This window comes from Oryza glaberrima, chromosome 10, assembly GCF_000147395.1.
Source record: "Oryza glaberrima chromosome 10, OglaRS2, whole genome shotgun sequence".
Taxonomy (NCBI): domain Eukaryota; kingdom Viridiplantae; phylum Streptophyta; class Magnoliopsida; order Poales; family Poaceae; genus Oryza; species Oryza glaberrima.
The window spans coordinates 3,673,342-3,745,430 of NC_068335.1; the positions used below are offsets into that span (position 1 = coordinate 3,673,342).

Below are 72,089 nucleotides of genomic sequence, written 5' to 3' on the forward strand. Positions count from 1 at the left end.
AAATAGGGGAACCAATATGGATATAATCCGAGTAGTCCTTGTCGTTTCCATGTAGAACTCTATTCATCCTTCCTTATGCGGAACTCCTCCTATATCCGAAGGTTGTTTCCGTATAATACATGGTATGTGGTGGGTCCTGCCGAGATTTAGTCAACTACTATTAGGTATGTGGTATCCATAACCCTGACACAAGAGGCTAGAGATCTCCATTTATTCGATAGAACAACAAACCAGTGCCCCAGAACAAGTGGGCAACCCGACCCTAAAGCTGATGTGAGCGATTTGATCATCGACATTTCGGAGATCCGAATGCGAGAGTTGACGCCACCCAACATAGAAGCCTCCCTAGGTCTTCACTGATGATCTTGCCAACAAAGTAACCAACAACAAAGAAATAGTGAAAAGGAAAAAAAAACTAAATATAGCTAGCTCCATGAACTACCTGGAACACAACAGTCCTAGACAATCTAATAGATCTGATTCTGCAAAGATTTTACTTATAAAACAAAAGAAACTAACTAGAGATGGACGAGATCGACAGGTCCCTCTTTCCTCTAACAAGAATAGCAGAGGCAGTGGTAGAGGAGAAAGGGGGCCATATTGGAATGGCGATGGAGGGCGCATGCGCTTGGACGGACACTAGAGTTGAATATCTGTAATAAATAAAATTTACTAACACTAGAATGGGCACATTGATATTCAACCGATGTACATTCCTTTAATATTTATGACCAGGTTCATGGATTGGTTTTTAGTATGTAGAAGTGCTTTAGGTTTGTAGCAAGCCTCAAGTACACCCAATAGTTGGGTTCTCGGCTTGGTTATAATGTGGAGTACTACTCTCTTCATCCATCAAATGTCCTTCTTAGGAGGTTCTGGCGGATATAGGTTCTTTCAAAATCTTTGGCTCCCCAAACAGTTCAGATTGTAACAAATTGTAGCCCACTATTTTATTTCACGAAAGTGTAATTTAGTGTAGGGTATACTAGACCTCTTTAATACTATTTTATCCTTTCTTTCTCATTTTATTTAACCGTCGAACCAAATATTACTCATGCTTCTCCTTGTTTTCTCCCCTTACTTATTTTCTCTGCGCATTAATGAATGAGATATTGGTCTTTTTAATCTCCAATTAACTGTTCTTTGTCTAGCTAAAACTACACTTTTTTAGCGACAAAGCAGGTAGTTTACCACTACGCCATGTCCTAAATTTAGCAACAACTAATGTGTCGGCGAAGACCACCTTTAACATCAAATAGTCTGTCGGAAAAGGCCTTTGGCGACAGAGGGGGTGTGTCGGTGGAAAGCCTGACGGTATAAGGCATTACCAACAGACAGTTTGACATTATTATTTTAGTTCTACCATTAGACAAAGTTTTGTCCATAGGCCTGCACACATCACCTGCCCCCACAGACAATCTATGGTCTGTCGACATACAACAATATAACTAACTTTTCACATTCCAATTCAATAGCAATTTACTGATAATTGTAGCTAGTTTAAAAGAGTGGAAGTAGACACCAAATTCCAGACATTAATTGATCACATACATATGAAGAGAATCAATTGCAAGTCATTAGCCCAAAAGATTACAGTACCATGTATTGTTGCCCAAAACATTACTCGCATTTTCTACATGAAATAGGCGCGTCTTTCTCAAGGGGAAAAGTGGAAGCATACTTTGAATGAATTAATGCAGTTACTGCCGTTAGCTGCAAGCTCTTTATATCTATTTAAATACTTTGCCTTCAAGATGGTTGGATATAACTAGTTTATATATAAATGCACATATTTCTTTGTATTTTTCATTCTTTAAAAAATCATTATCTCCATATCTCCTCTCCTATATTAAAAGACCCCCAAAATGCAAAGGCTTCAGTGTGAGACAGTGAGTGTAGTTTTTGGACACATGCAAGTAGATAGACATCGATTTCTAAAACATCTGAAGCTCAATTGTCAAGTATACTAGGCTTAGGAGACATCTGGAATCATGTGTTCAATAAATCCTGATGGTTGAACATTGTTGCAAAATGTGGGGATTCATACAACAGTGAGTGTTGCAACCCTATCCTCCAATACTCTGTCTGCTGTGGAATTTCCATGGTTGAACTGGAGATCTAGGCTCCCTTCCAGGGTAGACTATGGTTGATGCTGTCCGGTGTGTGGCTGCAACCTGATATCAAGGTGAGTAGTAGGTGGGTGACACCGGATCTCCACCAGCCAAGAAGCGCTTGGATCAGAAGCAAATCAGACCACATGGCTTATTATGCAGGAAAGATTTGAAAAAAAAAAGGAAAAAGGGTGGGGGGGGGGGGGGCGGTGGGATGGCACTTCTGTGTTGCTTCGCTGATTTGAGATGTGAGGGAAAAAGAAGGCATTGATTGTTCCAAGTAGTAGTTTTGTGTAAACTTGATTTGTATTTTACTATTCCTTGTTCTCCCCTTTGCATCATTTATCGATTGTTTATGTCTTTCTCGTGTAATTTCAGAGCTTATTAAACATTTCTACTGAATATGTACGTATATGTACGTAGTATTCTTCTCATGTACGTGTTCATGTAGCATCCTATTTAACACATAAATTAGTGAGATTAGTCTTGTTTATTTTTTTGGCCTTAGTTTGCACGCAATAGATAAGTTTGTATATCAAAATGAATATTTTACAATTTTATGTACTAGGTTACACTCACCTAACAAGTTCGCGTATCACCAATTCAATTTACTCTAAATTTTTTACCAAGGAAAAAAGAACAAATCCCCCTTTAGATGGAAGTCCATTTGGCACTTTAAACTTTGAAACCGGACATTCAACCTCCTAAACTTCATAATACCATACATAAAACCGGACATCCAACCCCATAAACTTCATATATAATACCACACATATTACTATACATATAATACTAGGCAGTTTTCGATAGTAGTTTTGCATATTTGGTATTTTAAACAAGCAGCTTTAAGCAACTACTATACATTATATTAACATACCATCAATGATAGGTTGTCAATTTATACCATACAATGATGTTATATTATTGTTACGCCAGTAAGTACATATGTGACATGATCAATGCTCAATCAACATATATGCAAATTAAATAAAAAAACACTTCATAAAACAACTTTGTTAAGAGGGTTAAATTTCCCGTTTCAAACTTTAAGGTGGTATATGAACTTTAGATGGAAGTCTATGGGTCGGTTATTTGGACATTTTTCATTTTATAAATCTATTCAGGTGTAAAATTGTTGGACAAAGTGTTAAAAAGTTGACATAATTCTATTCTAAATGTCCAATATTTTGAGAGGAGCGTGGGTAAGCCCACGAGTATGGTGGTCCTATTGTAGTTCAGTTAAATGAACAAAATTTCATTCATGGTTAAAAAACGAGATGTCTTCATGAAAATAGAGTAGATTGATTATAATGAATGGTAGAAAACAATATAACCTTGTAACTACAATAACAAGAGGTGAGAGATCTCCATTTATTCGATAGAACAGCAAACCGGTGCCCCAGAACAAGTGGGCAACCCGACCCTAAAGCTGATGCGAGCAATTTGATTATCGGCATTTGGATGACCCGAATGCAAGAGTTGACGCCACCCAACATACAAGCCTCCCTATGTCTTCACTGATGATCTTGCCAACGAAGTAGCTAACAACAAAGAAATAGAGAAAAGGAAAAAGCAACTCTAAATACATCTAGCTCTATGAACAACCTAGAACACAACAATCCTAGACAATCTAATAGATCTGATCCTGCAAAGATTTTACTTATAAAACAAAAGAAACCTACGAGAGAAGGACGAGATCGACGGGTCCCTCTTTCCTCTAAGAATAATAGCAGAGGTAGTGGTGGAGGAGAAAGGGAGCCATATTGGAATGGCGATGGTGGTTGCATGCGCTTGGACTGACACTAGGGTTGAATATTTCTAATAAATAAAATTTACTTAAACTTGCATGGGCACATTGATCAATTGATCTTTTATTGATGGAAATTGGGGGTTTGTCCCATCATGTTTATTTTAAATTGTTTTGAAACTTGTTGGTTGCGTGCCCGTGGGCAGAGGCCGGAGATGTAACCCATTTCTATTTTCTTAAAAATAATAGAAAGGGCACATTGACATTTGACCGATGTACATTCCTTAAATATTTATGACCTAGTTCATGGATTGGTTGCTAGTATGTGGAAGTGCTTTAGGTTTGTAGCGAGCCTCAAGTACACCCAACAGTTGGGTTCTCGGCTTGCGTGGAGTACTACTCTCTTTGTCCATAAAATGTCCTTCTTAGGAGGTTTTGGCAGATGTAGGGTTCTTACAAAATTTTCGGGTACTCAAACAGTCCAGATTCTAACAAATTATAGCCCACGATTTATCTCGTAAAAGTGTGTGTTAGAGTAGGGAATATTAGACCTCTTTATTACTATTTGATTCTTTTTTTTCTCATTTAGGTTAACCATCGAACCAGCTTCTCCTTTTTTTTTCTCTGTGCATTAATGAATATTGGTCATTTTAATCTCCTACTTAATCCTTCATTGTATTTTTTCAGAGAAGGGAATTTTATATCCGGCCTCTATATCCAATTAGATATATGCTGCCTTTTAAATTGGTAACTTAGCCCTACAAACAATCCTATCTGAAATTCACCCCTATGGATATTTGAACTCAAGACCTTAGGATGCTACTTAGGCTACTGCAACCACTAGACTACATGCCCTTTTGCAATTGTTCTTTGTATAGCTAAATCTACGATTGTTTAGCGACAAAGGAGGTAGTTTACCCGCATTTTGGACATAAAATAGGCATATCTTTCTCACGGGGAAAAGTTGAAGCTTACCTTTAATGAATTAATGCAGTTACTGCCGTTAGCTCGAAGCCCTTTATATCCATTTAAATACTTTACCTTTACCTTTAAGATGGTTGGATAGAACTAGTTTATATATAAATGCACATATTTCTTTGTAATTTTCATTAAAAAAACATTATCTCCATATCTCCTCACCTATATTAAAAGACCTCCAGAATGCAAAGGCTTCAGTGTGTGACTGTGAGTGTAGTGTTTGGACAGATGCAAGTAGATAGACAAAAACGTAAATATTAGGAGAGGACCTAATATCAAATAATTAGAAGAGGTGAGATTTCGAACCCAGGACGGCTAGCCCACCATCTTATGGAGCTAGCCGAAAGACCCCCAGATATTTATTGATGCAAGTAGATAGACATCAATTTCTAAAACATCCGAAGTTCAATTGTCCAGTCCAGTATACTAGGCTTAGGAGACATCTGGAATCCCGTGTTCTCCAGAAATCTTGATACCAGAACATTGTTGCAAAATGCGGGGATTCGTACAACAGTGATTTTTGCAACCTTCTTCTCCAATACTCTGTCTGCTGTGAAATTTCCATGATTGAACAGGAGATCAACCATGGCTGCAGGCTACCCTGCACGTGTTTGGCTCTCTTCACGTGTGTGGCTGCAGGCCGGTATCAGAGGTGAGTAGTAGGTGCGGGACACCGGATCTCCACAGCCAAGAAGCGCTTGGATCAGCAGCAAAGCAGAGGATATGGCTTACTATGCAGGAAAGATTTGAAAAAAAGATAAGGGCGGGGGTGTGGCGAGTTGTGAGGGAAAAAGAAGGAATTGATTGTTCCAAGCAGTAGTTTTTTTTGCAAACATGAGAGCATAAATTATATGCGATATATCATTACACAGGTTTACATTTGACCCATACAAATTGATTTAACTTGTACATGTCGTACTTAAATATATATGTTTGTGTAGTGATAATACATATTTATTTATGTTGTCAATTTTTTTAAATCCATCGTAACTATTTGGATGACATGCAATCAGGAAAACATGAAAACATGCACGTGATTTAGTAACAACTAAAAATTGCTCTAAAATTACAGTGAGCCTCTCTGACTTATGGAGGCACTAACTGAGTTGAGCTAGCTATACTGGCTTGGCCTTCACCCAATGGTGTAAACATGCGTTGGTTCTACCTCTTGAATCTGTTGTGGAGTACTCTCTGTCCTTTTGTTTATAAGTTTAGTGTATAAAAAAGTTGGTTTATTTTACGGAAGGAGTAAAATGTAAAATGTCTTCCAAGCTTCTAGCTGAGCTGGACCAGTGATATATATCTTTTCTCACGGAAAATAAGTTAAAACTACTTTATTTATAAGATAATATAGTTACTGCGGCCAGCTAGCACTTCTGTACAAATTAATGAATGGAAAATTTTAGTTTACCTTCGAGATGATCGGATAGGACTAAGTTATAAATGTACACACATTATTTGTAATTTCTATGTTTCTTTGAAAAATCGTTCTTCCCATCTCCCCACTTGACCTCTGCTAATGAAAGGAACCACACAAAGGATGCATAGTGTGAGTGTTGTCGGTATTTCTTACGATTACAGATAAATCCGCAAGCGCATGTAATACCGCTGTAACACTTCACCTTCGAGTGACCCCAAAAGGATATCGAACTCAAGAAACGTGTGTAATCTATCTAAGAGGGAGATGGTGCCGGTCTGTGTTGGTGCGAACTAAGTTGACGAATACAACGGCCTGAGAGATCTGCTTAGATGCAGTGCAGGTCCAAAGGTTGATGAGATGCGGACATGCCAGTCAGAGATACGGGCATGCCAGTCAGTTTGATCCTGCAATTGGCAAGATATACAAATAGCAGATCAAATAACCGATCGGCTGACAAGCCGATGGAGTAGTTCCTGCCGATGTCGGTACCAGCCCATAGCGATTGGATTTTGAGCTATCGATTGTATGTTTGATGTAGAATCTGACACTTGATGTAAATAATGATATAGAGACAATCGACTGATGATAATATAATAAAATAGCAATATAATTCAGTAGAAATCAATCGGCTAATAATGATATGATAGAATAAGCACTAATTCGAGGATTAAAGCATACATCAGCTGGAGATCCGATGTCATAAAATCCACAAGATTAGATAAACAATAAAACCTTTGTTGCGATTGGCTAAATCCAACTTGTATGCAATCCTTGTAAGTCGATGCAACGCCTAGATAACTCATCAGCTGAAACCTCGATGAAACCCTTATTGCCAATTAAGAAGCATGCTAGAGATTATGGTTCTAAGCACGACTTAATAGATCAAACTTAACTATTGCAGCACTAAGTATGAAAAGAAACATAATATCTAGACAATCTAGACAATCAAGCCTTTGACTAATTTTCAGGGTGGTAAATACCTTAGCTAATATAATCTAGTAAAGCGATTTAGCCAATGGCGGCATAAACCCTAAAGTGAATCTCATTCGATACAAGTAAATCGGGCTACCAAACTAGATTATTTGAGATATATGATTAGAGTGCTTACATTGACAAGATCAGAGTGTCAAAGCCCTAGCCCCGTCAATGCAAACAACCATGACAAGTATAAACTCGTCGAAAAAGTAGAAAAGTAAAAGGGTGGCGATGCGCAAAATTTATTGATCTGTGGAGATAGTTTACAATGACCCCGGCTGTATATATTTATACCTATGGGTAGATACGAGTACTTATTGGACAAGAAAGAAACTTTTTTAAAGAGAAAAGGAAAACATAAAGTCCTTATTGGACACTAATCACACTTTCTTAAAGATAAAAGGAAACTAACATACTATTCCTAATTAATAGATTACTTGCCATGCCGCATCCTCCTCGAACTCGGTCTCTTCTGGATAAACTTTTTTTAATTGATTAATTTCCTTAACCGAGTATAGTAAGAATCCGACTATTGGCGACTTGATAATTCCCATCGGCCGATTCTAGGAATCTGAAGCCAATACTGACTCTAGCTGATGATGACTTTGGGGCTTACCAAATTTCACTATTAACAATAGGTTATCCCAAATATTATACTTATGTGATCAACACCGGTTACAGCCAATAGGAGTAGGGCTATTACCTGTCAGATAAGGGACCCGAACCTGTATAAAAATTATTGTCTCCATCTCTTTTACCTCAATCTCGCATATACCCTGCTATCGACGATCTCCATACCATGCAAATACCATAGTCATAACCTCAAAAGTCGATAGTGGCACGCTAGGTAGGGGGATTTTGGTGCTTCAAGGTTTCGACGAGATGGGTTCAAGAGATGGATTCTCCAACAACCTCTATAAGTGTTTGTATATGCAATATTTGTCTGTTGATCCTGTTCTCTTATATCGCCCTGTCTTGAAGTCAATCCTATCGTTCCTTTACGGTATTCTAAATGCGTATTAACTAAGCCATGTAATCGGGAATTGGTTTTCCCAACTTCATGGCTAGGGCCTAGGATTTCGTCAGCTTCAACTTAAATCTGCCTTTGTGGAAAAACAATTTTTCCATAAAGACAACTGGGGTATAGGAAGAGTACCAAACTCTAATTGCTGAGGGAAACTTTAGCGAGGGTACTCTTTTATTATCATGTGCAGATTCATTTTATTTTCAATTTTCAAATTCATATATTATATTATGTTACCCTTGAGCATTCACTCGCGGACTATTTGTATCTAACAATCTGTTCTGAGTATTGATTTCAGAAAAGCCATATTTTAGGGCCTTGTCGTAGATTCTACAACTATTCGATTACTTGAGAACGGTTGGACGACTACTCGATTACTTGAGAATGGTTGGTGGAGTTCGACAAGGATTATGGAATAAAGGGATGGTGTACCCACTGAGATGAAAATTCTTGACTTCAACCCAAATTCTCGATTACGGCAGGACATGAAACTTAGTCGTATAACTCCGTACCTTCTTTGTCAACTGAGAACGACATTGTTATTCCAAGGTCTTCGGTTGAGAACATGAACTCGTTCATTTGTGTTGATTTCAGGCTCGTTTATGGCTGTTGTTTAGACTTCAATTCAAATTCACTTGTGGACCGTTGATCTTCTTTCAATAATGTTGAGTACTCCATGTCTTCTTGATTGTTGTCGAGAACGACCAAGTGAGCATGACAATGTTGACAGAGAAAGCGCGGATGACAACGTGAATTAACCAACCTACCAGTTTGGACAGTTATTTTCAGTAAATTAACCAAGGCATAAGTGCAACTACGCGATTTATATTATATTTTCAACCCTAGACAATCTACTAGATATTACTCTGTATTATGCAAATATTTTAGTAATAGAAAAACTTATGACAGATAGGTCCCAATAATCCCCTCGTGCCTCGGACAGTAGTACAAGGGACATATATGGAGGAAAAAGGAGACCAGATTGAATGGTGGAGGCCACAAGCACTTGGAAGGATACGGGTTGGCTATTTCTAATAAAATGAAATTTAATTAAACTAGAATGGGTTAATTATCCCATGTACAGCCCTTTAATATTTATCACCTTGCTAGTCCATGGATATTATAGGTTGCTAGTACGTAAAAATGTTTTAGGCTTTGTAGCGAGCTTCTTTGATGCCAAACCTAGTTTTGCTCTCGGCTTGCCCTATGGTGTGGAGTACTACTCTCTTCATCCTAAAAAAGAGCAGCTTTAACATAAAATTTTGTACCACAAAGAGTGTGTTTTTGAAAGAAGTCTACTAGACCTCTTTAATACTACTTCATCTCGTCCTTGCCATTTTAACCATCAAACCAGTAGGTGTTGGAAATATGGTCTTAATTCGGCATATTTTAATCCAGAAAAACAAGACAATAAACATGGCATGTGCAAAACAAAATGATCCAGTTATAGTGCTAAACATAAACATGCTAGTAACAGTAATAGCATCATCTAGTCGCTTTTTTAACACTAAGGTTAATAGAGTAATATACCCAGAGAACACTCCTGAGGATAAGACATTGTTGTTTGTTGTTGTTGCCTCTGTTGGTGTTGTCGTTCTCGTCTCCTCCAATACCGCTGCCAACATGTCCACCGTTGACGCCTCCACCAGTCGACATGTTGATGAAGATGAAGTAGACGTTGACGAATATTGAGTAGTCGCACCTTGCACTCCCCAAAAACCTGATCGCCCGCCCATCCATGCAAATGTCGCAGGAGTGCGTGGTTTCGGAGGCCTACTGTCTCAACACGTGTGCAGACACTCGTCGGGATGGGATTACTGTAGCAGCAAAAACATTGGAAGTGGATGAAAAGTGTGTTTCACTTCTCCCGCGGGAGATCAAATCCATTCTCATTTTACAGAGAAATTGAAGATGAAGAGCAAGAGAGTCATGGAATAGGAAGAGGAATAGAGTAACTAATTGTCATCAACTAGCCATCAACTATCCTCCACTACACAACCATCAACCAACCATCAATTAGGAGTAATTGATATAGGTTACCAATAGAATAAGAATAGAAATAGAGTAACTAATTGTCATCAACTAGCCATCAAACATCCTCCACTACACAACCATCCACCAACCATAAATTAGGATTAATTGATATAGGTTACCAATTCATTAATCAAATGGATTAATTCTCGAAACTCTTCATCCCATTGATATCCCATAAGAGAATGAATACACACAAATTCATAGCATAATGAGCCTTGGAATTTATTTGATTTAATTGATTTAAATGGATCAATCACTACTAGAAAATTGATATTTCATGGCGTTTACCTTTTTTTTTCTCTGGCGGCTTTAAGCGAAAACCGACAGCGAAAATTTAACGAGGGATTAGGTGCTAATAACCGCCAGCAAAAATCCTTTTTCGCTAGCTGCCGGGTTAAGAGAACCGCTTGCAAAAATAGAGGTCTTTTTGCAAGCGGGCCTCTTAAGTGACCACCAGTGAAAATCAAATTTTTGCTAACGGTTACTAAGGAGCACCAAGTGTGTACTCCATCTTATCCTCTTGTCCTCACCCCCTCCCCCCTGATTCATATCACTCCACCCCCACATACGCCCATGCTTCCCCTGGTCTCAGCTACCACAGCGGAGAAGACGACGGCGACGACGGACATGGTGATTGCGGCGACGACGACAGTGAAAGGGACGCGCGCGAGGTGCGCGTGGAGCAGATCAGGCCATGGGATTGGCACTAGGGCCTCCCTGTGCCCTCCAGATCTATTGGAGAGGGGCTTTCAGCGCCACACTGCCGACCTCCTCTCTGAATCCAACTCGGCCCCAGACCTCCTCTCTCTCACCATCGCCGCTGGCGCTCTCTCCCCCCTCCCTCCCCCTACCCCTCTCCCTTCCTCACTGCGCCACGATGGGAGGCTCAGATCTAGGTGGAGGGGAGCCGACCGGCGGGTGGCGGCAGCGGTTCGTCCACAGTGAGGGCGACAAGATAAGCAGCGTCGAGCTCTCTCCCCTCTCCACCAGCGAGATCGAGCCTCCACCACCGCTATAGGTGTGGATCCGGCCTCGTTCTCGCCAGATACTATGCGGGAACGACAAGGGCAAGGAGGAGACGATGACCTCGACGGTGTTAGTGACCGCGAGGAGTAGGAGACCACTGTGAGCCGGTCGTCGGCGGGGCCCAAGACCATGTGTGGCGGCCATCGGGAGTGCAGATCTGGCACCAGCGACGATAAGTACTCCCTTCCCAAGGAAGTACTTATCTCCGTCCTCGTCAAGTCCTCCCTCGCTCCTCCGTGCACCCTCTGGAGCTCGGGCACCCAATTGCTGCTTGTGTGCACTCTCGACGTCCACTGCTTGTGTGCTTGTGTGCAATTGTGCATGTTCAATAGTTGAGGTTTGCTTATATTTTGTGGAATTTGTGCTCATTGATATGTTAATTTTTATTTGTGACATGTTCTTGGATTTGATTTGCAATGTGGAATGGGAATGCAGGGTTACTGCTTCTGGCAATTTTCAATTTTTCTTTGAACTTCTTTGCTGGCGGTCAGAGAACAGATGCATTCACATATTTTCAATTTTTTAATCAAAAATGAGCTTCGCTGGCGGTCGTCTTAACACATACGCCAGCAAAAATGGACCATTGCCAGCGGCCCGCATAACAGAACCGCCAGCGAAAATCCGTTAAGTTCCACCTGTGAAAACTTTTATTTTCTTTGGCCTTTGATTTCAGGCGGCTAGCCTAACCGCCAGCGAAGACTGATTTTGGCTGCTAGTAAAAACTATTTTTGTAGTAGTGAATTACCCAATTAAATCTAACAATAGCACTACTCTCTCATTCTCCTCGTCCTGTCTTTGCATAGTACGTAGTTTTTTTTAACCTGTTTAATCTCTCTTTGACTAACTAAAACTATATTTTTTATGCCACGGAGGAATTATATTGTTTACTTGCATTTTGGATATGAAATAGAGTGTCATTGTACCACTTTTATTTCCTTCTACCAATGACGGAAAAATCAAATACTTTTCCCTTAAAGATGGTTGGATAGGTCAAGTTTATATAAATGTACTTAGCTCCGGAAATGCTAGCGCTCGGTCGCCCGGGGGAGGGGGAGAAAATCGGGCGCCCTCCCCCCCATGTGCGTACGTTCTCTCCCTGGGATCCATCATATGTCCCTGCCACCTGTCACATGTCTCCACCATATACTCCATTGCAACAAATCACCCACATTTTTTGGAAACCCCCTATTAAGGGAATTTGGTTTATTTTTTGTTCCACAAAAAATGTTTCACCTAGTGTACTCACAATGTTTCACTATGTATAGATCTAATGTTGCAGTGAACGAAACATTCCATTGCAACAAAAAAACCCACATATTTTGGAGACCCCCCTACTAAGGGAATTTTGTTTATTTTTTGTTCCATAGAAAAATGTTTTACCTAGTGTACTCACAATATTTCACTATTTATAGATCTAATGTTGCAGTGAACTGAAATATTCTTTCACTATTTGTTGAAACATTGTTTTTATATAAGGTGAAGCAACACCCGATTTAAACGAGTGAAACATTTTCGATCTACTTAGTGAAACAATTCTGATATACCTTGTGGAATATCGTAAAATATTTAAAAATAATTCAATAATAAGCTATTTTTTCGTCGGAATATATCTATGTGTGGTCTTGTTTTGATGATTTAATTGAAACGAATTTAATGGTGCAATCGGATCATGATTTGGATTAGTAATTTAAGAGAAAAATCAGTTTAAAATAGTTTTGCACGTAAATTAGGCGCTGACGTCAGCGCTCGATTTTCCCCCAAAGCATCGGACGTCCGACGCGTAGGCCCTTCCACTTAGTTCTTTAAAAAATATCATCTCTATATCTCCTATCCTATATTAGGAGCCACAAAAGGATATGCCAAAGCTATTTTTCTTAGCACACAAAAAATAGATTGACAACATGCAATTTCTATGAACATCAGGAGTTCAATCATGCAGTATACTGGGCTTAGGAGACATCTGGAATCCCATGGTCACGCAAATTTCTTCTGCAACATTTGTGTAAATTGTGCAGTTTCATGCAACAATGAGTGTTGCAACCCTCTTCTCTAATGCTGTCTATTCCTGTGTTCAGCCAGAGATCAACGTTCCCATCTGGGTTACTAGCTAGGGTATGATGCCTGGTGTGTATCTGCAGGAACTTGGAAGAGAAGGAAGGCGAAGAATGTCACCATTATTTCCTTATTATGGGTTCGAAAAAATAAATATTTTTGCCTAGGGCATTGGGTGTTCCAAATACCAGCTTATTCTTCCTGTAGTAATCAACAGCAATTGGAGCCTTATGGGAAGTCGCTTACTTCCATTGGGCATAAAATATATTTTCAAACAAAATATGGTTGAAAGAAAATTATAGTTTACCGCAGTTAGCCAGCAGTATCGAGGACTAAAATTTAAGAAGTTTCCCTTAGAAGTGGTTGGATAGGGCCAGTTTAAAGTTTAAACATAAATGCATTCTTTGTAGTTATTGTGTTTCTTTAAGAAATCATCCTTTCCATATCTCCCTTCCCACATGACTATTTATATCAAGAGCCACAAAGGAGCATCAAGCTACTGAAGCAAACCGGAAAGGGTGCAGTTGTAATTCTGCACACACGAAAACAGATGGATAATTTGAATTTATATGTTCATGGGAGGTTCTACCACGCACTACATTAGGCATAGGAGGTATTTGGAATGCCATGGTTGCTATTTCCTTCCTTGGCAACGTTGGCAGCATGTCATGCCAATTTTTGTAGTGATGCAATTCCAACATCTACCCTTTGTCTGCATTATATCCACCTGAAGGTTCTGCTGTAGAACCAAAGATTAATTGGGGCTCCTCCGCATCAGATTGTGCAACCACGATGAAAAACTCTAGCTCCTTGGTAGTATTGCCTCCTTCCTTCACCACGCGCACAGGCGCCCACTCCATCTAGGAGGTGGCGATTGATCTGTGGGAGGTTGGCAGCAGACTCAATACCGAGTTTTTTGTGTTCTGAACTCTAAACTCTTTTCTTTGGCTATAGATATCGGAGAACCATCACGATAAAAATTTTGTTCGGGCAAAGCTAGAACTAGGGAAGAATGAAAAGCTTGAGGTGACAGAATGTTACAGATAATTTTTTGCTCACTGCTACAGAATACTAAATGGGTGCCACTTGGAAGCTCCTCTATGTACCGGTTTCCCTGACACCTTGTAGGGGAAACCAATAACAACCGGCATCAATGGGTTCCTCGATTTGCAAAAAGAAAAAAAAGTAGGTTCGGCTCGATTCGAGTCGATCCTCCAAATCGAACTAAAATATATTGGAAAGCACAAGAACACAAGAACATTCATCACATAATCAAACAAACATTTACCATCCAACATCCTAAACAAGCACAAGAACACAAGAATATTCATCACAAACTAATCGAATGGGCACCACCTCCTGCCATTGTCGGCGCGCTGTACCTCCCTGCAAGCTCGTGCAGCAAGGTTGGGCCGCCTCCATGCTAGACGTGGTAGGATCGGGCCACCCCCAACACTAATGTAAAACTGATATTTGCCCATATGGCAAAAATTACATATGTCCCTGTTTGAATAGGAACCAGCACTAAAGATCATTTTTAGCTACGGTTCAATAAATGTCATGCCATGTCAGGCCCACAACGACTAAAGATGGATGACCTTTAGTCCCGATTGGTAGCATAGCACCAACCTGGACTAAACATTGATCTTTAGTCCCGGTTGGTGACACCAACCCGGACTAAAGATATTTTTAGTCATGGTTGGTGTTACCAACCCGGACTAAAGATGCCTCTAGGGTTAGTTTTAAAAGAAAGCATCTCTATCCAAGTCAGACTAGTAATTTGCCCGTGCTAACGCTATGGTGTAATAATATTTTGATTAATAAATTATATTATTAAATTTCATGTTAGTCAAATTACATTTCTAGAATCAGTCTCAAATATTAATTTAAGACAAAGGGCAAAAATATCATATTGTCTGAAAAAAATAATTTAAGACAATCAACTATATCTAGGCTAAATTCTTTCACATGAGTCGCTTTTCAAATTGCTAAACGGTATGCGTTATGCGAAAAGTTTATATAGGAAAGTTGTTTTCAAAAATCATATTAATCTGTTTTTTAAGTTTTTTTATAACTAATACTTAATTAATCACATGTTAATCTATCGCTCCATTTTCCGTACGGAGGGAAGGGGTTCCCAACCTCTCCAAAAGAAAACAGCCCTAATCACCTCGACACAAGTCTAAGGACAATATATGTCCATGTGTGGCGGGGTAAAAATAAATTGAAGACACATTGCATGATTAGATCCAGACATTCATTTCAAAAGCATTATAAGACCAAGTGCATAGACATTGAAATGCCAAAAATTGACCTGGCATGGCCAAACTCAAAATAAAAGCTAAACCCTGTAAACATTCAAATTCTGTTTCTCACACAACATCCCACATTCCACTTGCTTTGATTGGAGTGAATATGGTTAAGAATATGTTCATCTCGGATCCAAAATATACCTTGCTTAAGAAATAAGTTGACATGCATTGCAATTTTAAACAAATATTAAATTTGTTAGCTTGACCTTTAGAATTATAATAAATCAGTACCTATCAGGATATTCAACTGATTGTAGTGAGGTACACAAAAGAATGCCAAATTACTGCAAATAAAAGGAGCATCCACATTGGTCTCGACAATTCTAAGTCATTGCTTACATGGTCATGAAAGGGCAGTCACATTCTAATTCTGAGACAAGAAAGCAATACCTACATAAGGGTGTTATAGGCCACATAAGGGTTATAGGCCTCCCAACTGAATTTGCATGAATATGGAATAAAACAAATAGTGGCAATCCATTTTCAGTTAAATGGAACACACGGAGTTGAGAAATCAATATAAAATCAAATGCAGATGTTATAAGTCATAACCAATTGATTTTTTTAATTGTAAAAGCAATCAACCAAGAAATAGAGGGCAAAGTTCATCGATCATCAACTAATAATACCTTAAGTAGTCCCGCATTCTTGAAGCAGTCAAAAATTTTGGTTAACAATGAACATGTTATCTGATCATTTCAGATGAGCGGGATGCCTAACCTGAAATCTGCCTTGGTTTGTCCCTACGGCAAGATGAGTGCCACGCTGCGCCCAACCGATAGAAATTAACATTAATTATAGAGACCTGTCAACCACAGCGTCTCATCCAACCATAACCAAGTCCAATATAGTTAAAGCAATTGGTTTCTTAGGACTGAAAACTTTATCGAATTTCAGTCTCTCAGGAATTTTTCAGATAAAAATTTTGAGAAAATTCTTTCAGGTTATAAATCCTGAACTTCTATGCTGCATGTTGGACTGACGTACATTACTTTTCTTTCTTCTTATCTAAAAATGAACTTAAGCAATTCTAATCCCAAAGATGGCCCTAATTAAAATCTGCCTGTCCAACGGTGCCTGTTTTTATACATACATGCATGCAACAAAAAAAATTAAAACCGTTTATTAATCTATTATCATTGATGAATAATTATAATTAGAGCATTTGCCTTATTACAAGATTAGAGGAAGAGCATAATAGGTAAATGTAGATCAACCAACTCCCTTTTTCATGGCTAACATTTGATTGAAAATCCTCCATAAAAATCCATCAAATGTAATATTTATAATGCAATTACAATGTAAGTATAATTAGGGTTAAATAAGTCACATTAAACTACACAAAACAATTGCTAGGTACCAAACAATCTGTCAAACTCATGATCTCTGTCATGCAACAGAACAGTGGAGCTATAAAAAGATTGAAAGAACTGGATAATAATTTAGAAAGCCTGAAAACAGGAACTACGTGCAATTTGGGCCAACAGTTCACAAAGCAAATGTACAACAATGCTTGTTTGTTCAATCGAAATTAAAGAAGTGAACTTCTACAGTGTATGTATGTATGATGAGAAAAATGTGGACGACTGCGTAGCATTTCAATCTCATACCTGCTGTGTGGGTTCCTGCTGCTATGGAGGCTCCTGCTGATGTTGCTCGTAATTGCCATAACCATGTATCCATTGATGTCCCGTACTCCCATCGGGGTTAACCTGTGGACAAGCAAGATGCAGCTAGCATCAACAGACAAGAATTCAACTCTGTACACAGAAAAACCCCCCTACAAATCCCAATATGCTATCACGGCAGAAAATCCACAAGATGGCGACCTGGAGGAAGGCCGCCCGGTGCCCTAGTTCTGTGGCCGCCCGTCGAGCTTGTCCGTGGCCCTGACTGAGGCGAGGAAGGCGTCACGGTGAGGGATACTGGTCGGCAGGGGATTCCGGTGGCGGCGCGACGGATAGCAGATGATGGAGGCTCATTGGAGACCAAACGACGGCGGCGCGATGGAGACTGGCAACGGCGTGACGAAGGCCAGCGGTGGCGGATCGACGGCCTACGAGGCGACGGCAATTAGGGTTGGTGGCAGTGCGCTCCTGAGGGGGGCACAACACGTCGATTGCGCGTGCAGGGCAAGGAGATGCGTCCGCGCTTGGTAGGGGAGGCAGGCCCGTGGGGTCAGGCGCGGGGTAGGCGAGGTGAGTCAATCTGGATCGTTCGATCGGGATGAATGAATACGGAGCGTAGGATTTGATGAATGAAGTATAAAGGATGTAAGACCCAGTTGGTGAATTATAGGGTAGATGTGTGTAGTAGGTAGGATGGTAACGCGTGTGAGGGCTAAGGTGATAAATCTTGTTAGTTTTAAAAGAAAGCATCTCTATCCAACTCAGATGTGTGTAGTATGTGGGATGGTAACGCGTGTGAGGGCTGAGGTGATAAATCTTGTATTCGAATCCTACAATCCACACATTTTTTTACTTGGCATATTTACTCTAGTTATTTCAACCGTGACTAAAGATGGTCCCGAATTGTCCGTCCCGGTTGCACTAGTCCCTTTCTCTAGTAGTGCAAGCCAGCTACCGAGGGGAGGGCACCGCCGCTTGCCGTTGTGGATGCCGGGTACCTCTGTCCTCCCCTCAAGCCCGTGGCAATCAGATCATGCTGCCTCCGTTGTGGACGTCGGGGGATAGTGAAGCCAGGGGCTGCTCGGTGATAGGCGTCGTTGCTCTCTGTGTGTCACAAGTGTGAGGAGAGGGAGAAACATGTGTGTGTGTGTGTCAGTGAGGTTAGGAAGAAGCAAGAGAGAGCGTGGAGAGATTTAGTTAGGAGGGGCGCAGAGAACGGAGGAAGAACAACAAGGAGAGAGGAGATGGAGGGATGGCCGAGATATTATTGGGGTGGGGGTGGACGTGGCATGCTTATCCCTTCGTCGGCTCTCCGTCCTAAGATGTATCATTTTTAAAAGAAACCGGCACCTACAAATTAGCATTGGTACCGGCTTTGTTTGTGAATCGGCACCTATAAATTGGCATAGGTGCCGGTTCAATCAAAACCGGCAACTATATGCCATCCCTTATTAAGGGATTATGTAGTAGTGGCTGTTTGCTAAATTCATTTCACTTCTATGAGTTATTACGTACTGTTTCTGTGCACTGCAGCAAAAGAAACAGAGAACTATGCAAAATTTCAAATAAAATAGATCGACAATTTTTGGAGTACATTAATCAGAAGTTTGATCATCAATCATTAAGAAACAATGGGCTTAGGTGGCAGCAGCAATCCCATGTTATGGTTAATGTTATATCCTTCCTTTTGATCCGGTCGTACCAATTCATTAGTATATATAGTTTTTTTTTTTAAACGGTATATATAGTTGATTGCAATAATTTCTACATCGCACAGCAGCAATTAGCCAAAAAGTAATGGCAGAATTGCAATTGGCTCAAACCCTAGTGGCATATATGGCCATATGGGCAATTGGCCTTAATGTTCATATATAAGTAAAAAAAGGATATTTGTGGATAAAATTCCTGAGCAGAAAGTTTGTTATTTTTGCATATAATGTTTCCTAATATTTTAGATAACAGACCCTAGTGTTCGAAATGAATTTTTTATTTGAAAAGCTAAAGATAGATAATTAAGTTTATGGCACTTGCTAACGTGCTCTTATAAAAACTCCATCAAGACACGGGACTCGCCCAATAATATAGCCTTTAATGGATCTAGCGAGAAATAGCAGACATATATCTCTCCTTGTCTGTGAATGGAAAAAAATAGTGGGGCTCTGTGAGGGTTCTCACCTGGTTCTATTACCAGTGGCGAAGGCTCAAGTCCTCACCACTCTCATCGATCCTAGATCCACCCCTGAACATAGCATGTGATTAGGGCCGATCCTGAGAACTTTGTAGCCCAGGGCGAGATTTAAAAGGGGACATAAGAACTTAGAAAGAGCATCCAAGAGCAATATTTTATTTAAGACTATTTACAACCTTGAAATTTTCTTTGCACGTTTTTAGATGCGAAGCTATCAACGAGAGATAAAAAACTAGATGTATCTGAAAAAATTCAATATATATATTGACATCGCAGGGAAATGCAATTGTGCAACAGATAATTTATGAACAGATATTTTATGACATCGCAGGGAAAAGCAATTGGGCTCATAAGGGGCCCAACCCCCTCCACATCACTCCATCCACCAAACCTCAATTCTCACCCGCTACCCCCAGCCGAACTAGGGGGCTCCTTAGTCCCCCGCTCTAGGAGTTCACCCTCCGACAATCACACATTTACTTATTTATTGACAGTAGATAAACAATTACAAATAACCAGTTTGAAATTTATCATTGCTATTTTCGTAAATAAGAAAAATAATCACAATAATGAGTAATAATACATGCGATAAGAAAAGACTCCAAACTAAGTCGTTATATCGAATATGATTTAGATTTAAATATTTCAATGTCCGGATATGGGATTGATTGTTAGGATAATTGATACTAACATTTAATTTAGAAATGTCAAATACCCATATTCAAAAGAAGAAAATATGGTTGCATAATTTTATAAGATATTAATATGATGACAGCACAATTAGCAATAGACCAAGATCTTGATAATTCTATAAACATAAACGTCATGTCAAGAATCAGCAATATCAAACATTTTTAAGATAAAGATCATATATTTAAAGGACGTGACTACACAGCTAGTTACCACTCCATTTATGAGAGGCACTATCCACCTATACTTCAAATACAATTTTCTCTTAAACTACTCATCCGATTTACGATCCGATTACATTGTTGTGTTCATAACAATTAAATCTTTATAACAACATCTCACATGATTATATTTTGATGAAAAATAATAAATTACTTTTATAATATATCTAAATTACTTTTAGATTTCACTAAATTACTTTTTAGACCTATAAAAGTAAATTCAATAAAGCCTAAAAGTAATTTACATATATTATAGAAGTAACTTATAACAAAAATAAAGTAACATTAATTAATGCATTTTTTCATTGGACGTGACTACGTAGCTAGTGGTAGCTAGTTTGTACTCCATCTACTATCTCCTTTCAACTTGAACCATGCAAAAGTTAGTTCCAATTAACATTGATGTTACTTTTAAAAATTGTTAAACTTACGTACATTGATCTGTGCTGATTAAATTTAATTTCTAGATAAAGTTATATTTTTATCCCTACAATAAATTTACTTCTAATGTCGTGACAAAGTTACTTCCGTTTTGTTTTAAGTTACTTTTATAATATATGTAAATTACTTTTAGAGTTTGTTGAATTTACTTTTATATGTCTAAGAAGTAATTTAGTCAAATCTAAAAGTAACATATATATATATATATATGATAAAAGTAACTTACGTATATAATAAAAGTAATTTTCAAATATAAATAATTTTTTACCGTAATATAATAATATAAGATCTTGTTGTGAAGATTTAATTGTAATAAACACAATGGTGTAATCGGATTGTAGATTGGATAAGTAATTTGAGAGAAAACTTTATTTAAAGAGGAAAAAGATATAGGGGACGAACTGTAGCCTCTCTCTCTCTATGACTCTCTGTGAACCAGGAATTGCTATAACATGTGGTTGGAGTGGTTTCATCTGGATCCTTATCCAGAAAGCCACGCTTGCGACTGCGAGGACCATGTAGAAGGACTCCATGATAAGGCGAGCGATAGCGCTAAAACGAGAGGGCTCTCAAATTAGATTTTACGATATTTAAATTGTTTACAAATAATATTTTTTGTTAAGTTCACTGGTACATCTTTCCAATAATAAAATTTATGGAACATAAATAAGATACCCACGCATGTGCGTGGGCTATCTCCTTAGTTGATCTAATAGCAAGGGTTAGATGATGATGCGGGCTCACAGATTTTAAGCTTTACAAAAGTAAATGATTTGTAGATGATGATGTGGCCTCATAGATTTTAAGCTTTATAGTAGCAAATGATTTGTAGTGAGTACCAAATTCTATAGGAAGAAAGGATTTTTTTTTTCACAGGCAGTTAATGACACTGAGACGACATCAGCCATCTTCGTATGCATTTAAAAGTCCAGGTTACATCTGCAGCAGATATATATCCTAGAACATGCGATACCCTTTTTTATACCGTGGCATATCTCTCTGCATTTAATCTCCGACGATCATGAACACATCACCAGGGGCTTAACACGCCACGGTCATGAGTTGATCCATATATTGTTTATTGGGTGCTTGATTCTCGTGGCCAGGCCAACAATATGTTTATGAGATGCAGGGTTGATTGTGAAGTTAATTATTTAACATCTCAATTATAATTTTGGATTATATTTAAATCTGGGCGATTGCAAGGTAATAAGAAAATATGCTCGAGATCGATCTAATCCTAGAGCATAAATAAGAACATTATTATGACTTATAATCTCCAGAGCACGATTTGGTCCTTGATTTCCTGTGAATCACTCATTTGATACAGAAGAATAAGCTTAATGCAGGAGTATGGTGATTGTGCAGAAAAAAAAATTCCTTGATCATCGGCCAGGTTGCAGCTTCTCCGATATTAAATGTAAGCACAGCTCCTAAAGCTGGGGATGACTGCTTTGCACGATGATCAAGCTAATCACACCAGTGGAAAACAATGTCCATACTCCAGACCGTAGTAGCTGCTTCGTAATGCAGACCACACGATCCAAAACAAATAAAATCTCTCATGTGATTTTGTTCAGGTTATATTATGTTGTCAATAGAAAATTTATTGCGGTTTTAAACACCCCATAGAACATGTGAAGGTTTTCTTTAGTACTAGTAATTTTTTTGTGTCATTTAATAATGGAAACATATTTGGGATCTAACAGGACCAGGTTATCGATCAACTAGTATAAAGCCAACAGCCAACTGCAAGAGTTTTCATTCATAGACGCATCGCATATCCACCTATTTCTCCTCTACAGGCAACTAATTCCATAAGCACAAGTTCTTCCTTTTCCATCGACCATGCCTGGAGCAACTACCGCCGCTATTGTTGACAGCCGCCGTGGCACACAACATTCGGAAGGTCCTGCAACGATCCTCGCCATCGGCACTGCAAACCCGAAAAACATCGTGTTTCAGGATAACTTTGCCGACTACTACTTTGGTCTAACAAAAAACGAGCACCTTACCGAGCTCAAGGAAAAGATGAAGAGGATATGTAAGTAGATCGATAATTGCACTTATCATCATTATTATTAATCATTTTTTACTAACTCTAATATGAAAAATTTGCAAATGCTTGCATATCGCGGAGTATCCTGCTATCATTCGCTATAAACCATACATAAATAATATATTTATGGTATGTAGAGAAAAACAAGGCTATAAACCTTAACATTTAGATAGGGACCTATAGAAATTAAATGTGTGATTTTAATTTTGTTAAGAAAAGTGCTTTCATTATATCATATATTAGTTTTTTAATTGTTCGAACAAAAAAATAATTGTTACTGTCATGGTTTTGTTAAATATGATAGCTGTTCCACCTATTGTCACGTCCTCACCCTACCATCACACATGCAAGCAACAGAACTCGTGTACATATAAGTAAGGAAACTTACAAAGATTAATCCATGCATCTTACTGAAATAGCACTCACATATGATTTGGAAATTAGTGGGTAGGGTTATGGATGCACGACTACGTCGTCAGACAAATCATGTACTGTTCGAATAATACTCATGTACTATGACGCTCTTCTGAAAATTTAAACATGTATATCTTCCTAAATATTTGGATAGGGCATACAGAGAAATCAAATGTGTGGTTAAGTTTCTTAAGGAAAGTGCTTGCATGTAATTATTCAAGCAAAAAATAATTGGTATTCATATTTTAATTTGAAGCATGTATAAATGCCCAATAATATGTTTTATTTTTTATGTAACCTCACGATTACAACGTAATAACAAATATACACGTGGGTTTCTATTTCCATTTCAGGTCATAAATCTGGTATAGAAAAGCGCTACATCCACCTTGACGCGGAGCTTATCAGTGTCCACCCAGAGATCATTGACAAACACTTGCCCTCCCTTGAAACTCGTGTAGACATCGTGGCTACTGAGGTCCCCAAGCTTGCTGAGTCCGCTGCGCGGAAAGCCATTGCTGAGTGGGGCCGTCCGGCCACTGACATCACTCACCTTATCTTCAGCACCTACTCAGGCTGTCGTGCACCTAGTGCCGACCTCCAATTGGCTTCATTGCTCGGACTACGCCCTTCCGTTTCTCGCACCATTCTCAGTCTCCACGGTTGCTCAGGTGGTGGCAGGGCACTCCAACTCGCAAAGGAGATCGCCGAGAATAACCGCGGTGCTCGTGTCCTCGTAGCTTGCTCCGAGCTGACACTGATATGCTTCTCTACCCCGGACGAAAGCAAAATCATTGGCCATGGACTGTTCGGGGATGGTGCTGGCGCAGTCATCGTCGGTGCCGATCCCTCAGCCGATGGTGAGTGCCCGCTATTCGAGATGGTTGCCGCCTCACAAACCATGATACCAGGAACCGAGCACACGCTCGGCATGCAGGCCACTAGTAGTGGAATAGATTTTCACCTCTCCATCCAGGTGCCGACACTGATAAAGGACAACATCCATCAGTGCTTGCTCGATGCGTTTCGATCTGTTGGAAACACAGATCCTAACTGGAACGACCTCTTCTGGGCAGTGCACCCTGGCGGTCGTGCAATCCTTGATAACATAGAAGACAAGCTCCAACTGCATCCATGTAAGCTTGCGGCAAGCCGCCAAGTGTTGAGCGAGTACGGGAACATGAGTGGTGCAACAATTGCATTCGTTCTTGATGAATTACGCCGCCGTCGGGAGAAGGAACAAGACATACAGCAACAACCTGAGTGGGGAGTGTTGCTGGCCTTTGGACCTGGAGTCACAATAGAGTCAATCGTGCTGCGTAACCCACTCTGACGTGGTTTGAAGGAAAATTAATCACCACTATGAAGAATAAAATTTAAAAGTCATCTTCTGCACTTTTGGCATTTCACCACGGCAGAGTAATTAGTGTGAGTGCGTGACACTGAATCAATTGATCACGTTTTAAGTGGGATTATGATGTACCGGCATGCATGTTTGTGTTGTCAATTCTATTACATGTTGTAAACAAAGGTCCCTGTATTGTAAATTGATTTTTAATTATCATCATATTTACTCCAAGTGTTAATATTTTGGATCCTTAACAAAATTTGAAATACCATGTCAAGTTTGTACCTATGGAGATAGAATTTTTTAAAGTAACTTCGCGACGATGAAATTAACACTGTAAGTAGATAATATTTTATATGCGAAAAATTGTTAAAACCAAAAAAGAAAAGAGACTACTGTTGATCAGCCGATGATAGCTTCTGAGAAAGACAAAGGCTATTAATATTGTAAAGGAAGTGGGTTGTTGTGTTTTCATGCATGACACAATTATGGCTAGGGGAACTTAATATTAACCTCTTCAAGGGCGGCAGGTTGGATGATCCTGGGTGTTCCATAGATATCACTGTGTATTTTTTGAGTAGCTTTGTCTTCGTGCCACAATTAGATTGGTTAAGTTACTATGCAGTTTTAGAGTAGATACAATAGCAAGCTATAAGCCAGCTGCAAATATATTTTAAGGAGATAAATAAGGAGAGGGAAGAGCAGTGGGCTACAAATCAGATTTGTAGCCAGCTGTAGCACGGACTCCAAAATGCAGTGTGTGTATGACATGTGGGACCAGGTATTAATAAATGTAGTATGTAACTATTATATGAATGAGCTATTAGATTGGCTATAAATGAATTGAAGCTAGTAGTTGGCTGTACTATTGAAACTTGCTCTTATCCGGACTGGCAAAGTTGACTATTGGTTCAGGCTGTTGAGGCTTTATTGCTTTGCACGCGCAAGCTAGGGGAACGGCCTCGATTGCCTTCTCACCTCGCACAAGAAGCTGCTAGCTAGTGCATGATTCTCCCGCTGACATGTGGGGCCGAACCGGTAAAGACCCATGCAGTGACTGGAATTTGTGCCGGCGGAGAGTCGGAGATGAGCACAAAAGGCCTGGGATGATAGAGCCAAGGGTGGGATGCCGGCAGGGATAGGGATGGTGTTTGGTGCTTGGTGCCGCCGCTACGGGGAACAAGCGGCTGGTGGACAATAGCGGCGATCTAGAAGACTGGAAGGCGGCGCGCGAGAGAGGAAAGGGGATCGATGACAATACGGAACGCGAGGATGGGGATGGCGTGCGTGCTTTTCACCATTATTGTGTGGTTATTGAGAGATTCAGATGCCATGGCCCATGGAGAAGTTCCAGTAAAATCGACAGAAAGACTTACCTTGTGATATCAGATGACAAAAAAACATCAACCAATGCCTGAATTCAGGCCGGTCCAACCAAAAATGATCGCACACATTCAGACTCCACTGCAAAAGGAGTCTGGAGAGCCGCATGCTGGCTGAAGATCAGATGCGTTTCAACTCAACTTGCGGCCGCGGCACTCGATGGCTTGATGGTCGATCCGCTCCCCTCGTGCACACGGCCGCGTGCCGTGTCGCATGTCAGCGCCATCCCTCGAGGCCTCGTCTCGGCTAATCGGATGCAGTCATGCGGTGAGCGGGCACGGCGGCGACCACGGCGATGGGAGGTCGCTACTTGTTGGCGCCTTCGCGAGGAATTGGGAATGGCAATTCTCTATTCGCTACTGGGCTATTTTTTCATCAAAGTTTATTTTTCAGTCTTTTTAAATCGCTAAAAACACATATATAAAAGTTTTATTCACAAATTACTTTTCGTTTGCAAATATGTTGTTTGGTTTATTCTGTGGATAAGCGAAACGATGGGGCCATTAACCTTAGCACATACTCCCTCCGTTTCAAAATATTTGACACCGTTGACTTTTTAGTACGTGTTTGACCATTCGTCTTATTAAAAAAATTTAAATAATTATTTATTCTTTTCATATCATTTGATTCATTGTTAAATATACTTTCATGTACACATATATTTTTACATATTTTACAAAAAAATTTGAATAAGACGAACGGTTAAATATGTGCTAAAAAGTCAATGGTGTCAAACATTTTTAAACGGAGGGAGTATTAATTAAACATCAATCATTAAAAACATGAAAAGCGAATGTATTTGGTTTTTCTGAAAGGACTTCTGTACAGAATTTTTTTTATACAAAAGACGTGTTTTTTTTGAACTTATAAAAGACGCGTTCTTTTTGGTTTCGAAAGTATGTTCACGAAAATCGATGAAGTAGCTTAAGCTAGAAGCTGGTATCAAACGTACGGTGCTGTAGCAATGTTGGCTAATAGATGTATAATGTTGTACAACATCAAGGCGAATTAATTTGCATATGTCATTACCTGTTACACTTTTTCTTCCACAAATAAGTTACCCCCGGCCCCTTTCCTTGGCATAATAAACATCACGGAGAGATCTGTCACGAAGAGGTTGCACTGGATAACATTATCGAAAAAGTAATACTAGAAGCCACAGCCGTGACTACCGATGAAGTGATGGCGCTGCTGAAAACCTCTTTCTTCTAAGTGTTCATTACTGTTAAGAAACTATAATTTTTAGCTCCATTGTTTAGTTCCATTTCTCCATTCAGAACTTCATGGTTCACAAGTTGAGACCAGTCCAATGCGTACTCTTGCTGTGCATGACCACTCTTGCCGTGTATGTCTTTTCTCTTGCAGAATCAATGTGGCTACTGTAGTAAGCCAGTGTTCATTTCTTATGCCAAGGGCTGGGTTAATTGGATCCATACCACTACAAATGTAGCAAATAAAAAAAAGGCACTACTATTCATGAAATCGGGTAGATGCATGCCACTGTAATATTCTAAAATTAGAATAATGTCACTTCATCATGATTTCCGTCCTCTCTGTCGCATTTTTTGCCGTCTCCGTCTTCATCTTGTTGTCCTCGTCTCGACGGCGGATGCATGGGCAGCTAGAGGACGGTAGCACGGCGCCGGAGGAGGGCAGCACAGCGGCGGATGGGAAGGAGCGGCGAGAGGAGGAGCTCTTCCGCCCTCCCCGCGCCCTCCGCAACTGTCCTCGCCGGCGGCGGCTGCGCCCGTGCCCGCCACCGCAACCGTCCACGGCAGCGGCCGCACTCGCTCCCCACGCCCCTCTGCGACCTTCCCGCGAGCCTCCTCGCCGGCAGCAGCCGTGCCCTCTCCCCGCGCCTCTCGGTGACCTCCACGACCTCCCCGCGAGTGTCCTCGCCGCCGACGGCTGTGCTCGCACCCGCCTCCGCGACCATTCTCGGCGACGGCCACTCCCCTCCGCGACCTCCGTAACCTCCCCGCAAACATCCTAGCCGGAGGCGGCCGCGGCCGCTCCCGCTCCCCATGTTTCGACTATCCTTGCCGGCAGCGGCCTCATCCTCTCGCTGCTTGCTAGTGCCTCCTCATCCTCGCCGCTTGCCTTCTCCCCGTCCTCTCGTCCTCTCACCGCTTGTTGACGCTGCCTCATCCTCTCCGCTCGCCGGCGCTGCGTCGCCTTCTCCCTGTGCAGATGTGAGAGGATGACGACGTGAGAGAGAAGGACGGAAATAGTGACGGGAGTGACATGGTCCTAATTTTAAAAATTTTTAGTGGCACCTATCCGATAACGCGAATAGTAGTGGTATTTTTCTGATTTACCACATTTGCAGTGGCATGATCCAATTAACCTTAAAATTTAAGTAACCTATAATTTAAGTAACCTTAAAGGTGGTGTTTGAATCTCTTGAAGATGAAGATAAAGATTAAGTACTTCACGCAAAACGAGGTAATAATAACGTGTGATTAATTGAGTTTTAATTATTACAAACTGAAAAAATGGATTAATCTGATATTTTAGAACTACTTTCATATAGAAAGTTTTCAAACGGAAGACACCGTTTAGCAGCTTGAAAAGTGTGCCACGGTAATCTAAAATTTTATCCTATGCTACAAGCAGAAACGAACAGGGTATATAAATAAACATATTTCTTTATAATTTCCACTTCTTTAAAGAGCCATCCTCTTGAATCTTGATATCTCTACTCCTATATCAAGATCGAGGTACAAAAGGGCATCCTTATGCTACTGGACTGAACAACAAAGCGTGGCACTCAGTGTTGTTTTGCACACATCTGGAAATAGATTGACATTTTTTTGAGGAAGTTCAGAAGTTCAATCTATCATGCACCCCCACAAAATAAATAAATAAATATAAATATAAATATAAAAAAATCAATCATGCACCAACAAACGATGGGTTTCGGAGGCAGCAGGAATCCATGGTCGTGTTATAACCTTCCTTTGGAATACCAGTACCAATTCATTCGCATAGTTGGTAAATTGATTAATGTTGCAATTTTAACCTCAACCCTTATAGTCAGTCTGTTATGGATTTTTCAGTGAACTGGGAAGGATCAAGAGCTCAGCCAGGTCCAATACTCTGGTGATTGGGATCACACGCCATGCCTCGTGAGAATTCGTCTTCAATTCCCGGCATACTGGCCCTCTATCTTTACTGATTGCCAGCTCTCCAGCAGAGATGAGCGTCTTCGAAATCGTGTCATGGTGCAGAGTCGAAGCAATTCTTTTATAGAACCGGAGAAATTTTCTAGCCTCCACATGGTGAGATACACAAATATTAGTTTCCTCAAATTCGATTTGTAAGCCTCATCACCATTCACCAAAGTTAGTTCTTTTTATTTTCTAAAATATACGGCTAGCCTTCTAGTATATGTTATCCAGCTGTATAATCCATGTTCAAAACAGATATTATGATGTAAATATATCCTGTTGTGTTTTATAGCAATGCAAACTTGTACATCTCTAGTTAATGCAAAGGCCCAAAGTAAATAAAGGTCTCATATTGACTTTCAAGACCCAATACAGAAATGCCCATGGGCATATTTAGAGCATCTGCAATGTTGGTTTTTGATAGGGTACTAGGGGACTATAATGCTGACCCTATACATTGTGGCTGATTTTTTAGCAGCTCTCATCCTAAGACCAAATACCAGTACTGGTGCCTGGATCCAGCTTCCAATGGAGAGAGGGTGTTTTTGGGTCCACATGTCAAATACATTGTGTTAAGCTACACCTCTCACTTCTCTCGATTTTAATGTGTGTGGGTCCAATGATGATTCTAAGGGGTGTTTTATACATTGGAACTAGTTTCTCTAGTTGCTATGAGGGATGTGTGCCCCACCTCTAGTACCCCACATGAACTATGCACTATGGATGCTTTTATATAATAGCTTAAAAAAAAAGCAAGAGTAGTAACACATGGTCACAGGGACATGGAGGAAACATATTTTGGAGGCAACACATTGGGCTAGGAGGCATTGGGAATCCTTTGGTATTACACACTATTTATCTCCTTTCGTCTGTAGACCTAGTGATTGTGCCAATGCTTGTAGTGCAATAGGTTGACTATCAAGCTCTAACAAGCTTATAGTACGCATTTTCATTAAATCTCAGTTGAGGCCTTGAGAGCAGAATTGCTGGAAGCTAAACACACCAAAATAGCACACGCTGGACAGCCATGGACAGCCATGATGGAGAGGCGTGTACTATGTATTGCGATGCATCAATATGGTGCCATGAACCATCCACATAACATTGCTCGCCAGTTTCGACTTTCTATTGACGACGCAATTAGAGAGATTTGTCTCCACGGAATGGACACATTTTTTTTTCTCGGAATACACAAGTCCATTAAATTTCCATTGAAGTTTTAAGGCGATGCATCAAGCCTGCTTTTTTTTCCTGAAACCTTAAAGGTGCCGGTTCCTAAACCGACTCCTTTGAAAGATGCCTCCTACTGGGTAGGTGTCAGTTGGAAAACCTATGACCGGTTCCCATCTAGGACCGATAACCTTTTTCTGTACTAGTGTGTAGAGTGTCAAGCTTGTTAGAAACCTGACCGTATGTGTTCAGGTCGGTCCATGTGTGTCATGTGTGTGTTCGTCACATGGAGGTTCGTCCGAGTTTAGCGCAGGCTAGCTGTGAGCGTGTGTTTCGGGTTCAGATGGAGGGGATGGCTAATTCCAGGAATAGAGTAGCATTCTCAAGCTGAGATAAAGAGCTTTTGCCTCAACTTCACTCTCCTTTCGTTTGTCCTTACCAGTGGATGTCTTATTTAAATACTTTGTCGACCTACTTATCAAAGCGCACGTAAAGGTAGGTATGTTCTCCTACGTGTTGAAAGAAGTGCTTCAATCAATAGGTCCTTCCTCTCAAAACCATACGCATAAGAGTGGAAATCCCCGCTATATATATGTTAGATCAAAGAAATATTTTTTCGTCCGTAATTAGTGTTACCGTTGTAGGATTAGTAGCCTTTTTCGCGTGAGCCAATCTCGCTAGCCGCAAGAGAGAGGCCTATGTTCAAGGAATGAATCTTTTTTTGATAGGAAGGCTGGTGGCATACGAAGAGAGGGCGATAGAACATCTGCATTCCCTTTCTTTGATTGAGAGAAGGATAAAGCAGAAAAAAAGACTTTACTGAAATTCCATTCCAAAAATAGGATACTTACTCCTTTCGCCGCCCACTTTCAAATAAGTAAAAAGGAAGAAGCGACTGGAGTGAAACTATAGGTAGGCAGAGGTTAGAGTCAAAGGAGGAGCCACCATAGTCAAAGCCCCACAGACAGGTAAAGTTGAATGCAGTTGCCGAAAGCAGGCAGAGTGAATTCAAGGGTCTGCCCTTTAGACGAATGCACCTACAGTTTTGATGGACCTCAGTCACCCGTATAGTACCACCCACCAACAAAATTCTGAAATAGGCCTTACCCACCGCCCTATTTCCTTTCCAACTCTCAAAGCTAAACTCTTGAGATAGCACAGCAAAGAAAGTATTAGCTTCACTCGTTCTTACTTATGAAAAGTATTAGCTTCACCCGCTATTATGAAAAGTCTTAATCATCCTGGTGCTATATGAAAAAGGCCGTGCGTGCTAGAAAAGCCAGAGAATTCAGCACCGTACTGCCAGGGAGTCCCATTGAAACGCGGGACAGAAACTCATATATAGTGTAGTTTCTATGATTTGGGGTTCGAATCTACCATTGGAGAGAAAATAAGGGGTTATGTGGATGGGGTCTCGCTTGGACGCAGGGGAGATCCATAGATCTGGATAGAGTCTTTCTCGCTCAGTAAAGAAGAGTACGCGCGCTACGGCTTACGCAGTGGATCTTCGGGCAACCAACCCGGCACATCCAATTCCGATCAACAACTTGGAGGTATGGCTGAGTGGCTTAAGGCATTGGTTTGCTAAATCGACATACAAGAAGATTGTATCATGGGTTCGAATCCCATTTCCTCCGGCACGGAAGTAGAACGGGCGGGCGAAATTACGTGAGAGAAAGAACCTCAGATTGATGGAGTCCGCCGTCGGACAGAATAGCACTACTTAGTGACTAGGAGCGGAGCGCCCCTTTCTTGTTCTTGGTGGCGTCTATAGCGAAGAAGACCTTCCCGAACGAGGGCCGTCCAGTCCCTGGCCGGCTCTCGGTTCTTGAGCAAACTCCTCCACTGGGATGCTCATAGATGAAGAAAAGAGACTTTAGGCAAGTGGTTCTGGTAGCTCAGCTGGTTAGAGCAAAGGACTGCAAATCCTTTTTTGCTTGTTTCAGTGGGAAGAGCAAGGGGCATTGCCCTTGAAATCCTTCAGTGGTTCGATTCCACCTCAGAACGAAAGAAAATGCAAGTGAAAGAGAATTGTAGGACAAGAGCTGATGGATGATAGAACAAAAGAGATGGATAGAGGCGAGAGAGATTGAGTGGAGGGTTCGAATCGCAAGATTCCTATTGGTGCGGAAATGGGTAGAGGTAAAGCGAAGCACAGAGACCAGACCACCGGATCCCCCCTTTTCAATTGACATAGTTTGACCAGTGAACTCCCTGCTGCGTGCAATAGTTGTTCCGAGGACAATCAATGGGTATATAAAAGACCAACGAAACGACGAGTGAGAAGGATAAGGGGGAGTAGTAGGAGGAGCTTTCATTGAAGTAGAGGTTTCATCGAGTGATGACGAGAGATAGAATGAGACAAAGCATAAAGGGGAGAGCGCTTTGCCGAGCATTTAGTAGTCGTTCGGCTGGGGGGGTTATCTTTAAAGTAGTGCTTAAATCACTACAGGAGCGAAAAAAAAGGATAAGTAGCGAAATTTCGTCGACTATTTATTTTTATATGTTATGTATTCCATATTTGATCTTCTTTTTGAAGATTTCCATTTTAGTTTTTCTAGTCTTTTATCGGATAGTCCTCCCCATAGTACAGATGTTTTCCCTTCTAACTTGTTGCTCCTTTCTTATCACTCTTCCCCCAGAAGTTCAAGACCCACAGGCTCTAGCTCATTTAGAAGGGCTAAACTTCTATCTGAGCCTTTACGAGCAGGATCCGGAGTGGGTTGCGTTCATTCAGCAGGAGCTGAATCACAACACCCCTCTGGAGGACATACCTGGGCGGCTGAGGCTCTTCCTAATGGAAGAAAGGACATCCAATGTTAGGATGGATCTAATTCAAGAATTTCTAGCTCTATACGCGAGGAACGGAGTCGTACTTCCGGTAGAACCCTACCTTTTGGAGGGGGCGCTTCGTTCCTATCTTGACTCTATCCGAGCAACGGATGATTTCTCTATTCTCCAGGCAGCTTATCAGGATCTGCGGGATCATGAGGAAGGATCATTTTTCTTCCGTGATGTGGTTTCCCACAACCGTGATTTCCTGGAAGCGCAAAGCGCGAAAAGAACGTGGATTGAGGTGGAACGGAATTCGCTATATTCAAAGATAGAACGAGCCCAAGCAAGGCTCGAAAGAACCGAATTCCAACACACTCTACTGATCTTCCAATTAGAAGATCCAAAGAGGGGGGGGGGAATAATATGCCGTATACCACTTTTTTTTTCAAAAGCAAGCATATGTGACCTAACAGGACTTTTGAATTAACTCTGCGATTTTGAAGACGGAGGAAATGAAAGCTGAAGAAGTTATCGAAACTTGGTTTAGTATCAAGGTTCTTCTCTTCCAGCCCCGAGCCCCTCTCTGATAAGGCTTGAAAGTTTTCAAAACGAAAATCAAATGGCAAATCTGGTCCGATGGCTCTTCTCCACTAACCACAAGGATATCGGTACTCTATATTTCATCTTCGGTGCCATTGCAGGAGTGATGGGCACATGCTTCTCCGTACTGATTCGTATGGAATTAGCCCGACCCGGCGATCAAATTCTTGGTGGGAATCATCAACTTTATAATGTTTTAATAACGGCTCACGCTTTTTTAATGATCTTTTTTATGGTTATGCCGGCGATGATAGGTGGATTTGGTAATTGGTTTGTTCCGATTCTGATAGGTGCACCTGACATGGCATTTCCACGATTAAATAATATATCATTCTGGTTGTTGCCACCAAGTCTCTTGCTCCTATTAAGCTCAGCCTTAGTAGAAGTGGGCAGTGGCACTGGGTGGACGGTCTATCCGCCCTTAAGTGGTATTACCAGCCATTCTGGAGGAGCAGTTGATTTAGCAATTTTTAGTCTTCATCTATCAGGTGTTTCATCAATTTTAGGTTCTATCAATTTTATAACAACTATCTTCAACATGCGTGGACCTGGAATGACTATGCATAGATTACCACTTTTTGTGTGGTCCGTTCTAGTGACAGCATTCCTACTTTTATTATCACTTCCGGTACTGGCAGGGGCAATTACAATGTTATTAACTGATCGAAACTTTAATACAACCTTTTTTGATCCTGCAGGAGGGGGAGACCCAATATTATACCAGCATCTCTTTTGGTTCTTCGGTCATCCAGAGGTGTATATTCTCATTCTGCCTGGATTCGGTATTATTAGTCATATCGTATCGACCTTTTCAAGAAAACCGGTCTTCGGGTATCTAGGCATGGTTTATGCCATGATAAGTATAGGTGTTCTTGGATTTCTAGTTTGGGCTCATCATATGTTTACTGTGGGCTTAGACGTTGATACGCGTGCCTACTTCACCGCAGCTACCATGATCATAGCTGTGCCCACTAGAATAAAAATCTTTAGTTGGATTGCTACCATGTGGGGAGGTTCGATACAATACAAAACACCCATGTTATTTGCTGTAGGGTTCATCTTTTTGTTCACCATAGGAGGGCTCACTGGAATTGTTCTAGCAAACTCTGGGCTAGACATTGCTCTACATGATACTTATTATGTGGTTGCACATTTCCATTATGTACTTTCTATGGGAGCCGTTTTTGCTTTATTTGCTGGATTTTACTATTGGGTGGGTAAAATCTTTGGTCGGACATATCCTGAAACTTTAGGCCAAATCCATTTTTGGATTACTTTTTTCGGGGTTAATCTGACCTTCTTTCCCATGCATTTCTTAGGGCTTTCGGGCATGCCACGTCGCATTCCAGATTATCCAGATGCTTACGCCGGATGGAATGCTCTGAGCAGTTTCGGTTCTTATATATCCGTAGTTGGGATTCGTCGTTTCTTCGTAGTTGTCGCAATCACTTCAAGCAGTGGAAAGAACAAAAGATGTGCGGAAAGTCCTTGGGCTGTTGAACAGAATCCAACCACACTAGAATGGTTGGTACAAAGCCCTCCAGCCTTTCATACTTTTGGAGAACTTCCAGCTATCAAAGAGACAAAAAGCTAGGCGCACCTCTCCTAACTATTGCCCATAAAAAATAATATATTTAATATTATTATATATTATATATATTTGCCCTTATAAAATAATATATTTAATATATATTAATTCAATTTTCTATTGTGTGAAGTAAAAGAAGAAAAGGTCTAGGCTCCGTCATGACGGAATCTAAGATAAGAACCTAACAGAACGTAAAAAATGAAAAAAGATTCTAGACTGTTAATGTCTTGGCTCTGGAAGGAGATCGCGTGCAAGTAAACTAACGTCGTTCGTTCGGCGACCCCGCCTCACTTCACTTAACAGAAAGGGGGCCCTATTGAGAATTACGAGCATCGCATAACAGAAAATCTATTTACAAGCTACTGATTCTCCGACTACCAATTCTCAGGTCTGTGCTTCGGTTGGAGTCTTGGTCCGCGGGTGGAGGTTCGCGAGGGGGATATTCTGAACCAGCCGCTATGGCATATTGCCAGCCGATACAACTTAAAAGCGAGACCAAACACTCTATACTATTACTCTAAACATCGAATGCAATGAGAAATTCTTCGACAGACGGACTTAGCTGATTGATGTCATAAGCAATCTTCCTCGTATAGCGAAATCGAGAGTTCACGCTCAGCGTGAAGGAAAGCACTTCTACTTTCTCAGAGCTCCCCGTACAGTGGCACATCACCAGCCTTGCCTTAGTTCTCTTCTCGTTCAATGCTGTCTTTTCAGCGCTGATGGAAGCATGCCAAGGTGAAGTTGACGATCTCTTTAGCCTTTCTCCTTCTCTTCATCTTGCCCTATGAGCTCATGCAGTGAGTGCCGCAGGATGATTTAGTTCTGAGCGAGGGCTTGACCCGTTGAGGAGGGCATATTCTTCTGCATCTCTCTTGTCGGATCGCCTCCCCGTGTCCACGTCGTCGAAGAGATAGTCTTTGGACCCCAATTTCCCGTCGTAGGGAGCACTCTTCTGAGCCCCTAGATTCGCCGAAGGATGAGATCTTGCCTATGCAGTAGGATGAACAGGAAAGTTCTCCTCCATTGAGACCCGTGGAAGACTACTACTTTTTCTTATTGAAAAAAAGAGCTTTGTTATCTTACTTGCTGGCTAGTAAACGCTACCCCTACCCTTGAAAACTTGTTTACTTTTGAGGGCCGGAGTTTACTTAAATTCAAGAGGGACTTAAAGGATTTCTAACTTAACTATCCTGCTTACTCATTGGATGAATTGACAGAGTCTCTTGCCCTTTACCTTGGATATACACAAGATTGCTCATTCGCTGTAACCACTAGTTCTAGAACTGAATAGGAAAAGCTATATGGCACTCAAACAGAATGGATAGCAACTGAAACTCCAAGAGGTAGTATACTAATATACTTTTTTCCCTAAAAACCAGCTTTCCTAAGATGCCTATTGGTCTAAGCTTTATATCTATCCTATCACTCTCTTGCTTAAATTAACTTCCTTCCTTAACTCAGATCTAAATGGCTTCCTTTGGATCGACATTAACTTAGGCGTAGGTCAAAGCACGGGCATGGAAAAGGGATTATATGGCGTGCTGGGCTGGATGAAAGAAGCAACTACGCCTACAATGAGAATAGCGGGACTCCCACTAGCTGACAGAGAACTCCCAGCCAAAATGAAACTGGACTTCCAGCAATAGCAGCAATGTCACTAGAACCTTTCCTACTGGAGAATAACTAGAAGTTTCTGGGGCCCTTAAGGTGGAAAAAAATGATTAAAAATCAACCATGCTTACTAAACAACTCAATCATGCACTCGTAATGCTCCATTCGAGGCGTAATACCTGAATCTTCACTCATCGAGAACAAGTATCTTTGACCCAGATTAACATATCCTTCACAAATACAAGCTAGCAAGGGATAACTGACAAGATAAGTTTATGCGTGCCACCTATCATTTGATACTGCCTGATCAAGTCTTTGGATCAAGTATGTTTAAAAAAAGGAGTATGCACAGGAAATCAAGCAAGAAAATAAATAGTTGATTGAAGCCATATCTTCTGTGTGCGTTGTAGTATGGGTGACTCTTAGGAAAACAAACAAGCGAGCGAAGCCCTCATACCCACTCTTCTCTCCCCTCCCCATACCCATCAACTACTAGGTTGTGGAGAGGGCCTCGGTGTCTCTATTTGCTATGAGAAACCTACAAAACCATCTTAAGAAATTTAGTATTCCCCTACCCCTTCCTTCCTCAATTCAAAGTAAATGAGCTTGGCTTGATTATCTTCATCCAATTTAGCCATTAGAAGACTATCAAGTTCTAAGCGAGCCAAATCTGAATTAGGTATGGTATTCACTCTCTCATTTAAGAATTTAGAAAAATATGGACTTCGATTCCTGTCCCATTAGCATCTCCGATCCGAGAGTTGGGATGACTCCGTTAGTTTCGGTCGGGAGCCGGACGGTAATGGACCTACAACCCTTGCTTGTGGACTAGCTGCAGAGCTAACCTTTGTTCTATTGGTTTGGTGGTTGCTACCAAGACACGGCTACTGAGTCGCAACACTCACCTACATTTGACCTGACTTTGATAGTCAAACGATGTAGAGGAACGGGCGTACCTGGAATCAGCTTACCATTGGAACTATGCCTACGCGACGCCCTCCCCGGAACGCAAATGCCCTCTTTCGCTTCGCCCTTGGTCCTTCCACTTCGTGTAACTCCGAATTTACCTGCGAATAAATCGGAAAGGCAAGCTTTCCTCCCCTAAGAGTTCTTTCTTTGTTCCGCTATTCCCTGCTTTCCTCGTTCTCTCCTCGAGACAGATTTTCACTACAAATAACCGGATAGAGATATTTCTGGCTGTGTCGTGTGCGGAGCGCTGGCCTTGTCGTGCGTTGAGTATGTGCTCATGCTTGGCGTGAGCTGGGATGTGAGGATCATGCGAGCAAAGGTCGGGGATGGAGTTCATGCTCTGTTTGTGCGTCACCCTGGGCCTATAAAAGTACATGTTCATCCGGTTGTTTATCACCGAGTTAAAAATACAAAAAAGCCGGCATTCGTTGCCATTGTCAAGCTTTGCAAGCCCTGTTACCCACTCTCTTATTTGTGTATGTTTGTTTATGATCTTGCCCATTTCTAACAAAGCCAACATTTCTAGCCTCTGTTTTCTTCTTAGATGCTAACTCCACTCTGTTTGTTTGTTTGTTTGTTTGTTTGTTTCTTCTTTTTTTTTTTTTTTTTGCGGGAACCCTCTGTTTGTTTTTGTTTCGCTGATGGGGTGATATTCAATGTAGCACTACCGTGTAGAGACCTGTTCCAGTGCCATCTTCAATTATCTTGCAATGAATGTGCTACCAAATTTAACAATTCTACCCAAACAAAATAATCTCCTTATATATGCCAGCACCATAGTTCCTTGTTTCTTCTCACATGAAAAGATCACCCCAGCCTGCAGCGATGGACATCATATTCTCATTTCTTATGAAATACAGATAGGAATCGGAGACATCGAAAATTCAATTCATGGGTTACAGTATTCCTACATAGACAATGTCGATCAAAGTCCAACCAAGTATCGGTATCTTATCTGTGCCCTTGTGCTGTGGAGTGTCGAGCCAACATTTCTAGCTTCTATTTTGTTCTTTTTTGCTTGATGTAGTGTGGTCGGCTGGTTTTAAGAAAGTGCCAAAGGAAGCCGCCGCCGCCGCTACTGCTGCCAAGGTCGAAATTTTGGATCAGATGGAAAGAAGGTAGTAGGATAGGGAGATATAGTATTATCTGTATTTTCATAATAATCAGTACACTACCATTTCGAGGACATTCGAATTTCAATCTATCATGCATCAACAAACAAATCAACGATGGGATTATGAGAGGCCGCAGGAAATCCATAGACGAGCTATATCCTTTGTATGGAACTAGGAAGGTAGCCCGCGCATCCGCGCGGGCATGTACCGTACGTAGGATTAATTTGAGAACTTATAAATGCGGTATACCAGCGAAATAATATATGCAACGTTTCAAAATTGTGTTTTTTTCCATGAATTTTCTTTGTTAGAATTGCATGACGAATTTAATTGTTATTTATAAAATTACCTATTAGAGATTAGGGTTGGTAACTTACGGTATAAAAAATGGTACATAAGACATATGACTCTTGAGGTTCCACAGGGAAAGACAGAAAACTACATTACATATACAACCATATATAATTAATGATAATTTGACGGCAAACATCGATTGGTCATTGCTATGGATTATTCCTCATAGGAAATTGTGAGTTTCATAGTGAAAGAGAGAAAACTTAAGTTATAAAAGACATTACATACAGAAACCATACATAATTAATGGCTCTACTGATTTATATAGAAATATTGTTAATTAATTTATTAAACAAAATATATGACCCTCGATTTTAGACCATTATTTCTAACCATTGGATATGTAGAATATCTAACATATTATGCAGAGTCTAACTAAGCAAATTATTCATCTTCGCTCACCATGGATGGTGGACATGTTAATTCGTGCCTCCGGTAGCATGCTCACATCATCATACTTAGAAGAAAAAAAAAGTGCCCTGCATGTATATATATGTAACTACCTCATGCCCCTCTTTTCATTAAAGAAAAAAATTCTATACCCATGCATGCACACCGGGATGCACCGGCTAGCCCTCCAATTTGTTCACTCCATGGACAGTATGTTCCTTTGTTCTAGTGATTAGATAATTTAATAAGTACAAATAAGTATCTGAAATCAATTTTTATTAGTAAAATATCCATAAGGACAGCTCTGTAGACACCCTCTGTCCTTCTTTTCTTGGTGTATTAGTTGGATTTGAGCAACATGATATATGTATTTTGGGCTATAAGTTAATGTCCAACTTCCAAAGGATTAAGGTTTCCCAACCCTTAGCGCCGAACACAACATAAGATCATTCATTTATCCTTAAAAGAATATCATATATTTTTATCAAGGCATTGGAATTAAGTAAATAGCATCCACATACACGTTGAGAGATATAATTAAGTTTGTTGTGAGTCAATAGGTCCATTGATGCTATAATTAAGGTTAAGGTTAGCGGTTTATAGGTTATTTTGATTTTATTAAAAAATAAGGTGGATATTTTGATTTTTAATGAGAACTTTTAGGATTTTTGAGTATGGATGTGGGTCCAAAATATAATAATTTTATTAGCAATTAAATATAATTGGTATAGATATTAAACTATTGACTTAATTAAAAAAATACAATGGTTCACACAGATAATAAATTGAATATATAATTGTAAATTTAAAGCTATTGAAGATTCTTTATTTTTTTATAAAACATACCAAGATCAATATGTATGAGATATATTATCTATGCCTATATTTGCAAGTGTATGTAGTCTTTGAAAGTACGATGAAATTAACTTACTAATATAGAAGATATTATATACCCTTAAGCCTTAACTTAATTACCTTCGAACAAAAGGGAGGCGAGTAAGGAAAAAATCACACCGACTCTTATCATGCGTATGGATGGAAGCATGTACGTGCGTTGGGCGGACTCGTACCGCTAGATTGATCTTAAGTTTTTTATTAAAGATAAATCTAATGGTATCTGATGGTAAAAAATATTAGGTTCACTAGATTAAATAAAACCAATGGTTAGATGTTCTCCTTTTTCCATAGATTTTCTAGGGATTAGTTAGAGCATCAGGTGTCATCTTTGGACCGTTTCTAAGAATCTCATGTGGCATATTAGGAGCTTTTTAGGATGTTTAATAGACTTTTATATAATAGATAGATATATCTACGTGGGTTTTTGAAATTTACTCCATAATATATATTTCCTTTTTTAATATTTTGTTTTTATTCGGTTGTCATGCAAAGAAAAATGGCATATATTCATAGTTAGGAAAGTGTTTTTCTTATATATAGATTTGATAGGTTCACCGGTTTAAACCATCTATATACCTAAATCTAATAGTTTTAATGTTTGTTCATATTTGGTTTTCATGCAAAGCACAATGGTCTATGGTAAAATTTAAGGAAATGTTTCTTTTATATATAGATTAATGGGTTCATCGGCTTAAATAATCGTTAAAATATTATTTTGAGGTATAATGGTTAAAATAATTGGTTCACCGATCGATTTAAATGGAAAGCGAAGGTTAGATGTTTTATTATAATATTTTTTCACGTTAAAATTTTCGTCTAGAAATAGGAAGAAAAGGATTGGAGGAGGGGAGAGAGCATGGCATTGCACTACGTACGTACATACGTACATAACATACGTACTGAGGAGAGGAGAGGGTGGGCCGCTGGGAGAAGGGGTGGGTTGTGGGATATTTTTTTATAAAGATAAATATAATAGTTGAAAATAGTGGGTCTAGCGATTTATTAAACAAATAGTGGGTCCACCGGTTTATTAGAACGCCACATAGCGGTTTAGGAGCGTTTGTATGAAGTTTAATGAACTTTTAGTATATAATAGAAGATTTTTCTTTCTAACTAATAAAGCATAAAAATATGAGAAGGAAGAGTTAATCTAGGAAGAGAGCGGTGTAATAATAATAATTATTATAATTATAATATATGAGGTATATTATTAATTTTCATATATAATAGGTAGTTGTATATGAGATATAAGTACGTACGCTGGCTGGGGTTAGGTTTGGGTGGTTAACTTTTTCTATAAGATAAATCTAATGGTTGCAAATAATGGGTTCATCAAATATAATGAAAATCAACGGTTATTTGTTGGAGTGGCATGTGGCGGTTTAAGAGTGTTTTTAGGATGTCACGTGGCGACTTAGGAGTGTTCGCAGAAAGTTTCATGGACTTTTAGGTAATACATATCTAATAACGATGTAAAATAATATGTCCATCGATTTTAGTGGAAACCAATGGTTGGATGTTTCTCTAATTTAAGAGTACCACACAATGGTTAGAAACATTTATACGATATTTAATGGATTTTAACGTGTTTGATGTCTATTTGTGGGGTATTCTTTTCTATAAAGATAAGTTCAATTTTAATTATGATTGGGAAAAGCAAACAAAGGAACAAAGGGAAAAAAAAAGAGAACGAAACAGAGGGCCGTAGCAGTAGGTGCGTACTGCGCTGAGGTGGTGGGGCCGGTGGGAGGTTTTGGTTTTAAGATAGATCTAATGATGTAAAATAATGGGTCCACCGATTTAAATGAAAATCGATGGTCAGATTTCTCTGTTATATTAGAGTGACATGTGACAATATGAGAGCGTTTTAAGAGAGCCACGTGGCAGCTTGAGAGCGTTTATAGGAAATTTAATGGACTTTTAGTATATAATAGATAGATGTACTTGTTTGGGTTTGCTTTCCTATTGCATATGAGGTAACCAAGGCAACTATACTCATAGACTCTGCATTATCATTACATCAGTCTCCTTGAAAGCATTGTATTTAACAATTTTTTAACCTTTCCTTTTCAGCTGCTGGACTATGTGCTTGATAAAGGTCATACTTCTATTCCGTAGAGCTGAACTAAAAACACTCGTGATGCTGCATGGAAATGAGGTAAATAGAAATATTGTGTCTTGAAAGAAATTAGATTGTTGCTATCATATGTATTTTGAGGCTACAAGCAATTTTTTTGTGTACAAGGACACAAAGTACAAATGTGGATGTTGAATAATTCACAGAGATGAATTCGGTGTGACTGCCGTTTCCGATTTTTTTAGGGGAAACAAATTTAGCAACAAAGCTTTGAAGTGTATGGGTTATAAGCTATATATATTGCGGACGGTGATTGACTTGCTCATAGTAAATACCTACTTCAATTAGCCGATCTAGAAGTTATGTTTCTTTTTTATCCATACAGTAGCATTAAAAACTTCGTGTTAAATTTGTATCACTCAAATATATTGAGGATATTCTTTTTATTTGCAAATATGCAATGTAAGTGGCAAGGTCTACTCTTCAATGAAAAAGGAATTCTTAGAATTGTCTTTGCAGCAACGACATGGTGTGACTTGGTGTTTTCTGTCTTTTTGCTTTAAATCATCCTTTTGGAAAGGATCGAATGGAATAGAGCAGCTTGATAAGAACCTAAATGCTATCTTTTTGGCAGGTTTTGTTTGCTTGGTTGTTTGATCATTGTTGCAGCAGTGCCATCCATTTGATAAATAGCCTTGAATGGTTCAACTTTGACTACTTATAAAAGGTATCATACATTTATATTGTTATTTCTTGTCTAATTTCCTCTATCTGGGGTTGTGTCATGCATGTGAACAAGTGGATTGAGGCACAATTAAAAGAGCAAATATTTTACTTCACCTATAGCTCTGTACCTCAGTAATATTAGTGCTTTCCCTCTTTAAATGCTTATTGCACTCTCAAGTTGCATTATTCTTACTCTATATCTATTTGGTAGAGGTCTCTGTAAAATCTACAGTCTCCAGTAAAAACTATTTGATGTTTGGATATTAAGTTAGTCCTCCCAATGCCAAATATTATAGACTAGAGGGAGTAAATCATGAAGTTGGCTCCACATATTCCCATGTGCAGTGCATTAGAGATCACAACCTTCACTACAACAAACCATCTCTAATAAGACGTTTGGATTAAGCCGTTTTATTACTCGTCTCTATTTTCAGAATCCCAATTAGAATTAAGACGTGGTTTGAGACGCTTTGAAATTAAATCCTGTTGAAGTTTATGTTGAGACGATTTAGAACAAACAGAGACGTCTTATGGATGTCTTATTTCTATGGAAGAATATAATATATTTTTTTCATATGTTGAGACGATTTAGAACAAACTGAGACGACTTATGGATGTCTTATTTCTATGGAAGAATATAATATATTTTTTTAAGAAATAAAAGCAACGTGGTATAATAGGAGGAATTATAAGATATTTTATAGATGGGGTAAAAGAGAAAAAATAACAATGCAAAAATCAGGACTCGAGCTCACAACCTAACGCACACTTAATTACCAGCCTAACCAAGTGATCTAGAAGAGGAACTTGTTCGAAAGTTAAGTTACTCAATATATTAGCGAACAATTATCGCAGGTGTGTCGATTTTTTTCCTCCTTTTAGAGCAGGGATCTCCGATCCAGATCCGATTAAGAGGCGTAGGTCCTGTTGGTGGCGGGCAAATACCGCGACGGCGACGGAGGCCCTGCCCCTCAGCCGCCGCCGCCGCCGTGCGCCAACACGCGTCCGTGGCCATTGGCGGCGTCTCTCTCTGTCGCCCGCGATCTCTGATACTTGGCAGCCTCTGCACTTACGCATCTGGCCATCGCCGCCGGCTCGATTCAGCGTCTCCGGCCCCCCGCATCTCTACTTTGGCTCGACCCTCTCGCCGCGAGACACCAAAGCCCCTACCACTCTTCCAGTCTCAGGCCACAGGACAAGGCAAGAATTACTTGTGAATGCCTCAAACTATTTTCCATTATTTTATTTTTCGCGAACGCCATCTTTTCCATTATTTTAATTAGATGATAATTTGATCCCTATTAGGGTTAGTTTTAGAGTCTTTCTTCAATTAATTAATTATCTGAAGAATATCTAAGAAATTGGTTTGAGAAGGCACCATATCGGAAGTCAATTTTCTTGGGAACATACCTTGGAGGATTTGGCTAGTTTTCCTTATCTCTGACGGTGCTTTCTTTAATTTGGTGCATAAGTGGATCTAGGAACTTGGTCTAGTGTTATTGGATAGGTAACGTGAACTGAACCTCGATAGGTAGTGGAGTCAAATTGAGTTAGGTCCTAAGCTTGTACTTTCATGTACACAAACATAAGCATTTTTTTTGTTAGTTTGCACTTATCTTTCCCAGGTGTATATGCTTGTATATATTACTTGTCTTTGATTTATTGTGCTGATCGGTTAGCCCAAATCTATATTGGAGTTGATCTATTTTTACTTTTTGAGAGTAGTCTAAACTAAGAGTTGTGATTAGGCCGGCAGAAACACAGATACATTTGGGTTTTGTTGGGACAGAAATCCAGGAGAGGGAATTAATGTTGTGTTTGTAAATTGTAGAAAATAATGTTGATTTGAAAGTTAATGTTTTTTTTATTATTTCTACAGCATACCATTTAACTTCCAATGGATCGAGGTTGGATGAGTGAACCCAGATCAACTGCTTCTTATAAAGACGATGTCGAACATTTCCTTTGTGTTGCATTTCGTGATGTTCCAGATGGTGGCAAGGTCCTTTGTCCATGTGTGAACTGCAGAAATAGAATAACCCAGGATTATGATGGAGTTAAAACACATTTAAGATGTTTTGGAATTCTTCAAAGTTATACTAAATGGGTTCACCATGGCGAGAAGTATGATGCACCAGACTTAGTATTTGTACCTGTGTCAAGTAACTCTAGGAATATTCCTACTTCTACTGCTCATAGGAGTAATGTGGTAGCAGATGGACCAGGAAGAATGCATGACATGGATGGACTCCTAAAAGCTGTATTTGCCAAGGAAGATAGTTTTGAGTCTCTATCTATTGCTTCCATTGATGATGAAGATATTCATTTTGACAATGAATCTGCCGAAACTAATATGGCAGTGGATGACAACAATACATTTGGAGATAATCATACCGAGGGGGAACAAAATATGTTTGCAACCTTCTTGAAGGAAGCAAACACAAAACTATATCATGGATGTGATAAATTTTCGAAGTTGTCATTCATAGTCAGTTTGTATCACCAGAAATGCATACATGGATGGACACAAGAATCTTTTACAGCACTACTTGGCTTGTTATCTGATGCACTTCCTCAGGAGGCAGAGTTACCAAAGAATTGTTATGAAGCAAAAAAAATCATCCGTGGTTTAGGACTTGACTATAAAAAAATACATGCTTGTCCAAAAGACTGCATGCTATTTCGAGGTGACAGAGCTAGCCAAGAGTCTTGTCATATATGTGGTACTTCCCGTTGGAAAATAGATAAGAATGGATCTCCGGTTGAATCGAAAGGAAAGAAGAAGGCAGCTAAAGTGTTGCGCTATTTCCCATTAATACCAAGACTACAGAGACTATTTTCCACTAACCAAACATCAGGTGATATGCGCTGGCATGAGGAGGGACGTACAAAGGATGGAATGTTGAGACATCCTGCTGATGGTGAAGCTTGGAAGGATTTTGATACTCGCAATCGTACATTTTGTGCTGATGCCCGAAATGTTCGCCTTGGTCTTGCAAGTGATGGGTTTAACCCTTTCAGGAACATGAGTTCAAAGCACAGTACTTGGCCTGTGATGCTTATTCCATACAACTTGCCACCTTGGATTTGCATGAAGCAAACATCTTTAATTTTATCAATGATCATTCCTGGACCGGATTCACCTGGTAATGATATTGATATATATTTGGAGCCACTTGTTGATGAGCTCCTCCAACTGTGGGATGGTGTGGAAACATATGATGCTTCTTCACAGGAGAAATTTTCTCTTCGAGCTGCGCTATTATGGACGTTGAATGATTTTCCCGCATTAGCTTACCTATATGGTTGGAGCACTGGAGGGAAATATGCGTGCCCATCTTGTGCTGTAAATACAAGATCATTTCGTCTGAAAAAGGGTGGAAAATTTTGTTATATGGGTCATCGCCGATGGTTGCCACTTAACCACAAATATCGAAGTTGGACGGATCAGTTTGATGGCACCCAAGAGAATGAACCTGCACCTAATACATTGAATGGAACTGCTGTTTTGAAAATGTTGGAGGGCAAAGTATTTGTATTAGGTAAAAGGGTAAGTGTAGCAAAGAAGGTTAAAAGAAAGAAAGTAGGCAAAAGCAATAGCAAGGATGAAGGGAGCAACCAGGAACTCAAACGTAAAAGGGTGACACGGAAGGAGAAAAGAAGTGATTGCACAAGTAAGTGTGGAAAGAAACCTGAGGATTGGTTGAAAAAGAGGTCAATATTCTTTACACTACCATATTGGAAGGAAAATAAATTAAGACATAACCTAGATGTAATGCATATTGAAAAAAATGTTTGTGATAATTTAATTGGGACATTGTTGGATATCGATTCAAAAACAAAGGATAATCTTAATGCACGACTTGACTTGGTGGAAATTGGCATTCGACTAGAACTTCACCCTACAGTAGATGATAAAGGGAAGAAAATATTACCACCTGCATCCTTTACTATGTCAAGAGAGAAAAAGGAGATTCTTTGTTCATCAATTCAGAAAATTAAGACCCCTGATGGTTATGAATCAAATATTTCTAGGTGTGTCAACATGAAAGAATGTACACTAAGTGGTATGAAAAGTCATGATTGTCATGTTTTACTAGAAGATATTCTTCCCATAGCACTTCGTTCCTGTTACCCTAGCAAAGATGTCATGAAAATAGTTATTGAATTGGCTAGGTTCTTCAAGAAGTTGTGCTCTAAGGTTATAGATGTATGTGAGCTTAAACAACTTCAAGACAGTATTGTGATGACACTGTGTGATATGGAAAGATTTTTTCTTCCATCATTTTTTACTGTCATGGTGCATTTGCTGGTACACTTGGTTGAGGAAGTTAAACTCGGTGGTCCAGTGCACTACCGCTGGATGTATCCTTTAGAGAGGTGTGCAATCTTATTTTCAATCAAAGATGCAATTATTTTTGCTCCCTTATATTTATTAATCATTGGGAAACATATTTTTGTAATTATATACAGATCATTTGTTCGCATAAAGGAACTAGTGCGAAATAAAGCTTACCCAGAAGGTTCAATTGCTGAAGGTTATCTTGCTGAAGAGTGCCTAACATTTTGTTCAAGATTTTTGGATGGAACAACACGCTTTACAAGACCACCTAGAAATCCTGACCCTCCAAATAGTATAAAGGACATGTATATGTTTGGTAGTGCTGGTGAACCACTTGGAAAGGCCATTACCAGCAGATTGGATAATCAGCTTCTTGTTCAGGCACATAGATATGTCTTGCGACACTGCGATGAACTTGATGATTTTCGCAAGTATGTCAAAGCACATCGTACATTGATTATTTTTTTTTATAGATACATAAATGCAAATTATTTAGTTTATTCAATTATTGCAGAGAGTTTATCGATGAAGAGAAAAGGAGGCTACCTCAATCAACTAACTTGACACATTCTGAAGTTGACATATTGATCAATAGAAGCTTTGCTGATTGGTTGGAGCAGAAGGTACTTTTTTTAGGTGTTCATATTTCTGGTATTGGAAATAATGTGGACAACTGAGAGTAACAATACTGTATGCAGGTTTTACAAAATGGTGGAGCATACATAGATGAAAAGATAAGAGCATTGGCTGCAAAACCAAACAAATATGCTGTGTGCTACAGTGGATACATTATTAATGGTTTCAGATTCCACACTATGAGCAGGGAGGCTGGTCGCTCCACTCAAAATAGTGGTGTAGTGAACATCGCCGAGGACGGTGTTAAATATTATGGCAGATTGTCAGATGTTGTAGAATTGTCATATGGAAATTATAAGGTAGTGCTCTTCAGATGTGATTGGTATGATGTCCATCATAAAGCTGGTTTGAAGACGGATGAGTTTTAATTCACCCTTGTGAACTTCACTCGGAAAATACACACCGGAGAGAAACTAGATCATGATCCATTTGTCTTTTCATCCCAAGTGGAGCAGGTGTTTTATTGTGAAGATGAAAAAAATGAAGGGTGGCATGTGGTTACACGATTTAAGCCAAGGGATATTTTTGATATGGGTGTGGAACAACCATCAGATGAAAATGAGTAAATCTAGCAGGAATTGCTTTTCTCTTGGACCACGTATTACTGTATGGTTCATTATGTCTACTGTGTAAGGGATTGATTTAGTTTTTTTTGAAAGGAAAGGGACTGATTTAGTGTTTATACATGTTTCTGAAGATCTCTATTTTGATTAAATGGAAATTTCATTTGCTTTTAACCATGGTTCGTTAAGTGTTTGATGATATTATGATTGTATAAGTAAACAGATACGCTCGTGACTCAATTATGAGCAGGGGTGAAGCTCAGTGGAGGTCATCCAGAAACGAATAAATATATAACATCTATACTTACATCACGAAGTTGGTTGTGGTTCTATGGTTGTTACTTGCTTTGCTTGCAAGACAGATGTTGTGTTCGATTCCTGTTAAACACTTAATTTTTTAGCTAATTCTATTATTTTCTTTATCCAATAATCCTACTATTTTCTTTAATTTAGTAATCATAATCATATTCTATTTCTTCGATAATTCTTTTATTTTCTTTAATCCAATAATCGTATTTCTTTAATTTAATCTCTATCTTTATCTCTACTACTTAAAAAGTAAAAAAGATTTACGTCGTCCGTACCCCAAAAAATCACGCTTAAAAAGAAGTGCGAAAAAAGATTATGTCCGATTCCAAAAAAAACCCGACCGTGCAGAAAAAGGTTCTGTCTTCCTAAAAAAAGGAAAAAAAATTAGTGCGGAAAAAAGTTTCTGTCCGAGTAAAAATGTTTCTGTCCGAGTCTAAAAAAAATCTATATAAACCGAAAAATAGCCCGAAAAAAGTTTCTCGATTAAAAAAACAGTCGTGCAGAAAAAGGGTTTCCATCTTCCGTAAAAAAAAGAAGACAAAAATAGTAGAAAAAACGGTTTCTGTCCGATTAAAAAAGTATAAACCAGCCCTAAAAAAAAAGGGTTAGTGGAAGGAAAAGTTCCCGCGCAATTACTAAAAGCTAATTCAAAGTAGATTTGGAAATTTAAAAGCTAATTCAATTTTACCCTTTCGAATTATTTTTTTATTCATCAATTATCATATATCAAAATACACCTAAAGATGTCAAAGTTTATATAAACCGCGTGAGAAAAGAAAACCCTTATAAAAAATGCTGCGAAGAAATTGCTAAAATAAAACGCCACTCATAAAAAAAAGATTAAAAAAACCCATCCGACTCAATGCAAGAAAAAAATCGTTGCATTGGTAGGAGTAAAAGAGTATTTTAGATTATATCCATGCTGCCACATGAATAATCCAATTCTTTTGGGTAAGACAAAGCACAGATAAGATTGCCATCGTCGAGATTGGGACATTAATTTAAGATGTTCCAATATTTTTATGATATGTCTTAGCTCCAACGATCAATATAAACTTTATCATTGACATGGTTGTTCCTGACAGATAAAAAATTATTGGAATTTTTCACCCGTTGCAACGCACGGATATTTTTATACTAATTAGGAACTTTAAGGAAATTAATAGAATAATAAATATAAGAGTACATTATGAATCGTATTGATGATTCTAATTTTTGAATTATGAAGTCACAATAGACTAAAATCAATACTGCTATTTTTTCTGAAATTTTTAAATGCTATAACAATTATAGTTGATACAAAACGCACGGGCATTTTTTAATACTAATTAGGAAATTTAAGGAAATTAATAGAATAATAAACATAAGAGTATAAGATGAATCGTATTGATGATTATAATTTTTGAATTATGAAATCACAATAGATTAAAATCGATACTGCTATTTTTTGTGAAATTTTTAAATGCTATAACAATTATAGTTGATACAAAAGCAAAGCTGTGCAAATTGAAATTTTTAAATGCTATAACAATTATAGTTGATACAAAAGCAAACCTTTGCAAATCGATACTGCTATTTTTTCTGAAATTTTTAAATGCTATAACAACTATAGTTGATACAAAAGCAAAGCTTTGCAAATCCTAAAAACAAAAAGGAATATTTTTGATGATAACATGATTCGAAACCTGTACCTGCTGTACAGAGCATTACGCCCGTAACCAGCTGAGAAGCAGAAGTGTTTTGACTGAGGAACGCTCAATTTATTAAAGAACTCTACCGGTTGCTTAATCTATTTCGTTCTACCGCCTAAGCAAATTTTTTCCCGCTTTTATATCCGCCCAAGCAGAGTTTCTTTCGCGCTTTTATTTCCGAAAAGCTCCTAATATATATACCCTCCCCAATACCCATTCCTTCGATCTCATAACCTAACTGAATTCGATCTGGCGACGGCCAGGCCGACAGCCGATCTTCCGTGTGAAGGTTGTCTCCCTTTGGCGGCCAGGCGCGCGGCAGCGGGTGGTGGACTCGCGCAGCTGTGCTAGCGGCTGCGGCGCGGCGGCTGCCGGAGCCAAGGGAAGTGCCTACGCGACAGCGAGCTGGAGGCTGGAGACGAGGAATTGAGTAAGTAAAACTCTGGTTCTTGATATCTGATTGCTGCAAGATTTACTATTTCAATTATTCTGGTTGGGGCAAAATCAATAGGATGGTTGTGATATATTGTGTCAGCGATGTAGCGGCCGCAGGCACGGTACTCACCGCTGATTTTTATCATAGATTTTCCCCTAAATTTAATCTATGCTATAATAGCAGGAGGGCTTTCAGCCTCTCATGTCTTATTGTGTTTATACAGTGTGGATGTGAATAGATAGTGCGGTACATAGCAGATCCTATACTTAAAGCAGTACTGCTTATAAAAGTCTGCATCAACTTCATTTCAAAAAAGTTTGCATCAACTGTGCAACTGATGCATTCCTAATTTCCTATCCACTTAATTAACTTTCCTCAAATGGATGATTGACTTAAGTTTTTTGTGTTGCTTTAGTTTGCAACAATGGTGAGAGTACCAAGAAGGCTACGGGGGTTGAACCTGGATGCACAGGGTGCAGGAGATGTGCAAGTCGAGGAAGAACATTTGCCCTTGAACGTTAACAATCAAGATGAAGTAGACGGCGTGCATCCCAACAACGATAACTTAAATTTTAATCTTCAAGATCATGATGTAAGTTATTTACAACTTGAGGAAGATGACGATGATCCAGAAGACCATACAGAGAGCGAAGACTTGTTAGTAGAGTTGACTCATGCAGATAGAACCCCAATTAATATAATTTGTAAGTTTCCCATAATTTTGCATTGTTCTAAATGTGTCTGTGCATATGATTTTCGCTCATGCTAATAGTTGAAATGATCCTAATTATAGGGCCAAATGGAGAAGTACGGCAGATTCTAGGAGAATTTAAGGTAAAAAACGTGGAGGACCTAAAAGAAGGAAAAGTAATTGTGGAGACAGATGGATACGGTGAACCGAATGATAGATCAGGTTCCATTCTAGGCTCATATATTGGTATGCTTGCAAAGAGTCCAACATTTGCACCGTTGGACATTCCGAAATGGGACAATGATTTATTTTTGCAGCGAAAGAAGAACATTATCACAAATGTGGAGGTGAATTGTTATTTAATAGTAGCATATATCACCATGCTTATGCTTAAAACTAACGTTTATTTGTAACTGTCAGACGAAATTTGTCTACCCTTCTGAGACGAAGCATCTTACAAGAGATTGGATCCTAAAGAAAGCTTCCAAAGCATGGAGATCTTATAAACATCGTTTGAAGGCAACATATTTTAATCGTGATGAGAGGACACTAGATGAAATATCAAAAGATGTTCCGAAAGGTGTTAATCAATATCAATGGTCTTCTCTCATTGCAATATGGTGTCAAGAGAAACACAAGGTGACATATCTATTTTTGAAGCTAAACTCATGGTCCAAATTTGTTTCCCATCATCTGTACTAACTAGAGCTTTAATGATTACAGAATCTATGTGAGAAGAACTCTGAATGTGTAAAACAATTGAGGAATCCACATACAACTGGAAGAAAAAGTCATGCTCGGCTTTCAAAAGAGATGGTGCTTGTTTTAAACTCAAATGTTGTTCTTGTTACAGATCCTATATAACTGCAAATATGATATATTTTCTGATTTACTATGTTGCATAGGAAGCAAAAAACAAAGGAAAGGTTCACCCTATCGATGTATGGGATGAAGCACATAAGAAAAAGGATCCTCATATGAAGGCAACAGTGGTACATTTATTTTCTTGGTAGCTGCACTCAGAATTCAGAAATGCAATTTGATTCATTTATGATGAACTACATATGTTTTTATTTACATAGGAAATGGCTTATAGTGAATTAGCTAAAAGGAAAGCTAATAAATGTGGAAAGCTTTCACCCAAAGATTATGATGAGGTTTTTCGAAGTATAGTTGGAAAAAAGACAAAACTTCAAGGGTACTATGATAACAGTAATAATTGGAGCCAAGTAAAGGTTTCACAGGGAGTAGATCTTACTGGGCAATCTGAGGAACATCAAATGCTTATGTCAGCAATAAATACAATGGGGAAACAAATAGAAAGCATGAGTGGTGAGATGAGTCTCATGCGTGCCTTTATAAAAGAAAAATACCCTGGAGAGGATTGGCGAAACATGGTGACAATAGGAGAAAATAATGATGTAAGCATTCATGCACCATCTTTCTTTCCTTTTGAAAAGATTAATTAGCGACTACAATATGTGCCAACAGTGTGAATTATGTTTTTTGCAGGACAATATTTTTGAACAAGGTGGTAACAAAACATCATATGAATTTGTTGATGACCTTGAGGAATCATATGAAAATGTCCATTCTAGACCAGATATTGTGCAGGTGGTGTAGATTTAACTTGATAAATTTTATTGGATGTGTTATCAAAGTATTTATGTTGTTATTTTTCAAATGCTGTAGCAATTGCATTCTATCGGTTATACTAAAGCTGCAGGCCATGCCAAGCCATATGTATCGCATGAACACTTGATTAGCAAGGTAACTTATGCAAATCTCACCATGCTACTGAACCACGTGCAATTTTTGGAATATATATAAAATTTAATTTACTGTCAACTGTAGCAAGCAAACATTGCAAGTTCTCCCAAAAGATCAAAACGTAGTCACAACGGATACACGGAATCAACTATGGTGCATGAGGATGGAACTAATAAGGTAAACGCTAACTAAGTATGCAGAAATTGACTTAGTGAACATTTATGCACAACTACATGATTTCTGATTTTGTTATAGGTTGATATTTTTCAGCAAGTTGACAATGTCGGTACAAATGGATTTGATAATTTCCTAGATAATTCATATGCCAATGCCCATGCTACATCAAATTATGTGCAGGTGATGCAATGTTTACTTGATAAATTCTAATCAAATCTTTCTAAATATTGTCATTTACCATGAGCTGCAGCAATCATGTTATATTAGTTCTACTAGTGCCAAGGATCATCTCGCCAATTGGTCTACACCATCTGAACACACTACCAAGGTGGACTATGAATATCACACTATGCTAATAAGCCTTGCTTGATTTTAAGTACATGTATATGACCGTACAGGACTTTAATTGCAGCAATCAAGTATGGAAATCTCTGCCAAAAGGTCCAAAACAGGACAGAAGAACATGGAATCAACAGTGCCGCGTGATAAGGAACATAATAAGGTATATTCAAACTAAGAACACAAAAATCAGTTTTCGGAACATTTTGATGCACTATTTCTGCGATACTATTGCTTTTTTTTTTTCTCTTGCAGGGTTTTATTCATGAACAAGCTGGTAATGCTATTATGAACAGATTAGTTAATGACCTTGAGGATTCACATTCCAGTGGCCATGCATTACCAAATAATGTGCAGGTGTTGTGTTTTATACTTGATAAATATATCGAATCAAATTGCGCCAATGTGTTAAGGCTAATTTATAACATCTTGCAGCAGTTACGTTCTGTCGGTTCAGCAAGAACTAAAGAGACACACCTCAATTCTGTTTTACCAAATCAAAAGACGACTGCAAAGGTGAGTTTTACATTCTTGCTCTGTAACTGGACGGTGCATGAATTTTTGAAGTTTATATAATGGAGCTGACTTTCATATGCAGCAACCAAGAATGGAAATCTCTGCCAAAAGGTCCAAAACAGGACAGAAGAACATGGAATCAACAGTGCCGCGTGATAAGGAACATAATAAGGTATATTCAAACTAAGAACACAAAAATCAATTTTCGGAACATTTTGATGCACTATTTCTGCGATACTATTGCTTTTTTTTTCTCTTGCAGGGTTTTATTCATGAACAAGCTGGTAATGCTATTATAAACAGATTAGTTAATGACCTTGAGGATTCACATTCCAGTGGCCATGCATTACCAAATAATGTGCAGGTGTTGTGTTTTATACTTGATAAATATATCAAATCGAATTTCGCCAATGTGTTAAGGCTAATTTATAACATCTTGCAGCAGTTGCGTTCTGTCGGTTCAGCAAGAACTAAAGAGACACACCTCAATTCTGTTTTACCAAATCAGCAAATGCTTGCAAAGGTGAGTTGTTAATTTCTTGCTCTGTAACTGGACAGTGCTTGAATTTTTGAACTTTATATAATAGAACCGACTTTTAAATGCAGCAAGCAAGCATTGGAAGCTCTTCCAAAAGGCCCAGGACTAGTGAAAGTAGCATGGAACCAATTTTATCACATGACGGTAAAGCTAAACAGGTTAAGTTCAAACTATTGATTAAAAGAAATCAAATTTATTGGCTGTGTATATGCTTCATGTAGCAATACAGATCCTGTCTGTACATATTCACATGACTTGACGGGTCAAATTGTGACACAGGAGGCTCAACCAAAGGAAGTCTTAAAGCAGAGTTCATCTAAATCAGTATGTGTTTACCTATTGTTTGTGAGAAATAACATCTCTCTTGTTTCATGTATAACATTATCATGTTTCTCAAATGATAGGATCAAAGGGAGGTTTACATGTTTTCATTGAATCCTAGAATCAAAAGTACAGTTGTGGCCAAAGGCAATTTAGTGACTACAGATAGCACCCATGTGATTGGAGGAAACATGCTTGGTCATGAATTTTATGGGGTGGCTGTTCATTATGTTACAAATATTGGTGGTAATGAGAGACTGCCTAGACCATCTGAAAATTGCCATACATTAAGAGATGCAATTGGTCTTGTTATTGCTTGGCCTCGTTCCTTTGTAAGCTCAATTCCATCAACACCAAGTATCTTTACATTTTTCATGGTGTGATATTTTCATTTCTTGTTACCCATATAACATCTGTCAATTTCCAGGTAAGAAAGCCAAGACAAAAGCTTCAGCCTCAACCTGCTAGGTAGGTCTCCAATTAAATTTAGTGATCCTGTTGTACTTGACCTCCCTCAAGTGCTTGTATCCATTATTTTGTTAATATGGATTTGTTTGCAGGGCAAGGGAGGACTATGAAAATAATTGAAGAAAGGATGCCCCTTAAAACAATAGAAGGAAGATGAAAGATGTGATGCACTTTCTAGCTGAAGAACTTATTTAGATTGATTTCCATCAATTTAGAAGACATGCCTTAAGTCTTATGTTCAGGAATTTTCATTGAACTTTAGTTTTCCTTTCAGTTGTGAACTCAGCTGTTCTGTGGATCTTTTTTTTTTCACCGTGCTGGATGGTTTAATTTTAACTACATTATTTTTATTGTATACAGAGCGTTGCTACTTTACTATCACTGATTCTCTTGTTATAGTATACTTGAGAACTCCAAAAAATGGATGTTCTCGTAAAATTGTTGCATATACAGTTAGCAAAACAAAATATGTACAAGTATTTATACGAAGACATATATGTCTTTAGTACAACGTATTAACAAAAATAAAAATACGTATTAGACGGGGCATCCAAATACTGCCCAAATACATGCAAACGTAATATCGAGATGTTATAAAGTGCCTCTAAGAGCGTCTCCACGTTAATTCAGGTATGGCGCAAATGATTTTTCTAAAAATCATTATTTATTTATAGAGACACACTAAAACGACTCTATGTGTTTATGAAGACGTGCTTCAAGCGTCTCCACGAAACGTCTCAGATTTTGTAGAGGTGTTCTGTAAAATGTCTCTATATTTTTGAGACGATCCTTGGGGAGGCGTTCCTACAATGCTTTATAAAAATGCCTCAACTATCTACTAGAGATGAAACAAAACGTCTCTATTCTACATATAAGATGTCTTCTTTGGGGGTGTTTTGTTGTAGTGCTTGTTTGGTTGGTTGTTTGGTCAATCTGATAACATCTGCAAAAAACAAGTACTCAGGTTAACCAATGTCGCTGTTAATGCGCTATATGTATGCTCTTAATTCATTTTACAGAAGAGACCCACAGTTGCTGATACAATGGAAAAAAAATGTCCCTCTACCAAATCATCCTTTTTATTCTCTCCTTTTTGTTAAATCCTTTTGGTAACATTATTTTTTTAATATCATATTATCAGGAATCATATCAATTATGTTAATGTCCACATACGAGTGTAAAGTTGATCATATGTGTTAAACAATACACTGAGTTGAAAAGAAACCTGAAAATAGATCATGAGAAATCATATCAGTAATATTGATGTTCCATTTATAAAGCTCAGATTGATCATGTATTCAGTGAGACACTGTATTATAGTAGAAAGTAATTCTAATTTTTGCAACTTTCACCTACAAGAGAAATAGGGGACTTTATGACTTTATGGTATTAAAATCATTGGTATTAATCCAATACGATCTGCATGAATTACTGTCGCTATCACCAAATTTTTTATTGTGCTGTGTCAGATAGTTTTATGTGTGCCGGTTTAGTGAAATTTGAGATGATTCACAATTGGCTATGTCATGAAAAAAAATGTTCGTCTGAACCAAGCCATAATTTTTACTACCATAATTTGTAATAATTCTGCTCATATTTTCTAGGGCCATATCAGTTATGTTGATGTTCATAAATAAAATTGAATTTGATCAAATTTTAGGTGAGACATTAGGTTGAATAGGAACCTAAAATAAATCATAATGGTAGGTGTTGCTATTTTCCAATGGCGAACCATCAGAGACTATATTAGTAATCTTGATGCTTTATTTATAAACCTAAAATCGATTATGTATTCAGCGAGTCTTACCATTACCGAACTTTTCACTATGATATGAAAATCTTTTGCATGCAGTGATTCATAAAATGAGGCAGGTAGCATTATTAATATCATGTTTTTTTCCTTTGTATGTGTGTTCCGAACTATAGTTATAATTTCAGTTCATATTACTTTACTATAGTTTGACACTCAAAATCACTGGCTGCAACTTGTTACCCCCGCGTGCTACCCGCCATGGCCTGACGACATGGGCGAAAGCTACAGCTTATTTGTACTCCTAATTCACAATTAAAAAAACACCTTTTAATTTAATTTATTTATTTTTTGTATGTTTTGTAGAGAAAGATTGGCAATGAACAGCGAGGAAGAGAGATGCTTGCCTTCCGTTGCGTTGCTTGCACGGCCATAGTGACGCTATATAAATGCCAGGGTATGAGGCCTCTTCTTCCTCAGAGAGACGCCTCAACCCCACCCCAAGAACACCAAAGCCACATCCCATCCCAATCCACGGTGAGGTTGAGTGATCTGAGAAAAATCATCACCGACAAGCAGCGACAGGTTTGTTCTCTGAACTTCTCTGATCTTTTTAGAAGTAGGTAACACACAAGAAAGGTCCTGTCCCAAGAAGACTCTTCTTTCGGGTTTATTAGATTGGAAGAGTTCTTGTGTTTACGGGTTCTTTCTCATCCCATCAACTTCTCCTAGGAGGAGCAGAGATCCGGAGAACCTTTTTAGATGTGATAAATGCATTCAGCATAGGTAACACCGAATATGCATTCAGCATAGGAACCTTTTTACGGGTTCTTTTTCATTTTCCATTTTCTGTACACCGAATATACGTTTTTAGATCACCCAGCATCAGGCCCTTCCTCAAATCGATCTAAATATCATGGATCTACCATGAACCCTCACTACTGTTGACAGCCCTGACCAGTGACTGTGCTTAGGTGATCTAACCCACCAGCCCTCTTCCATATTAGCTGACCTAAAAAATCCTTTCTATAACCATTTCACTATAAGAATAAGTTATTTCATTGTATCATTTCACTATGTAAATTTCGCATCCTAGGTATACGCCTCTTCTGATACATGTTTTCTCACTGGGCCTTATTTCAGCTCACATATAAATACTGTCCAACTTATCTATGTACTTTTTAGCCTGCCCATTATTGAAAGAGAAACATGTATATTCGTACTTTACCCCTTTCAATTCTTTATATTTTATATTTGTATCATGACTTGCTAATATTGGATTCAGTTCCTAATATTTGACATATAGAAATTTACCATTTTCCATACATTAAAACAATACCGTTACAGGAAAGTAAAATAAATAATTCATACTCTCTCATATAAATCCTTTAGCTGCTATACTAAAAAAATGCCTACATCAGCTGTAGATTATTAGTCTTTTTCACAGCTATTTAGTTCTATTCCTACATTATAATTATCTTACATCTTATCATAATACAGCCAGTTAACCCACCACAATATCTTCTTACCATATATATCTTTCCAACTACAAGTAAAATTTTCATCACATGAATACTTACATACATCAAATTATAAATCACACACTCCACTGCATTTCTGCATATCCCAAAATACTAACTCTCTTTAAAAAATAAAAAAATACTATAATAAAAACTCCAATGGCTAGCTAGACCTTTCATAACCTTTTTTATTTATCAAATGCATCTAACTACATGTGTATATATATTGTAGGCTGTCACGCCCGCAATTTCTATCCAAAATTCCAAATGCTTACATATGTGTAAACCCTCGTCCAAGAATCAGCCGAGGCACACAATAACAAATTGATAATAGAGTACAATTATTACTCTAATTAATAAGCGAATAAAAATTCATTATAGAGGTAGATAGTTCCTCTCAAACAATAAAAATCTAAGCAGCGGAAAAATAAAGCGCGCAGACGTCTCCATCCCACAAGCAACTTGACCAGGGCTACGCCTAATCCTTCACACCTTCAGCATCACTGTAAAACTCCTCTTCTGTTGAATGATTGCAAGGTGAGTATATGACATACTTAACAAGCCACGCAGCAAATATGCAAGTGCAGGGGATAACAAAGGATGGCATAGTATAATCTCATTTGCATAAATGGCATTTAATAAATACTTCAGAATTTAATAAAATTATAACGTATTTAATTAAACAATATTAATCCAACGCTATACAACATACCCGTTGCATAGGCCCAACCATTCTGAACAACCAATCCCGGCTGCATAGTTCTATCTCCAAACCAGGAATATACCTTTCCAAACCAGGAGCTAAATAAATTATTATCATCATCATTTATTATGGTGAGAGGTATGAAACTAATCACGAAAGACATTGTTCGACCCGCCCATAACCGTGGGCACGGCTATTCGAATAGTTTTACTCTGGCCAGAGATGTACCACTGTACCCACAAGACACAACCTCAACATCATGTCAACCATGCGTTGCGATACTTAACAAGTACCCGAATAGAGATTATGACAATACCCTTCGCATAACACAATTCAAAGCAGTGCATCATTCTTGGATCATAATCACCCCCCTTATAAAACAAGGCATGGACTCCCCAGCGACCCCCGTGGGCTTATCTCCGCCACTTCACAGTCTGGTGCTCTACAATGAACCATACTATACAAAAAGTAAAGCCGTTGCCCACACTGGCTTGTGGTTGGCACGATTAATGTTTCACAACCGAAAATCGTGAACCGGTCCTTAATTGTCATGAGCACGACCATCAAAACCATGTGCTCACAACCCACCATTATCATATTTTAGTTGGCATCTTAATTAATCAACCTATCATGATTAACCATCATGAGCTATCATTAAGCCATCATTAAGTAATAGTGAATTATTAATTATCCCATTCATATGAGCTAGAGTCTCTAAGCATGGCTAAGAATCCTAATTACTTTAGCTAAAACCATATAATGTTCTAGCTAATCAAATTATTAACCAGGTGACAAAGAATAGGTAATCAATATCAAAGGGCTATAACAAAAGCAATAGGTTATTCCCACCCAATGACATTCAAAAATAAATGCAATAGTTGAATATAAACAATAGCTTTAAACGGGATCAACATGCTCAAAGGGTTGTTTAGGATCTGTGTGACTTGCCTTGCTGGCCTTGGAACTCTTCAAAGTCTTTTCCTGCAAACTCAGACTCTCCGGGAACATCGGAATCTAAGCATAAAAGGGTAAAATCACCAAAACAGTACATAAACAATCATAAACAGCACATGTGGATATTTTTAACATGTAGATCTCAATTTTAGAAAAATTTAGAGACTTGAACCAACTAAATCCGAGCTAAGATGAATTAGTTATGAATTTTTAAAGATTAAACCGGATTAAATCATTTATATAGATTTTAATTAGGTTATGATGCAATAAAGAATTATTTTTGAAAAGGAAAGAGGATTTATTGCGTCAGCGGGCTCGGGTTCACGGTGGACCGGGTGCACGGAGACGGTCTATGGATCGAATGGCTAGGATCTAATCTAATCCAAACGAACGGCCGAGATCGATCTAATCCACCACGGGTCTACGGCGGACATGGCGCTGACGTCGACGATGACGTCATCACCGGCGGCGGCTCGGCACCCCGGGCTCACCGGCGAACGACGGCGCGGCGGCGCAAACGGAGGGCACCAACGGGTAGAGGGCGACGCGGCGAACTCACCGAGGACACGGACGACGGCGGACGGCAATGGACGGCGACGGCGGCGAGGTCGAAGCGGCGGAGACGTTCGGGTCGACGACGACGGCGATGCTCCGGCGGCCTTCGGCGGAAATGGAGGACGGGACGAGGACGGCGACGACTTGGCGATCCCGACGGCGGCCTTCCCGAGCGACGACGACGACCGGAGCGGCGGCGGCGCACGGCTGGATTCGCGGCGGCGCACGGGCTAATGCGGAGGCGGTGCTACAAGCGGCGGCAAGCTGAGGCGAGGGTGGCGACGGACGGAGGAGGTCTAGGGGGTCCATATATAGGGGCTAGAGGGCGGCGATGGAGGCCCACGGCGGCCGGCGACGGTGATGGAAGGTTTAGGGTTAGAGGAGAGAAAACGAATCCGAATCGAGCTCGAATCCAACAATTTCCAAACGAAATTAGATGAAGTTTCTATAGGAGAAAAGATAGAATATAATTCTTTATTTTCTTATAAAACATACCAAGATCAATATGTATGAGATATATTATCTATGCCTATATTTGCAAGTGTATGTAGTCTTTGAAAGTACGATGAAATTAACTTACTAATATAGAAGATATTATATACCCTTAAGCCTTAACTTAATTACCTTCGAACAAAAGGGAGGCGAGTAAGGAAAAAATCACACAGACTCTTATCATGCGTATGGATGGAAGCATGTACGTGCGTTGGGCGGACTCGTACTGCTAGATTGATCTTAAGTTTTTTATTAAAGATAAATCTAATGGTATCTGATGGTAAAAAATATTAGGTTCACCAGATTAAATAAAACCAATGGTTAGATGTTCTCCTTTTTCCATAGATTTTCTAGGGATTAGTTAGAGCATCAGGTGTCATCTTTGGACCGTTTCTAAGAATCTCATGTGGCAGATTAGGAGCTTTTTAGGATGTTTAATGGACTTTTATATAATAGATAGATATATCTACGTGGGTTTTTGAAATTTACTCCATAATATATATTTCCTGTTTTAATATTTTGTTTTTATTCGGTTGTCATGCAAAGAAAAATGGCATATATTCAAAGTTAGGAAAATGTTTTTCTTATATATAGATTTGATAGGTTCACCGGTTTAAACCATCTATATACCTAAATCTAATAGTTTTAATGTTTGTTCATATTTGGTTTTCATGCAAAGCACAATGGTCTATGGTAAAATTTAAGGAAGTGTTTCTTTTATATATAGATTAATGGGTTCATCTGCTTAAATAATCGTTAAAATATTTTTTTGAGGTATAATGGTTAAAATAATTGGTTCACCGATCGATTTAAATGGAAAGCGAAGGTTAGATGTTTTATTATAATATTTTTTCACGTTAAAATTTTCGTCTAGAAATAGGAAGAAAAGGATTGGAGGAGGGGAGAAAGCATGGCATTGCACTAAGTATGTACATACGTACATAACATACGAACTGAGGAGAGGAGAGGGTGGGCCGCTAGGAGAAGGGGTGGGTTGTGGGATATTTTTTTATAAAGATAAATATAATAGTTGAAAATAGTGGGTCTAGCGATTTATTAAACAAATAGTGGGTCCACCGGTTTATTAGAACGCCACGTAGCGGTTTAGGAGCGTTTGTATGAAGTTTAATGAACTTTTAGTATATAATAGAAGATTTTTCTTTCTAACTAATAAAGCATAAAAATATGAGAAGGAAGAGTTAATCTAGGAAGAGAGTGGTGTAATAATAATAATTATAATAATAATATATGAGGTATATTATTAATTTTCATATATAATAGGTAGTTGTATATGAGATATAAGTACGTACGCTGGCTGGGGTTAGGTTTGGGTGGTTAACTTTTTCTATAAGATAAATCTAATGGTTGCAAATAATGGGTTCATCAAATATAATGAAAATCAACGGTTATTTGTTGGAGTGGCATGTGGCGGTTTAAGAGTGTTTTTAGGATGTCACGTGGCGACTTAGGAGTGTTCGCAGAAAGTTTCATGGACTTTTAGGTAATACATATCTAATAACGATGTAAAATAATGTGTCCATCGATTTTAGTGGAAACCAATGGTTGGATATTTCTCTAATTTAAGAGTACCACACAACGGTTAGAAACATTTATATGATATTTAATGGATTTTAACGTGTTTGATGTCTATTTGTGGGGTATTCTTTTCTATAAAGATAAGTTCAATTTTAATTATGATTGGGAAAAGAAAAGAAAGGAACAAAGGGAAAAAAAAGAGAACGAAACAGAGGGCCTTAGCAGTACGTGCGTACTGCATTGAGGTGGTGGGGCCGGTGGGAGGTTTTGGTTTTAAGATAGATCTAATGATGTAAAATAATGGGTCCACCGATTTAAATGAAAATCGATGGTTAGATTTCTCTGTTATATTAGAGTGACATGTGGCAATATGAGAGCGTTTTGAGAGAGCCACGTGGCAGCTTGAGAGCGTTTATAGGGAATTTAATGGACTTTTAGTATATAATAGATAATAGATAGATAGATAGATAGATACCAATCGTACCAATTTATTGGTATAGCTGATAATGTTGCAATTTTTCAGTGAAATTTGAAGAATCAAGAGGGATTGCCGGTTCTCCACCAGATCGAATCGAGCGTCTTCAAAATTGTGCCATGGTGCATTTTCAAAGCAATTCTTCTATCCAATATAAGAAAATTTCTGACCTCTGCATGGTGAGAGACACATATATTAGATTTCTCAAATTCGATTTGTAAGCCACCACATGACCATTCACCAAAGTTCGTTCTTTTCATTGTCTAAAATATGCTATTCAGCTGTAAAATCAATGTTCGAAACAGAAACTATCTTTGCATATTAGTCCACCCAAACACACAGGTCGCAAACACTGAAACAAGGCACGCATATAAATTATGATGCAAAGTAAGTGCAGCTGTAGAATACTTGACATCCATCAGAGGTGAGCATTTGTTGATTTCAACCAGCAGTAAATCTAGTGTGTTTTCCCTTCAAAACAAATTATCAGTAAACTGAAAGGACGATCTTGAAGTCCAGGGATGGCGAGCGACCACCTTTGACAAGTTCCCTAGATTTGCAGCACAACAAACCATCCTCTAATTCACAGCATGCTGATCCAGTGCTAACAGTTCATCAGTGTACGTATCTGGGTGGGCTCTGGACTGTGTCATATGTTTTTGTATGGCTTGCATGCCTATGAAACAAACAAATTAAGATGGAACTTGATCCGATGGCTGTAAGGTGTTGATCATGTGGTTTAACTTGAAGGCCGCTTTGTAGGAGTTGTTGCATGTAGTGGGTATATTAACACCCTCTTGTGGCAATTCTCTTATCCAGCTCGTCTATCATTGGTGGCGGAGAAGCACCATCTCTGTACTGATGTAGTAGTAAGTTCATGAGTTTAGTGATGTTTTTGTTAATTCATACGTTTATTAACCAGAATTAAAACTCTAGTGTCCATAAATGACCATGTACATCTCTACACTACTGCAGACCATCCCATAGGTACTGGTTTGGAACCCTTTATAAGTGCCGGTTTTTCAACCGGTACCAATTTAGAGTCACCTTTGCCGATCCGCATAGGTGCCAGTTTCAAAACAAGCACCTGTAGAGATTATTGGTGTCGATTCTACAAACAGAAAATGAAAAAAAAATGATTGTATTGATGCCCGAACGAACTGAAACCTGGCTTGAAGCATTGTTTCTAGACTCGATGCTTCAGGTGCTCCCCGATTCCCAGCCCCATCCATAATTTTCCAATCCACATTGCAAATCAACAAGAACACGAGAGTATTCACACATCAGCAACAAAGAAGCACACGCAAACCAAGAAAACAAGAACAAGCTAATCACATCACATATCAAAAACAATTATCAAGATCTTCCACCATGGTTGACTATTACATGTTCAACATATAGGACTCAACATCCCAGTGGATTTGGCGGCACCGTCGCCGATTCCCTTGCTGCTCATCTCCTTCAAGCCACCGCTGCCACCATCATCTCCTTCCGGCCAAACCGCTCTACCCCTGTGCACATGTGAGGTGATCCAATACGGTGAGGTGAGAGGATGGATCCGGTGGCTAGCCTCGACTTCAAGGACGGACCCGGCAGCCCCCGTCCTACAGGTAGCCGGATCCGGCGCAGATGGGGAGAGAGAGCTCGAAGGCAACAATGAATTAGCGAGGAGGAGGGACGGCGGACGAAGAGGGAGGAGGAGGAGACCAGGTGCGGGCGAGGTCCAGAGCGGCGGTGGGGTAGTGGTGGCTGCCAGGAAGACATCCATTTCCCCCACCCTTGCAACTCCACGCCAAGGCCACCGAGCCCTCGGCTGCCGGCTCACTGTACTCGGAGGATGCTGATTTTGCTGGTTGTAGAATTGATAGGAAAAGTACTAGTGGAACATGTCATTTTCTTGATATATCATTGATTGCATAATCTTCTAGGAAACAATCTAGTGTAGCTCAATCAACTGCTGAATCAAAATATGTTGCTGCTGCTAGTCGTTGTTCTCAGATTCTTTGGCTAATATCAACTTTAAAATATTATGGTCTTACTTTTGAGAAAGTATCTCTTTTTTTTGATAATACTAGTGCTATTAATATTGCTAAGAATCTTGTACAATACTCACCCACAAAGCACATTTATATTCGCTTTCACTTTTTGAGGGATCATGTTGAGAAAGGAGATGTTGAATTGACATTTTTGGATACAAAGTTGCAACTTGCTGATATTTTTACTAAACCATTGGATTCTTCTTGCTTTGCTTTTCTTCATGGAGAATTGGGAATAATTCATCCTTTTGGCATGATTTGAGGGGGAGTTTTGTATCTCATGGTATTATCCAGCAAAATTTGATAATAAGAAAAATTAAGAAAATAGAGCTTTGTTTTATACATATGGTATATTCTTGTGCATGCTAACAGTACTACGGAGGTTTATTTATCTCTAGCATAACTTGTATGTATTATAGTATTTTTATGAGTCTTAGATATTGCTTTTAAGTGAGATGATGCATGACACTTAAATTCTATACTTGAATTAAAAAAAATGTAATGTTGATGCTAGCATATGGTTTGATTTAGAAATGCTTTTATATATATATATATATATATATATATATATATATATGCTTTATTAAATTGTTATTCCTCAAATAGCTTTGTAATTGCTTATTATGCAAGAGAATAAAAATTTCTATGAGAGAAAAAAATTAATACCGAATCCTTGGAAACAATCTTGATGATAAGGACGTATTCGATGTGAGCAAAAATAATGGGTACCGAATCTTTGGAAACAGTCTTGACGATAAGGACGTACCCGAAATAATTGAGAGAAAAATATGAGCAAAAAGGCTCAAATAAAAGTTAAAAATTCTCTTGGTTTTTTTTTGTGCTAAAGCTAATTTGAGAAAGAGTGATAAATGCAATAGGTATATATGTATAGTGTTTATTTTTGAATCTATATGCTTGTAAAGATGTTGCATTATAAATCATTTGAAATCATCAATTTTGATTGTTCATTTGAATTTAATTGTAAAATCTTTGGTTCATGATTATATTTTAATGCATGCTTGCTATATTATAAATGGGTTCATCTTCTTATTATTGCAACACATGACTTGATGTGCTATATATATGCTAAGCTCTTGAATATTAATGCACATAATTCCTATGGTTGATAAAATCATTGTTAAAAGGGGGAGAAGAGAAAAGATACAGGTGCATGTTTTTGTTTTTCGGGTCAAGGGGGAATTTCTTTCTTTTCAAAAGTGGGAGAAGTTTTCTTTTGGATTTTGAGCACGGAATGCACAAATTGTGCTTTTTGATTTTTACAACTTTTGTTTTTATTTTTCCAAACAACAAAACATTTTTTATGTGTTTACCAATGTGTTCATCAAGGGGGAGATTGTAAAATCAAAGTAGGTTTTGTTCTTATTCTGTGATGAACAATTGATATCTTAGATTATTGGTTTTGATATTTGGAGATTATTGGCGAAGTGGTTTTGGAGATGATTGATTTGTAGGTGATGAACAGGTGCTGCTGACAGGTGTGAGCCGGTCAGACCGGGCAGTGGTTGCCGGTCAGACCGGAGGTACTCGCGCGGTCAGAAAGGCCGACTCTGTGTCGGTTTCGGTTTTGGGTTGTTTTGTTGGACATCTGTGGACATTTCATGTTTATGGCTTCTAGATGGATACCATGAATATGTAATACTGTTGTTTGCTAACAATGAGTCAAGTTGGAGATAGCTTGGTCTCGAAATATGGTTTCTTTGTTTGATTCATGTGTAGGTGACTTATTCCTCGGGAGAGTATTGCCAGTGATGGATCGGGAGTCAACTTGGAGATAAGGTGACGTCCGGATGGTCAGATATCATGCGGGATACTTAGGATAAAGATTAATGCACGTGGTTGGTGAAGATTCTATATGATATACGATGGAGATATTGTGTGTGTATAGGATGCGGAGTTGAATTTGGAAGGAGTCCAAATTTGATGCAATTGGAGTTTGTAAAGTTGGTTTCTTGTACGGGAAGGTTTCCTAGGTAGCTTAGGACTTCTTGTATAAGTTTGGTTCGTGGGTTTAGGCTGCCTACCTCATGTATAAATAGAGAGGGAGGGTGAGGCCTCCTGGTATCGCTTTCGAGAGCATTGAGTCGTGAGAATAGTTCGGATTTCGCGTTTAGTCGAGATTTTTGTGAGGAGTGCTATTGTTGTACTTTGTAAACACATAGAGAAGTAATAAAGTTATCATCTACATCAAGAGTTTTTCGATTTGTGTTTGCTCGGGGTCGGCAGTCTAACCGGCGAGACACCGGCAGTCAGACCAGTGACAGTGCGGCGGTCAGATCGGTGATGGTGACTGGGCGAAGCGTCTTCAGGACAGTCGAACTGGGCGATCTACACCGGTCAGATTGGCGACATAGGTCCGGACATACCGACGGAGCAATTCCGGTCAAACCGATCTACATCGATTCGATGGTAGCTTTTATTTCCACTGAAAATTTTGATTTTTGGGCACTACAAACATTCAGCCCCTATGGTTGACTTAGTTCTTACTGACCAATCCTACAGAGATCAAATTTTTTTATATACATTATTGTATGATGGCAGTTCTATAAATTTGCTGCATATTTACAGTGAAACAATGCTAGGCATTTTCGCCGATCGATCCTATTCCCCATTTTTCGTCGTGAAATTTGCCCCCATTATAACTGTCGTGGCATATAAAATCTCTCTCCGCTGATTCTCTCTCCATCTCTCTTATCTCCTAATTCATTCACTACTAGGATCGCGATTTTTCCATGCGGTCAAATATGATTTTCGCGTGTGCGTGGGTGGCAGCACGGACCGAAGGGTCTGTAAAAATCGTGATTTTTGCATACCGATGTTACCCGCACGGAAAAACATAAATCCAAAAAAAAACAAAATTTCAAAAAACGAATCCGGCGGCGGCGCCGGCGCTCCTGGCCATCGCCTCGTCATCATCATCATCGTCCTCGTCCTCGTCATAATCATCGAGAGGGCACCTCTCCAGCCCACGTCGGCGGCGGCGGCCTCCGAGCCACCGGCCGCCGGATCCGCCCTTCCGCCGGCCTCCGTGCTCCCATCCGGCTGCACTGCCGCCGACGCCCCTCCCCTCCACCAGATCTGGGGAGGGAAGGAAGGGGAGGGGAGGGGAGCCGAATCCCGCAGGGGGAGGGTGGCCGGCTACCGGATCCACACTCCCGCCGACCTCCACGCTCCCCTCCAGCCGCACCGCCACCGACGCCCCTCCCCTTCGCCGGTTCTAGGGAGGGGAGAAGGAAGGGGAGGGGAGCGGGATCTGGCGAGGGAGAGGGCGGCTGGCCGTCGGATCCGAGCGGGGACGGCCACCGCCGCTGGATCCCACGCGCCGTCGCTGCTGCCGCCGCCGCGCGCCGCCGACGCCGTCTACGCCCGGCCGCCGCCGCGGGGAGGAGAGGAGAGGAGAGGATAGAATGGGGGGGGTGAGGATAGGAGAGGTCGGCGGGGGAAAAAGAGAGAGACAGGATAAAGGAGAAGAGAAAAGGAGGAGAGGAGAGAAGGAGAGGAGAGAGGAGAGAGGAGAGGAGAGAAAGAGGGGGAAATTTGAAGTGGGTAGGAGGGAAAGAGAGGTGGGTATTTTTGTGTGCGGTTCATTCAATATGTCCGCACACAAAAATACTATTTTCGTGTGCGGTCTATTTAGGAGGACCACAAGGAAAAATCGTTTTTTTCGTACGGTTCACTTAAATAGACCGCATGCAAAAATGGGCCCTATTTTCCCAGACGCGACCAATTATGGTCCATCTACAATCTAAATGAGTCTCTGTCCAAGAAAATCTTTTGTGTAGTAGTGTTTCAAAGAAAAGGTTTCCTATCTACTCAAAGCCGGATACATAAGTCGCCACGGGCATATTTTTACAATAGCATCAAAAGAACAGTGAGCGGTTAATCAGAACTTGTACACACCATAAGCCTATTAGGCATCAGGAACTCCCGTGTACTGGAGACTGGTTATCTCGTTTCGTCAACTTAGCGATCGTGTGCCAATGCATGCTTATAGTTTAAAAGAAAATATGGGTTAGGATATATGAACGTCATAATCCGACTGTCCATGCCCGTTTTCACCCCTAGTTCCAGTATTGCTACATAGAGAATGTTCATTGGTGCCATGGAGTGTCCTGCCAACATTTCTAGCCTCTATTTTCTTTGTTGCCAACTCCACTCCGCTTATTTCTAGGATTAATTGGATCCATGCCATGAAAAATTTGCAGGTTTGAAAAAAAATACCATTACTATTCATGAAATTGAAAACATGCCATTACAATTTAATAGGTCTTAGAGATGTACCAATGTTTACCCTTTTGCCATATTTTCTAAATTTTTCTAACCAAATTGCCCTTGTCTTCTTCCTCCATCTTCCTATTTCTCTCTCTCCTCTCACCCTCATCTCTCCCTACCCTCTGGATCATAGCCCGTTGTCCCCTACTTGACGTGATCTAGGAGCGCGAGATGGATACGGCATCCCTCTCTCTCCCTCTCAGAGGAGGATGAGGCTGGTGGAGATCACGGCTAGCCAGTGACGGAGCTTCAGGAAGCTAAACCGGAGCAGGACCTCGCCCGCGCTTGGATCTGGCAGTCAACAAGCTCGACCATGCTTCCTTGCTGAGCTCCACCATCCTTGACAGCCGTGGCCAGCCCGTGTGGTGGAGCCGATGATCTCCGCAGTTCCGCTGCCAGCGTCACTCCCACACTTGGATCTGGTGGTCAACGAGCTTGATTGTGCTTCCTCATCAAGCTCCACAATTCCAAACAGCCACAGCCAGCCCACACGGCAAAGCCAACGACTTCTGCCGCTCCGCCGCCGGCGCGACAGTGTCCCTCCTCCTCCCCATCGAGCGGTATGACCCCACCGGAGCCGGCTAGGGTCCACGCTCGGCGGCGATGTCGTCGGCAGGACGAGCCTGCAGTAGGCTAGCGAGAGAGATGAGAGGATAAGCTAGAAGAAGAAGGGGTATTTTAGTCCCCAGAAAAATTAGAAAATGCAGCGAATAGGTATATGCACGCATATGTCTAATACTTATAAAATTATAGCATCTACCTATAAGTGAAACAGTAATGATATTTTTCCAAACTGACAAATTTATACATATAAGATTAACCCTTATTTCTATTTAGCCCAGCTTGAAAGAAGTAGTGTGGTCAGCTGGTTCAAGGAACTGTCAAACGAAACCGCTGCATCTTGTATTTTGGATCAAATGGAGAGAGAGAGAGAGAGAGAGAGAGAGAGAGAGAGAGAGAGATGGAGTATTTCTGTATTTTAAAGTAAATTAAAACATCCTGTCATGATGTAAAAATAAAGGAATTATATCTCCCACCAAAGATAAGATTACATACAAGTACACCATTACATAACAGGCAATTTTCTCCGAATTGGCTGATAAATTTAGCATGTATTTGAATTTCATCAAATTGGTCGAAATTTGCTTAAAATTTGATCAAATTTTATCTACAATTGATCACTTCCAAGGAGAAAAACCCTTATCATGATGCAATCCTAGTAACTCCCAGGTACATAATTAACAGAGTCCAAGTGACATAATTTATCATTTAATACATCAAGTCATTTATTTCAAAGCATTTGTAGAGCGCATGCACAACAACAAATTAAAGCAGTCTGATAAGCGTGGTACTACATATTATGTGTGTCAGTGGCATTATTGAACTTGATCACCGCATCCCACATGCATTGACGCATAGTAACCCCAATTCGTTGGAGCATCACAATTCGAAAGGGCAGTACTACGATATGAGCTCGTTATGTAC

At 39.4% G+C, this 72,089-nt stretch overlaps 2 protein-coding genes and 1 pseudogene across 2 annotated transcripts; all 3 read left to right on the forward strand.

Moving 5' to 3' along the window:
* The first annotated feature begins 22,640 nt into the window (after positions 1-22,640).
* LOC127753239 (bisdemethoxycurcumin synthase-like) lies at positions 22,641-24,850 on the forward strand. Its single transcript, XM_052278715.1, has 2 exons — positions 22,641-22,891; positions 23,674-24,850. Exons 1-2 carry the CDS (start codon positions 22,696-22,698, stop codon positions 24,651-24,653), a joined length of 1,176 nt encoding a protein of 391 aa, XP_052134675.1. The 5' UTR covers positions 22,641-22,695; the 3' UTR covers positions 24,654-24,850.
* A 6,366-nt stretch (positions 24,851-31,216) lies between these two features.
* Positions 31,217-33,658, forward strand: LOC127753248 (uncharacterized; annotated as a pseudogene).
* LOC127753247 (cytochrome c oxidase subunit 1) lies at positions 33,657-37,844 on the forward strand. The gene has a single exon (XM_052278723.1). It carries the CDS (start codon positions 33,786-33,788, stop codon positions 35,358-35,360), a length of 1,575 nt encoding a protein of 524 aa, XP_052134683.1. The 5' UTR covers positions 33,657-33,785; the 3' UTR covers positions 35,361-37,844.
* The last annotated feature ends 34,245 nt before the right edge of the window (positions 37,845-72,089 follow it).

Excerpts from the sequence above, each read along its gene's own strand:
- LOC127753247 (XM_052278723.1), top strand. The coding sequence starts at position 33,786 with ATGGCAAATCTGGTCCGATGGCTCTTCTCCACTAACCACAAGGATATC.
- LOC127753239 (XM_052278715.1), top strand. The coding sequence starts at position 22,696 with ATGCCTGGAGCAACTACCGCCGCTATTGTTGACAGCCGCCGTGGCACA. Across the intron at positions 22,892-23,673 it reads GGAAAAGATGAAGAGGATAT|GTCATAAATCTGGTATAGAA; the intron begins GTAAGTAGATCG and ends TTTCCATTTCAG.